This window comes from Panthera leo, chromosome A1 (assembly GCF_018350215.1).
Source record: "Panthera leo isolate Ple1 chromosome A1, P.leo_Ple1_pat1.1, whole genome shotgun sequence".
Classification (NCBI taxonomy): Eukaryota; Metazoa; Chordata; class Mammalia; order Carnivora; family Felidae; genus Panthera; species Panthera leo.
In genome coordinates, this window is record NC_056679.1 from 99270353 (window position 1) to 99342441 (window position 72089).

At 37.4% G+C, this 72089-nt stretch overlaps 1 protein-coding gene and 1 long non-coding RNA gene across 4 annotated transcripts; both read left to right on the top strand.

The window, feature by feature from the left end:
• The first annotated feature begins 601 nt into the window (after positions 1–601).
• On the top strand, positions 602–13344 carry LOC122216649. 2 transcript variants are annotated; one of them, XR_006201016.1, is made up of 7 exons: positions 602–845; positions 973–1066; positions 3883–4070; positions 4959–5040; positions 7097–7162; positions 7577–7803; positions 13128–13344. It is a non-coding gene; the product is annotated as an uncharacterized LOC122216649 (long non-coding RNA). The 2 variants fall into 2 exon arrangements; XR_006201015.1 differs by lacking the exon at positions 4959–5040.
• Positions 13345–16173: 2829 nt separating this feature from the next.
• On the top strand, positions 16174–32150 carry LOC122216653 (protein FAM170A-like). 2 transcript variants are annotated; one of them, XM_042933761.1, is made up of 8 exons: positions 16174–16188; positions 17320–17438; positions 19242–19376; positions 21572–21712; positions 26358–26495; positions 27497–27646; positions 28656–29692; positions 30718–32150. In XM_042933761.1, exons 2-7 carry the CDS (start codon positions 17369–17371, stop codon positions 29339–29341), a joined length of 1320 nt encoding a protein of 439 aa, XP_042789695.1. In that variant the 5' UTR covers positions 16174–16188; positions 17320–17368; the 3' UTR covers positions 29342–29692; positions 30718–32150. The 2 variants fall into 2 exon arrangements, with proteins under 2 accessions (XP_042789695.1, XP_042789684.1); XM_042933750.1 differs by lacking the exon at positions 16174–16188 and having other exon boundaries at positions 17230–17438.
• The last annotated feature ends 39939 nt before the right edge of the window (positions 32151–72089 follow it).

Genomic DNA, 72089 nt, shown 5'->3' on the forward strand with positions numbered 1-72089 from the left:
GTGCATATGCATTTCATGTTGGCTTTCTAATCTACAAAATAATTGACTTAGCAACAGAATAGAGTAATATATATACTGTATGTGTGTGTTATATATATATAACATATATATATGTTTTTAAATTGTGGATTGACAGGAGGGGGGATATTCAGAAAAGAAAATAATAGGGGTGCCTGAGTGGCTCAGTTGGTTAAGCATCTGACTTCGGCCCAGGTCATGATCTCATGGTTCATGAGTCCGAGCCCAGCATTGTGCTCTCTGCTGTCAGTGTAGAAGAGCCTGCTTAGGATCCTCTGTTCCCCCCGCCTCTTCCCCTCCCCGACTTGTGTGCACACACTCTCTCAAAAAATAAATAAACCTTCAAAGAAAAAAATAGTGCTGATGCCATCAGGGAAAACTTGAGTTAGGCATCTCGACTGGAGCCTAACTTTAAAGAATTGGAAGAACATGGTTAAAAAGAAAGAAGGCAGGATCAGCAGATCATAACACATCAGTTACCATAGACCAGCTAGAATTGAGTGAACCTGTTGGGCTCACTGTTATATCTCTCATATTATTGGGCCTTTCTTTTTCCTTTCTAGAGTCCCTGGCTGCTGAATTCCCAGTGGAGATTTCACATCTGCTTGTCATATAAACTTCAGCTCTGGGCTGGTGAGGATTAAAGTCTCCCTGAGATCCTGACTGAGCAGCCTTTCTCCCACTTTATTTGACACCGCACTATATCACGGCAGTGCTGGCTCCTTCCCCACTCACCGTGTGTAGTAAATCCTCTGCACGCCACAAGGTCAGCCGAGTATTAGATGCAGAGTCCTATCAGAGGTGCTGACAGCTCCATCTTTCTGAGGGTAAGGGAGTGCTGGGTCCTGAAATTCGGTTGCAGTCCTGGCCCAAGAGTCAAAAAAATGCTTTCATCTTGAAAGATGTGATGATTATTATGGGCTATGTTTCTCTGATCCTTAAATCTCTTTTCAGACATGCATCTTGTGTTGTCACTTCTTCAAGTTTTTGGAAGTGCTGGGAAGGAGAAGAAGCTGTAATTGAAATGGGCAAGTGTGGCAGGAGAAAAGTAAGTCCAGAAAGTCTCACCGAGTTACAATATATTTGTTAAGTAGCCTGTAGTTACATTATTCTTGGTCTTCCTTTAGCCCAAGATAGGAGCTTTGTTTTAGGAATACCCATTGCTTGGGGCACCTGGGTGGCTCAGTCGCTTGCTTAAGCATTCGACTCGGCTCAGGTCATGATCTCAAGGTTTGTGAGTTCGAGTCCCACATCTGGTTCTGTGCTAACAATGTGGAGCCTGCTTAGGATTCTTTGTCTCTCTCCCTGTCTCTCTGCCCTTCCCCTGCTCATGCTCGTGTGCAATCTCTCTGTCTCCCAAAATGAATAAATAAATAAATTGATTAATTAATTAAAAAGAATACCCATCATATATAATGATGCCTTTAAGGTCATTTTCTCACTCTCTGTCTTAATTTTCCTTTGCCAATTAATGATTTCACTACTTCCATATAACAAGTTATATTACAATCCAGAAAAACAAAATTATGATTGTGTTCTGGGTAAAATGTTATGGTTAAAGTTCTTTCTAAGTATCTTCTTTCCCTGAAATCTATCAAATAAATTTTAAAATATAGTCTTCAGAAATAGTCGCTAGAATGTCCCAGGAACAACCAAATAAGGAAAAGAGGACAATGCCACTTCAAAAAGGAATGGCCAAGGAAGGAGACAGAAGATTCTCAGGACTCAGGTTGCTATTAATAGACTACCTTTACCCACCAAAGCTGAGGTCAGGTGTGGGAAAGGGTAATGCCACATGAAGAATGGGTGGACTAAAGAGACTTAGTAGGGAGACAGAAAAATATGAAAGTAAAAAACCCACAAGAGGAAAAGCAATGAACTATTACCATTGGATCTCAGACAGGGCTAGCTTCATGGACAAGCTACCTGTGCATATTCTCAGACAGATCCCAGGCTGGATTTAATACTCTCCTATCACAGGCTTGAAATTCTTAACAATTTTTGAATAAGGGAGTCTGTATTTCCACTTTGTACTGTGTGCTACAATTTATGTAGCCAGCCTTGATTTGTGGCGGAAAAAAATCCACATCTGGTCTCACGAGTTGGCAGAAAAATTCTGAATGAGGCACTAGCCATTCTGACCACATATTAGAATCATCTGGGTGGGTGCGTGGGGGTGCTTTTTTAAAATTTCAATGCCCAGGTCATGTTTCAGAGCAATTAAATACGAGTTTTGGTAGAGGTGAGGGTAGAGATAGTAGGGTGAATTGGGACAAGGCATCGGTATTTACAAAAGCTCCCCAAGGATTACAGTGGGCAACCAAGAATAATAACCAGTAAAGGGAAGAGTAATGAGAACGTGCAAACCTGGAACCAGGACCAGTATGCTGAAGTCCAAGTGAGGGGTGAAAACTCACCTGGGGATTAATACTGATGCGTTACCATTTTCTGGTTTTCTGTTTCATCTAGAAATTATTGCTACTAGAAGAGGGTGAGAGAGACATGAATGATTAGATGATTTTCTTGGGTAGAAGCTTTATCGTAAGAGGTCTACTCTGGTTAGGGGAAAGATATACCATCTGACATCTACCGCTAGTGTATAGGAAGGACCCCAGTACAGGACATTTAAATTTCAGTCAAGGGAGCAGAACCTGAGCTTTTCCATCATTTGGCTATAGTGGAGATTTGTTGAAAATACCCAGATATCAAACTCCAGCTCGTAGGGAAACAGATTCCCAGTAAACTGTCTGCTGGTCTAATTATAAATCAGCTGTTTATAGTGGTGAAACTGGAAATGGGTATTTCTCCCCTTAAATAAATGGACCTGTACACTGTGATACAGATATATAAATTATGAATTAAATTAGTTTTAATGCTCCTTCAATGATAGGGTGGGGAAGGAAGCAGTCAGTTTCTAGTCAAGTTAGGTCTCTAGGGTTACAGATTCCCAACATTCCAGGGAAGGCAGAACAACTATGAAAGTATAGAAAATGGGGGATGGTATTCTAAAATCCTTTAAGTCATTGAGGAAATGGATGGGACCAACTGAGTTCACTTATGACTGTTACTGAGTGTGGCTAGGCATTCTGGGATCAGACAGTCTTGGCCTTGGTATCTGATCAGACCTGGTGAAATATCAAACTAAAATAAGTCAGTCTCACACTTGGAACATACTATTGGTGTTTTAAATAAATTGCTAGGAATATTATTAAGTTGCTTCAATCACTTTTAAGCCCTTAACTTCTTTGAATCAGTTTAATGACTAAAGAAACAAATTCTTAGTAGAAATGCATGGAGACTTCTATTTCCTCCAAATATAGTACAACCAGCATGGACCTACATTTTTTCTTGCACGGCCCCCATTTTGGAGATGGTACTGAAGGCTTAAGGAGGCTGATGGGTAGTTTAACAACTAGTTTTAACAACAAATAGTTTAACAACTATTAGAAAGATGAGAAACACCAAGGGTGAGAAATACAAGATGGTAACAGTTTGTCTATTAAAATAACATCCATGGTGGAATAGGGAAAAACACTGCAGATGTGAGTATGGGTTAAGGAGAGGTTTTTAAGTAGTCTCTGGTCTTCGTATCGACTTTTGTATATTAGCACCACAATATTTCCTTCTGCAAGTAGAAAACAAACAAAAAAAAAATCTAGCTCTGGGCTAGCCAGACTAGTAGGGTAGCATCAGAATTATTCTCAGATGCCCCAGTTGAGGGGAGGGACTAAATAACAACACAGCACAAGGGATGATGATTACCCTGTGGAAAAAGAAGTGTCAATGCTCTCTGCCCTGAGAAACAATGCATTTCTATCCTCCAAACATGGATACTAGGACTTGGCCATTGATCTCTCCACACAGATTCAAATCATAGGCTAATGAGCCAGTTTCTCCAGGAAAAAAATGAACTCAGAAAACATTAAGACATTTTTGCGGAGCAACCATTAGTGAAAAAAAGACAAGAAAACACACCCTTTTAATCAGCTAAATTTGATTTACAGGAAGAGGCAAAATAAATATGGGGAATGATAACAGAAACATGAATCAAGGTAAGACATTAAAAGTATTGATTGGAAATACTGAATCTGAAAAATAATAAAGTTGATGAAAAAAACAACTCCACAGAGAAGTTGAATTGCAGAATGGATACAACCCAGGAACACATATGTGAACTAAGAGAAAAGGTAAAATAACTCTGCCATAGCAAAGACAGTGCCTCAGGATCAGGGCGGGATTTATTCTAAAAATATAGGTGTTATTCAATATTAAGAAGCATAATAGTAAAATTCACCATATTATGTCCAAAGATAAATCCCACATGATAAATCTCCATAGATGCTGAAAAAGTGTGTCATAAAATTTAGCATCTTTTTGATTTTCAACTGATTAAATAAAAATTAAAATTGGTTAATATTTCCTTAACATGATAAAATATTTATCTTGACTTAAAATCCAACAATTTAGGGAGAAAAATGAGATACTCCTCCTATGATAAAAAATACAAAAATGTTCACTATTATCGTTACTACTTACATTTTATTTGAAGTATTAACTAATACAATTAGCCAAGTTAAATATGTTAGAAAAACAAGAATTGTGGGCTAAGCTATACATAAAATTAACATATAAATCAATCATCTTCACATGTAAAAGCATCTCTCTAGACAATATATTGAATAGTATACCCCATTTAAAATGACAAAGTAAAATAAAATACCTTTAAATAGTCTTAACTAGAGTTAGTTAGGTGAGAAAAATTATAATTGTTCTGAAGGAACCAAAAATCAAAAGGAGACTTGAAAAAATGACAATGCTTTCAGTATTTGGGGATATGTAGATTTAACATCAAAAAGATATCAATTATCCCTAACTTTATTTATAAATGTAACACCAACCTGATAAATACACCAAATGAGTTCTTTGATTTTTCTCTCTAGCACTATTGCAGCTCAGGGGACCCTGGGTAGGACAGAAAGCAGTGTCCACTTGAGAGGCCGTGGAAGAAGCAATGTCATCAAGGTGATGGACGCGGAGCACACGAAGAGGGAGTTGGGGACACATAGTGAGGTGGTGTCAATGGGGCACTCCAGAAGGCTCACTGAAGGGGATTTTAGGAAATAAAGAAGCTGCAAATAGCAGTATGAGGATGCTGAGTGGTATGTTGTAGAGAGAGATTTTTGACGATAGAAAAGTATTTGGGGTCTAATTTTCTCCTGGAGATATGCTAATATCCCTCCAAGGTTGAGGTTATTCTAGACATAACAGTGATTGTCAAGAAGGAGGTGGAGTAGGAGGAACTGTCCATCACTTATCCCAAGCATGTATGGTGGCTTACCTGCATCAATTTGGAGTGCTATGTGATCAAGGGCAATCACTTTAAAAGTCCTCTGAGTGGGCACTTGTCACAGAGCCACTGAGCTCTTAGTGATGCTACTGATGAGAACGGGGAAGCTACAAAGGTGAAACATCATCTTGAGGTAAAATAATACTTCATGAGAGTAAAAGAAAAGTTGGTATTTGTTGTGGCAGTGTTCACCTTTACCTAATCTCTGTACTCCTGGAAAATAGCAATGATAAGGAAACTCCCTCCTTTTTTGTATTCCAGGCAACAGCTCAATGCAAAGAACCACCCTTCTCTGTATGACATAGATAACTCTTGGGATATTCCCCTAGATTCCCCGTGACAAACCTAGACACAAAGATTCTAAATCCCCACTCTTTGTTTATTGAACGATTACCTGCCCTGCTTATTCTCACTGGTCAATCTGAACATGTGACCACTAAAATTTAGTTAGACTTTTCTCCTCCCCTCTAAACTCTGACTTGTTCCTGAGGTTCTTCCAAGCACTGGATCATGAAACATCTCTTCTTTATGGTCCCTCCTGAGAATTAGGACCAAAAATAAAACACACACACACACACACACACACACACACACACACACACGCATTCTCCTTGCTCAACTGTCTGATCATGTCACCTGTTCATCACCACCCCCCACTTCATTCCTCATAGCTTTGTTTGCTCCTCCCTGAAAATGTCCTTTCTGTCTGACCTTCAAGACTGTTAGAGAGCAGATGGTGAGAGCATTCTCTAAGTGCAAGAGTCATCCTTCATGACGTTTTCCTTACTAATGTCTGGACTTGGATGTTTTCTTTGACACTTTATAAATCTTGTTTTGTTTTGCTCTTTGACATCTGTGGTGGTGCTTATTCACCTCAAGTGGAATCTGAAGGGTGACCAAGACCATGAGAGAACTGCAGATCCACACTTGAGGCTTACCTGAAGGGTGATGGGAGGTAACAACTGACAGTGGAAGTAATGAGGTAGTTGAGAATTTCAGAAGAGTTTGCAAGGAGAGCAGAATAGACTTTGGACTAGAACCCTTTAAGCATATTAGATATTTGAGGAAAATCAAGAAATCCTAGTACCCTTAATTTTCAAACATTACAGGTGTAGGGGCATCAGCCCTCTTGTAGTGGAAAGCTCAGGTACAACTTTTGAGTCTCCTCCCCCCCCCCCCAAAAGAAACTTAACTACTAATAGCCTAGTATTGACTGGAAGCCTTACCGATGACATGAACAGTCAATTAACACATATTTTATATGTTACACATATTCTGTATTGTATTCTTACAATAAAGTGAGCTAGATACAAGTAAATGTTAATAAGAAAACCATAAGGAAGAGAAAAAATACATTTACAGTACTGTTATATTTACAAAAAGATCTCTGTATGAGTGAATCTGTACAATTCAAACTCATGTTCAAGTATATAGTGAAAGCAATAAACTAAATCTTTCCTTTTCTCTTCATCCTCTTCTTCCTCCCTGACCTCCCTGCCTTCTCCTCTTTCTCTTTCCGATTAACTCCATGAATAACTAGGCTTAATATAAAGAAATCCTTAAGAAGCAATATGATACAGTGTAAAGAGCACTAGAAATTAAAGAATTTGGAATCTTCTCCTATTTTAACAATAAATATTACTTTGACACTGAAAGTAATTTTATTTATTCATCTGTTAAATAAAAGGAGTGGAAAAAAAATAAAAGGAGTGAATTTGATATTGTTTGCAGAAACATCTGAAATGAAGTCGAGAATACCAAGAGGCCATAAAATGGAGCCAGAAGACCACTGGGAAGGTTAGTCTTAGGCTCTTCCATACTTGGATGGAATATGAACTTTTAGAATGTGCCAACCACAAAAGTACATCTTGTTGGAATTCTCAGAATGAGGCTTAATTTGCTGTATTTCAACCCAGCATTTAGCATAGTAACCTAGCCTATATGGATCAACCTTAATTATCTTTACCTATATCAGTCGTAATTTTTTCAGAATAACTTACACAAGCATATGGTTTTTGCCTTTATAAATTCTGTCTTACTCCTCCCCTTTGGAACACATTTCAGTTTCCTCCTCAATCTGTATCTCCCCAATTTGAATTCCCAAAGACCCCAAATGAACTTTTGGTTAGCTTTGTCACCTAAATTCTTTTTTCTTCAAGGTGTCATCTGTCTAAACATCTAAAATTCAGAATTCTGCTTTGTCTTCCACAGGATTCAATGACTTTTGTAAAGAATGAAAAGGATGCTAAGAAGCTGCTGTTAGAACTTTAAAAGATGCAATGCAAAATGTTACTGAAGTCATTCAAGAATATTTCAGAAGAAAATTATTCCAAGGCCAAGCAAATTATTATGATTATGATGCAAGTAAATGATGGTGTGAAGTAATTATTATCAGTGACAAAAAATGAAAAGAAACCAGACTTTTGACAAAGAAACCAGTAAATTATTTATTATTTATTTATTTATTTAATATGAAATTTATTGCCAAATTGGTTTCCATACAACACCAAGTGCTCATCCCAACAGGTGCCCTCCTTAATGCCCATCACCCACTCTCCCCTCCCTCCTACCCCTCATCAACCCTTAGTTTATTCTCAGTTTTTAAGAGTCTCTTATGGTTTGGCTCCCTCCCTTTTTTTTTCCCTTCCCCTCTCCCATGATCTTATGTTAAATTTCTCAGGATCCACATAAGAATGAAACCAGATGGAACTGGAAAGTGTTATGCTAAGTGAAATAAATCATACAGAGAAACCAGTAAATAATTTAAAAGAAAAAAAAAAATAGCCAAGATGGAACTTGAGCCCAAATCAGTGCACATTCCAAATTCTCCATGAAAGCCTTCTGAAAAAGATAGTGTAGTTCCTCCTGAACTCCAGAATATACCTGCTGACCCCAAAATGAAAACATTAAGTGAAATTAAAAAAAAAAACCAGCCTCATAGCCCTCATGGTAGTAGGGAATGATGCAGAGTAATTATATGAAGAAGAAAAGTTTTACAGTCCTCCATGTCTGAGGATGGTGATATGTTAGTAGTAATGGCTTCTTCATTGGGAAAGTCATTTTTCGTTATAAAAGAAGAGAGTGGTTACCCTTCTTCAATTAAGGAGCAAAAAGGCCCCAAGGAGTGTTACCTGAAAAAGATACCCTTGAAACCTATTGGGTTATAAGAAATGGCAACAACTCTTCATGTCAGGAGGTTTGAATCCATGCTTTCCCATTCTTTCTCTGGATCCAGAAGCTCTATGGAGTGACATAGACACTCCATATGACAGTGAACAACTGTTTCTGAAAAGCAAACTGCACTTTTTCCTCAAAATGAACCTTAGATCAAGAATCTGTTTCTTTAAGATCATAAAGCAGTTATAACTCCCCCTTCCTTGTTTATGGGAAGCAAGCAAGAGGTGGAAGGAATAGCCATTCAACATTGTTGTGTTAGGGGAAGAATGTGCATGTGATGATTGATTAGTAAACTCTTTGTGAACATTTCTGTCTAAAATTACTTTTCTTTCTCTTTTTTTTTTCACTAGTCTATTATTTAAATGTATATTTGACTGTCTTTGGTCTGGTTATAAAAATGTTTGTTTTAGTCTCTGTTTTTCCTTTTAAAGTATATTCAGGTTATGTTTACATAAGGCTTTCACAAACCAAGTATATATTTAAATTCATTTGTAATATGCTGCAGAATATTTCCTCTATGAAATAATTTGGAGTTTATAATTATCTTATGTTTCTCATCTGTGCTTACCATGAAATGCATTTCACTGGATCAGCTCTGTTTTTGCTTGGAAATAAATGTCAAGATATATTTAAAATGATAATAGAATATTATGAGGAAATTGTAGCAATTAAAAATAGATCACCTTTATTAAAAGTTGTTATTGTTAGCAAAACCTGGCTACACTTCTATTATGGATGTACAGATAATAAATTGTACAAACTAAAGTACTTTTTAATCATAGTTTAAAAAATAAATAAAATAGATCCCCCAAGAAATCTCAAATGTTGGCATCAGGCAGTTAGCCCTTATGCCTCTGTTAAAAGATTTATGTTTGCAAACCATCTGTTGGTTAGTAACTACTTTCTCCTGGGGTGATTCAGTTAGTTTATTAAAAACTTGTAGAACCTTACTTTTTCCTATTATGCAAACTCCCATAAAGGAACTTAACTACAGGTAATTTGACAAAATGAAATGTTAAATATCCTTTTATCACCATAGGAAGAAATGTTTTTATCATCACAGGTAGTAAAACACAGCCATTGCCAGACAACGTATAACTTTTTGCATCTAATCTGTCAGAGCACCCATTTTAAAGTGCATTTAAATGATAATGGAAACATATTCATCAAAGCACAATGCCAATTTTCAAGAGAATTTTAGAAAAGCAGTACTTTCATCAGATTGTCAAAAGCAAATGAGAATTGCCATTTTGGACTAATAAAGGAGAACAGAGAGGGGAAATTGACTTAAATGACTAGCATCATTAAAATTAAGTAGGATGTGAAAATATTTAAACAGAATAAGTGCTGAAAGTAAATTAGCTATTTCAAATGTTTTCAGTTTGCATTTGCTCGATTTTCAGTGCCAAACCTGACATTTTGACTTAGATTTGTAATTCTGTATACCCATCTTATATGAAAACACTCAGCATACAGTCAACTCTTGACGGATATTTATTGAGTGTTAGCAATCATCCAAGAAGTATATTAAAATTTTTATCACTGGGGCGCCTGGGTGATTCAGTCGGTTGAGCGCCCCCCAACTCTTGACTTTGGTCATGATCTCAGGGTTTGTGAGTTCAAGCCCCACAGTGGGCTCTATGCTGACAGCCTGCTTGGAATTCTGTTTCCCTCTCTCTCTGCCCCTTCTCTGCTTGCTGTCTGTCTCTCTCTCAAAATAAATAGAACCTTAAAAAAAAAAAAGACTTTGATCACTTAATCTTCATATCAATAAGATTGGCACCATATTTTCTTAATTTTTTTTCAATGTTTATTTATTTTTGAGAGACAGCATGAGCAGGGAAGGGGCAGAGAGAGAGAGGGAGACACAGAATTCAAAGCAGGCTCCAGGCTCTAAGCTGTCAGCACAGAGCCCGACGCGGGGCTTGAACTTATGCTCTTAAACTGCTCTGCCTTACAGTCATAAGTCTGACTCAAGCGAGGTCATTACAGGAATTAACCTCACTCATCCCATTTCCTTCAAGCTACACATTCACTATGGCGTAATGGCAGAACTGAAAAGAGAAAATTGGAGGCAGGGTAGGGATATCAGCCCTCTCTCACATTCGTCTTGCTTACTCTATCCTCTGATGTTCGTTCCACCTTGCACCAGTTGTCAGAGGCAAAGGCGTTCAAATAGATAAAAATTGAAGAGGCTAACTCACATCCTTCTTTTCGCTTTCTCTTTTTCTTCCTTGTACTCACCCTCACACTTCTTTTTGGATAGCTTTGCATCGGTAGGAAGACTTGTTAACAGTAGGGTGTGACATTTATTATTTAAGCTTCCTCTTGAGAGCTGGTGTGAAGCAAGTGCTATTCTAGTCAGTGTCTCTGACCTCTACAAAAATCTGCTTTTTGGGCGTGTTAAAAAGATAAGCATTGTTAAAACTCCTGTGGCTGGTTCATTAAGTCAGAATTTCCACTGATATATTAACCTACTAAGTAATGGCTGTAGTAAGCTTATAGTGTATTAAGAGCAGCATTCAAAACAAAATACAGCCTCTCCTAGTTTAAGGAAAAACTAATTTCGTTTCATGTTAATTTAGCAGAAAGACTTTTTCCATACTCACAAAGTTCTATGACCAAGCAGATTGCTTAACTGTCTGAAGCATTCTTAACCTTTCTCTTTATACATTATGAGTCCGATCCATTCTTTTGTGAGAAGAGATTATGGATGTAAATGGGTTTTAAAGTTAAAATATTCTCTGTTGGAATAGATATGTTTTATTAGAAGAAACATTGTTTCGCCAGCTAATTTAAGTCAGGTAATTAAAGCCAGAGAAAACCGCGATGCACTTCTGATTATCTGAATTTATTCATTATTATTCATTTATAGATTTATTATTTTTTGCAATAAATCTAAAAGGTCTAACTGTTCCTGATATTAGAGTTAGAGCAATTAAGAAGGTAGGTCACAGGGGCGCCTGGGTGGCTTAGTTAAGCATCTGACTTCAGCTCAGGTCGTGATCTCACAGCTTGTGAGTTTGAGCCCCATGTCAGGCTCTGTGCTGACAGCTCAGAGCTTGGAGCCTGCTTCAGATTCTGTGTCTCCCTCTCTGGCCCTCTTCTGCTGGTGCTCTGTCTCTGTTTCTCAAAAATAAATAAATGTTTAAAAAAATAATAAAAAAGAAAAGCTAGATCATAATTCCAGCTCTTATAGGGTTTACATTTTGCTGGATAATTTCTTGAGGATATATTTTCCCATTAAAAGTTCAGTAGGAGTTAATTTAGCCTTGACTCACCCAACTCTGTATAATTCTGGCTGTCCATTTAAAAGAATTTGTGCCATGGCCTGAATTACTATTAAATGTTAGAGGGCCTATGTAAACAAACAAACAAACAAACAAACATTGTTGACCTGTGAGACTGTCTTCAGGACAGGTACATCATGGGGTTGCCAGTTACATAATTATATGCATTTCACTCTCATTGGATCATGTACCAGATTAAGTAGATTAGCAATGTTACTGAATGTGTTTGCTGTTCCTTTGTTGATTATTTTTTGTTGAAATCTTCTATAATTGTTATCCATTATCACACAAATTCTGTCTTGTGTTTATAAGAGCACAGTCACATAAAAGTGTTTTTTAGGAGTATTATATTCCTTTAAAACTTGGAAACTTTGAATGATATTATTATTAAGCAAAAGTATTTTGAAAAGAGGAAGTACTCAGAGAAAAGAATGCTCAAGGAATTATCCAGTTTGCAAACTTTTTTCCCCAGATTTACATTTTCTTTAACTTTTAAGGTGAGCTTAGTATAAGTAATACATATTAAAATGGGACCTCAAAAGTTCTTAAAAATTATGTTTTAAAATTATTCAAAATTACTCAAATGTAACCATTTTCCACATTTGTTGGATATCAAACTAGTTGAATACCCTCCTTTATACCTGTATACAAGTAGATCAGTAGATGGATGGATGCATAAATGAATGGATGGATGGATGGAAAGAGGAACAGAAGTTATTTTGCAGGAAATGAGTTATACTATAGTTATTAAAATATTAAATTAGGTATACTTGAACTTATCAAAAATCAAATACGAATGAAGCTAACAATGTTGAACTGTAAATGTTTCATAAACACAAATGTAGTAATATTTGAAATACCCCTATGACTAAGAATAAAGACTTTAAAAATGTTGAGATAGGTATGAATTTAAGTTTCACTCTTAGATAGTATCCATTTAATCCTGCCATTAAAGATAAAAGTAGCCCATCTGTACTCCCCTTTTCTCTCTCTGTTTTTTAGATTTTGTAGCTATGTCTGTTCTGCATTCTCTTCTGTAACTGTAATCTTTGCGCTTGCTTTATTTTATTTTTATACTTCAATGGATTCATTGCTCTTCCCCAGCCATTATACCATATCCATAGTATTTGGGGGACTTTTAAAATGCCATCTCTGGGTTGGCTGGATTTCATCATCATATTAATTTTTTTGTATGCCTTTTCAATTAAGGCTCATGGATGATACATTTTTGAGAATTCTATTGGCTCTTAAAATGTTATAATTATGTGTGGCTTTTTTTTTTTTTTACTTGCAAGAAGACAGTGAACACTCACTACCATGTGAGAGATGTACACACAGAAATTCCTCAACTGGGAGACTTAAAGTTGACCAAGCAACCATATACTGTACTAACTACAGTAACAGTGAAGCCCCAGATGTTGTATGAGTTTTCAAGAGTGAGAAGAGTTTGGGCACAAGCACAGAGATTAGACACAATCGTGCAGAGGTACCATCGAAATTTGGCCAGTCTGGGAGCACATGGTAAGACACCACCGGGTGACAGGAAGTCAGGGGCAGACCCTTGACAGCCCTGAAACCCAAACTTTATTCAGAAGGAATAGTATAGTAAAACTATTATTTTTATATAGTTGTCACCCCACTCCTGTCCCCACCCTCAGTTGTTTACTGTCAAAATTCTCCTGTCTTTTGGCATGGAGTATTCCATTTGTCCTTTTCTCACGGCATTGGAGTTGGCTCTATCACAGAGCTGACTTTTCCAGGCATGGCTCTTAACAGCACACATCTTTCTGAAAAAAAAAAAAAAAAAAAAAAAATTGATACACTTTTGACCATGTCTGCCAGTTGCTCTTGCACTTCAAAACAACTTGGCTACAAATACTATCACAGTTTCACACCTTCTTTCTTTCAGTATCTGGGGATACTCTTCTATTTTCAAGCAATAGGTGTCACTCTATGGAATGGGGAAGCCAGCTTCCTGTTTACCCCTGTCAAGTGACTTGCTCCTTCTCTTAGAATACCTGAAGAATTTTGCTTGTTCCTTTTATCCTTTAAGATTATATGTCTTTTATACATTTGTGTGTGTGTGTGTGTATGTATGTATGTATGTGTATATACTTATATACATATATATACATATGTATATGTATATATATGTATATGTATGTGTATATGTATATGTATATGTATATGTATATGTATATGTATATGTATATATATATAACTGGGGGTTATAAATTCCTGTAAGGCTCTCAATTTTTTTTTTTTTTTTTTTTTGGAAAAAATGTATACTCTTCCTTTGTGGTTCCATTCTTTCTGTATTCTAGGGATATTTTACTGTATTATATCTTAAATAACTGCTTTATTTGTTAACCTCTTTATAATTATGTATCATCATTTAGCCTTTTTATATCCATTGTCTTCTAGTTAATTACCTATTTCTCTCTTCCCTTTACACTTAAGTCAAGATGCCAGTTTTTCAATTTAAAACCTTATTTCTTTCTGGTTCTCCTTTGTTTACTTACCCTGTTTTGACCTTGTTTAGAGTCTTTGTTTTTTCCTCAGCTCTGAATTCTCCATTTTTATATCTTTGCATTGACATGACATCTTGTCTTAGAGCTCTTGTTTTATTAAATCTAGTTGTTTAAATTCTACAGCATGGAGAAATCTCGTGTAATTCTTCTTCTGTTCCTTGGGTTATGTTTAATGTCCCACTTGGGGTTGTTCCTATATTTTGTCCTGCTTTGTTTTACTCAATAGATATCCACTGTTGGTGTGTCTTTTTTTCCCCCTATTGCTCTTGTTTCATTTAGGGTTTGTATTCTTACCTCACTATATTTTACTTTAGGTGAATTTAGTCTCACATGCTTTGTTTTTGTCTTTCTCTGATAGCTGAAATATTCATTCTCCCTGCCCCTGGAAGAAAATGTCAAACCCCTCCCACCACCCATCCCTAGAACCTCTGAATAGGTTATTCCAACTGTCAAAAGAGCCTTTGTAGAAGGGATTAAATTAAAGGTTTTGAAATGGGAAGGTATTCTGGATAACCTGTGTGGGACTCATGTAATCACAAGAATGATTAGTAGAGGGAAGTGGGAGAGTGATAGAACAGAAATGAGACAGTGGAAACATACTGAAGTGCTATATTTTCTTTTTAAGTAATTATTTATTTTTCAGAGGGAGAGAGAGAGACAGAGCACAAGCAGGGGAGGAGCAGAGAGAGAGGAAGACAGAATCCGAAGCAGGCTCCAAGCTCTGAGCTGTCAGCACAGATCCCTATGTGGGGCTTGAAATCACAGACCAGGAGATCATGACCTGAGCGGAAGTCAGATGCTTAACTGACTGAGCCACCCAGGTACCCCTGAAGTGGTGTGTTTTGAAGATGAAGGGAGGGAGCAAGATCCAAAGAATTCAGGCAACTTCTAAAGCCCGGAGGAGAAAAGAGAGCAGATTCTCCCCTGGAGCCTCCAGACAGAACCGAAAACCTTGATTTCAGGATGTAAGGCCCATATTGAACTTCTGTCCTCCAGAACTGTAAGATAATACATTTGTATTTTAAGCCACCAGGTTTGTGGTAATTTGCTGTAGCAGCAAAAGGAAACTAATACAGTAAAGAATCTTCAGAACAATTCTTTCCCTTCGATCTAGACATAATCTGAGACATTTACTTTTGGGTGAAATTACTCTTTTTTTTTCTTCCAAAAAGTATTGACTGTTGAGTTCATAATTCTGCTTAGTAACTAGTCTGGTTAAGGAACTACTTGTGATAATTTGATTGCATTATATTTTCTTTTTATCTCTGATCACATTCTTCCCTGTAGTCATATATTTTAAGGGGCATGACTTATACCCTTGGAAATTAATTCTGTCACATGTACCTATCATACTTTGCTTGCCCTTTCTTCTTGAGTTGGAAACTAAACAAAAATTAGCGCTCCCTGCTGGTATAAATAGTGCCATGAGTATCCCTCTTGTAATGACCTCTTTATGGAATGAAATTGTAGGCTTGTGGAGTAAATGCTTATTTAATTTTACAAAATATTGACTAATTGTTCTTCACCATGGCTACATAAGTCATTTTAGATCATGAGGATTCCTTTTTTTACCCATATCTTTATAATCATTTTTTTACCAATTTTTTTACTATTTTTTTACCAATATGATACATGTAAAATAGTATCTAATTTTTGTTTTGCTAACAAGGCTGAGCATTTCTTGATAAATGTGCCTGCCATTCAGTGGCTGTAAGAGGCTGAGCCCCTGGTGAGTGAGGGGAATGTGCAGAGGCAGTGCCTACTGGGACCAAAGAAGACAGAAGGAGGCCATAGATTATGGCCTGGTTTTAGTCCAGCTGCTGAGGTGGAAGTAAATACAGATTGCCCCTAAGGGAGGGGGTGTATGCAGTGGTAGATGGGAGATAGGATGGAGCTAACCACAGAGTTCAAACCCTATACAGAGCCCCGCTCCTTCCAGAGGACATAGACTGGGGCCTGGAACAGTAGCCTGTAGAATGAGACCTTCATGCTTGAGAACAAGCTTCATTATGTGGTCCAGGGAATGTAAATGTAATCCAAGGGCTTAACTTTCCCCAAATCTCTTGGGAAATAATTAGAAAAAAGAGTAGCAAAAGAGACAACAGCTTGTTGTCAAAATACATAAGACTATTCCCGGGAGTGGGGAATGTCAATATATTTTAGGGTTGTATAGGATTATGAGATGTCCTCAACTGCATATGTATATACCAACATATACCTTACATATAACCATTTCACATAAGTTAAATAGTACTGCTAATAAGATCTAATGTCAACTCTTTTCTACCATTCAGACCTAGTTCTCTCAGGTACGATTTAAAAAAATTTTTTTTTTCAATGTTTTTTATTTTATTTTTGGGACAGAGAGAGACAGAGCATGAACGGGGGAGGGGCAGAGAGAGAGGGAGACACAGAATCGGAAACAGGCTCCAGGCTCCGAGCCATCAGCCCAGAGCCCGACGCGGGGCTCGAACTCACGGACCGTGAGATCGTGACCTGGCTGAAGTCGGAGGCTTAACCGACTGCGCCACCCAGGCGCCCCTCTCAGGTACGATTTTAATATCTTCTACATGGGGAGATTTAGTAATGCGGTTACTGTAGATACATAAAAGAATGTTCTTTGTTTGATCCAAGTCATGTGTAGTTTTGATATCATGTGCAAAGTTCACAAATTCAAGTCACTGATGGGGTTTCCACTGGGGGGAAAGCAGTTGCTCTAGTCAGTGGGTCATGGCACTCCTTCTGTCCTGTGAGTACCAGCTGTGTCCCTGGGGTGCACTGATGTAACGCATAGGTCACAGAATTCTGATGCTGACTTGCATCATAATAGTCCTGATGGTGTTCTGAGCACTGGTCAAGACAGTGATTTAGTGAGAGGTAACTACTCAAGTGAGTTGTTGTTCTTGAATGTACTGATTTGATTCTCTGTTATTTTCCACTGACTCTCTGAAAGCAGAGTTTCAGGGAGAAAGGTATTGATTTGAGTCACTCTGAAGAGGTGAACCATGAAGCAGAAACAAAAAAGGAAACATCTGGAAAGTACATACTTTCCCGAAACTTCCAAGAAGTCAAGAGGTATGTGTTAAGCATCTTCTCTGAGCATAGGATACCATGGAATTGCCTCTTAAAAAAAAAAAAAAAAAAGGAGAAGGGTACCTGGGTGGCTCAGTCAGTTAAGTGTCCAACTCTTGATTTTGGCTCATGTCATGATCTCACAGTTCATGAGTTAAAGCCCCACATTGAGCTCAGTGCTGAGGCTTCTTGGGATTCTCTCCCTCTCCCTCTCTCTCAAAATAAATAAACTTAAAAAAATAGGGAGAGAGTATCCCTAGCTGTGGCAAGGGAGAGGAGGAGGGATGGGTAGGAGAGGGATGTGTATATGCTGGTTTTTCTGAGGCCACAGGTCATCTGAGAGTAAAGAGAAAGTTCAAATGGCCAAGTCCTTGTCTCTGCAGCTTAAGATCTGTACTGTTTATACCATGTCACTCACTGTGTCACAGGCGTAGTGGTTGAGTAGTACAGTTTTACTTAAAATATCATATTTTCCTTTGATTTTTGCCTAAGAGCATTGGGTAAGTATATGATGTTATTATGAGTCTTCTAATAGTCCTTTCTTCTGTTAATGAAAAAGAAAATGTGGCTCATAAAAGTGAGAAAAAAATTAAAACATTTAAAACTGGTTGTAGAGGGATGAGAATTTAAAGTCATAATTTATTTATTCAGAAGCAAAAAAGAATTGTTTTCCTTCAGACTATGAAAATGTAAATGTGGGGCTCCTATGTGAAATGCAAGAAAAAGGCAGAATACACATACATACCACTGTTTAGCCGTAATGGTTGAACTGAGGAGAAAGTTTGTGGTTTTCTCCTGAAAAAAAAAAAAAATGGGAAACTGAAATAATTCTGGTTACCATGGAGATTAACAGTAAACAAGTAACTTCTATAAGGAAAAACCATTGTTCAAGGGAGTGGGGGTGGGGGACAGTTGAGAGCCAACCCCAAAGTTCCAAGTGGCAGTTGTTACTCCTGAAGAGAACTTGGCACTTCCAACAAAGTTTGGGGTTTCTGGGGAGAGAGGGCTAGAAAGTGAGTCATGTCTACCTACAATAAAATGAGTGCATGTTGAGAGATGTTATTAAGTGTAAACTATGAAAGCTGTAAAATATGCACTCACTACCATGTGTTCACATATACGCACATGTAGAATGTAAATAAGCCAGGAAAATGTAGATACTAATATCACATATGCTTAGTATGTACTATGTGCTATGTACTAGGTCCATTTATTTGCCCCTCAAGAACACGTTACATCTCTACTTTGGCCTTTGTAACTCATACACAAACGCATCTATTTCTTACTTATTTAATAATTCAGGGTATATGAGGAGGAGTGGGTCAAGCCTCCTGGGCTGATGGAAACTTTGCTATCATTAACATGCAGTTTTCCAATAGACCCTGGGTTATCAACATGCTCATCAGCTAGAAAAGGAAAGAGCTCAGAGAGACACAGAGGAGGTCTTTATGATTCTGGTTGGAAGTGGCACATGCCATTTCCACTCATTTCTATTGTGAAAAACATAATCACGTGGTCAGAACTACCACAAGAGAAGTTGACAAATATAATTTAGTAGTATGTCCAGGTCGAAAGGAGACAGCTTACAGTCTCTGCTCCATTTACAAAGAGTGCCCTTATATAAACCCAACCAATCATGATATAAATACAATAAATGAGCTATATTTTGCTATCCATGAAAATGGAGTCCATGTTTGTTCACAAAACATGTCACATGGTCGACTCTTCTTGTTTGTTTAATGGATGGATAAATGTACAAACAGCAAACATGGACTACATCTCTATTATTTTCATGTAATTTCTCAGCATATATGAATTTAAAAGTTCTGCATCATGGACACAAGGGAATGACCCCAACTCAAGACCAGATAGCAACGGGAGATTCTTCCTCTTCAGATTACTTCTCCTGCATCTCTTCAGAAAACATGTTTGCTGGTGCTGGTAAGGAGAGTGTATTGAATAAATTGGGATCTAGGCTGAGGCCAGAGATAAACTGGGTGATTCTGCCCATTAGTTGATACAAGGCTCCCTAGTACAGAAACAGACTCACAATGTGTCTTCATCTTCTTCCATGATCAACTGTGGAAGCCATCAGTTGGAAGAGAAAAATACTTAAGAGGATTAGAATAAGCCCCAAAAGATCAGTGGAGAGTGGTGTTTTATTTGAGGAAATGGTGGGAGAGTGTTGGGTATGAGAATTTTACTAGAGAAACGTGGAAGAGAATGTCAGTATGAGCCAGCAAAGCATATATGTTATCAGGAAGGTGTGAAATTACTCAAAGCTTGAAATGGACCAAAAGAGGTAGGATCCTTGAGATCTGGACTTGAGGTAGACTTTAGAGACATCCAGTCTAAGACCCGTCCCTTTCATGTATTTTTATAGCCAGTGTTCTCACACTTATCACCATATACACTTTTCGCACTCCTTATTCCCATCATTGATTTCTTTATAATCTTCCATATGTGTCTAAATTCTCTGTGCCATATTTTTGTCCCTACCATACAAACAGTGGTAATTTCTCTGACTTCCAGAACCCTAGATTAGTTATCCCTGTTTTTTTTTTATTTCATTTATTTTTTTTTATTTCATTTAAATAGTAGTACACAATTTATAGTTTGTGTCTGATTCCTTTAACTCATCATATCTGTGAAATTTATGTTCTGTGTGTCAGATACATACACACACACACACACATATATATATATATGTACACATATATATATATATGTGTACATATATATATATACACATATATATATATACACACACACACAAACACATATTTTATGAATATAAATAATTTATTGATTATATTTTTCTGAGTATTTGGGTTGTTTTTAATATGGGGCTATTCTAAAAAGTGATGTTTGAATATTCTATTACATGCATTTTGCTATCTGACATATTTCTGTTTGGAGAATGCTTGAGTTAAATTGTTAGCTGGTAGTTTTCAGATTTTATCTTAATCTCTTAGACATGAGTCTTTTATGCCTTTATTTTCTTATGCAGTCACATATCACTGTACACTTAACCTTCCACATCGTCCTCTGTACCCCCATTTAATTTGGATCTTCACATAGTCTCAAAGCCTCATATATTCTTTCTCTTACAATTTTGATTTTTACACCTTCTAATGTTCTTTCATTATTTCTTTAGATTTCACAAATCAACTAATGCGGTGAGTCTTAAAGAGAATATTCCTAATCATTACCTTATACATCTGAATCATAACAGCATATACACACTCAAACATGTAATCATGGGACATGCAATCTACACACATAGATATTAGCTGAACTGAAACAGACACGAAGCATACCTACTGTTCTCACTCACGCAAAATTTACCCCGTATTCAGATTCACAAACACCAAATCAATCATATATTAAGCATCAGTCCTGTCTTAAGCAACATGTTAGGAGCTTATACACACAAATCACATTGCATCCATCACAACAGTTTGCTACAACATGTGCATTATACACATAGCAGACACATCCATAAGGGATGATCGTGTTTTTTTTTTTTTTTTTTTTAATGTTTATTTATTTTAGAGAGACAGAGCACAAGTCAGGGAGAGGCAGAGAGAGAGGGAAACACAGAATTAGAAGTAGGCTCTAGGCTCTGAGCTGTTAGCACAGAACCTGATGCAGGGCTCGAACTCACAAACTGTGAGATCATGACCTAAGCCGAAGTTGGATGCATAACTGACTGAGCCACCAAGGCGCCCCAGAGGAACGATCATAATCTTAAACTATTAGTGAGCAGTGAGCTTGGTTAACTTGGAAACAGAGACACTGGTATAATAATAAAAAATATGTTCTTCAAAAATAAAAATGCATCAATTGTTTCATTTGAGGTTATAAATCTCTAGGATATTGAATGTGGAGGGTCAAAGAGTATCAAATGTAAAGGAAAGCAAATGGTACCAAAAATCCTAACCAGGGTGAATGGATATGAGGAGCCATAGTAGCAAGATCCAGATAGAAGAATGGAATGCTGAAGTACTGTTCAGGACAAAATAAGTATTTCCCCAGGAGGGTGCTGGCAGTGGGGAGAGTAGGTTAGGGAGAAGACAGTAGGAGGGGAACAGAATGGAACCAACTATTTTTATGACTTTGATTTCATTTTCTAGGAATCCCAAAGTCACACAAGTATGATCCACCACCTGAGTACTCTTTGGAAGACAGTACTCTGGTCTCTGAGGCAAAAGATGGACACTCTGCATTGAAATACTTCTCCTATAACTCCTCCTTTCACCGTCACCCTTATGTTGGTAAGGAGAAAGAAAGGGCATTTAAAGTGTAGGCAGATCAGGGCAGTGGGAGTCTGAACAGACCTGTAGACGTCCAGCTCAGCATCTCTGCTCAGCCACTGGGGGAAAGGTACACATTGGGTCCAGTTATCATATTCTCCTCCTCTCTTATTTGGGAGTCTAGGTCTCTGTTTTTTAACCTCAATAGGAATTCATTATATATAAACACTTTTCACTCGTAGGGGGTAGGAAGGTACTCTGTGCATTCATTTTGAGACAAACATCATTTATTGAGGGAAGAAGTAGAATCAAAGACACAGTATCCACAATTGCTGTGGTATCCATTAAGCCTACAAGTTAAGAATTAATATAAAATTAAACCATAGCTTGTAGCACTCTAGTAATACATGACCAGAGAAAATATAAAAGAGCCCTGCATCATTAGTTATCTATGTTAAAGAGTCCTATAGGTAATGAATTGCTGAACTTGAGCTCACAATCGAAAACTACAAAATATATACCTTCAAGGTAGATTCTGCAAACACCGTGAACACCAAGTTTTAGCTTCAAAGTTCACTTAATTTAATAGTGCTTTAGGGGTGGTAAATAATGTTTAAAACTATTAAAGATGTAAAAACTGAAAACACTATCAAGAAAGAAGTTTTTTTAAAAAAGTGGTAGTTTTAGAAATGAGAAATAACATTTTAGAAATTATAAAAAATGTGGGATGAATTAAACATCACATTTGACACAAATGAAAAGAAAATTTGTGACCCAGAGGATATAGCCAAGGAATTACCTACAAATAGAAATCAGAGAGATAAATAGATGGGAAGTGTGAGAGAGAGAGAGATTACAATAAATGAGGACAAAATGTGATAGTATGACATATCAAACCGAGGTTCATGAAGAGTAATATGAAGAAAGTAAGACAACATAAAGAGATAATGGTCAAGATTTTTTTCAGAAATGATGGAAGATACAAATCCTTAGAATCAGGAAACATTATTAGGAAGCTTATCACAGGAAAGGCAAAAATAAATCCAAACCTGAGTATACTAAAACAAACATTCACAACCTCAATAACAAAGACCTTAAAGCAACTAGAGAGAAGCACACAATACTTCAAAAGAATGGTGATTTGTCAGGCAGTGTACATCTCAGCAGCGATTGTCAACACTGGAAGACAGTGTAAAACTATGTGCTGAAGGAAAAGAACAGTCATATCATAAAGAATAAGGATGAAATAAAGACATTCTTCAGGTAAAAAGTGTAAAAAATAAAATATAAAAAAGTTACAAGCACAGAATCTATTCAGAAAGATGGAATGGAACACAGGAACAAAAGGTGAGCTGAGGAGTTGGTAAGTCTGTGATTGAATGTAAATAGGCTTGATGATTAATACACCCAGACTGGTAATCATGAATTCAGAGATGGTCAACAAAACGGGTATACCTGAAGTATTAGATGATAGTCACATGTAACATGACTGGGAGTTCAAGTATTCGAAGCTGCGTATTTTGCACAGAGTGGGCAGCACCATTGACTCACATAAGTAACTCGCCCTCAGAAAAGAAAGGAAATTGGGTAAATAGAGCCTGCCCATTTTGAAAGCTCCCAGTGAATATGGCAGTGCTTAGTTTAAGGTAATATATTTGTTATCAGCTATCAAATGCTATAACATTATGACAAATCTAGTGGATTAAAGACAACAACACTTTATCCTCTTATTATAGAGGTCAGAAGTCTAAAATATGTCATATAGATCCACCCATCTAATCCAAAATAATCTTTCTACTTCAAGGTCCTTAATTTAATAACATTTGTCAAGTCCCTTGGGCCTTATAAGGTAACATTACAGGTTCTGGGGATAGGTTATGGGCATCTTTGGCTAAGGTATTATTCAGCCTGTAACCACTAAAATGAAAATGTGTTACACGCAAAGACATGTGAATAGGTTAACAACGAAAATGAAAATGTGTTACACGCAATGGCAGATGTAGAGTCAAGTAAACAAATATTTAAATATATTGACTACACTCTGTCATAGCACAGTTCCCGGACACACTGTAGGGGTCTCCATGAAGACAATATACATCTATCTACCTAACCAACAACAGTTGGGAACATTTTTAAAAAAAATTTTGAGTACTTATATTCTGGAGCTTTGGCCAGAAAAAAGACTCTATTCTCCATGCAGTATTCTCCATACGTGGCACACGTATGTCTGAGTTAGAAACCCAAATGAACTGAGTGTATGAATGATTGGATATATCTCTTTAATTTGGATGCACTTTAACAGAAATCTTAAACAAGCAAAAGGAAACTACACCGATTGGTCCTATTCCCAGGCACAAAGAAAACAATGTCATTTTCTCAAACTGTTCATTCTCTGTCTCTGACAATAAGAATACTCGTAAGTAGAGATGTCTGGACTGGAGGTAGGGAGTGGCAGAGAAAGTAAGCACGGCGTTTGCTGTCTACAAACTGGTATCAGCTGATCCAAGTCTATGTCTGGACTACAGTGAGAATGCAAGGTGTCTTCCCCCTTGGGGGATACTCATTTGCAGCCATATAAAATAAAACTGAGAGATTCGAGGGAAATCTCAAAAAGGACAAATAGCCCAAAGTGCAAGGATATCAAAACAGAACCGTGTTTGCAAAGATGGAGGCTAAGGAAATGTCAGACATCTCTGAGAAATGGCAAGATAAACTCAGTCTGAACCTGGGAAGATGAACTCGGTTGGTCATAATGTGGGCAGAGTTCTGACAACCAGTGTGAAATGGGCCAGCAAGGACCAGAGAGAGTATCTAAGGAGGAACCACTAGATTTTCCTTTTTTTCTTTGAGAGGAGTAAACTCCTTAGCATATGTCCTCTAACGGGTGAAGATGGGACAGAGATTTGAAAAGAATCCTTAAATTTTATCTCTAACAACCTCCTACCCCCGTAAACACACAGGAATCTTTATTCCATGACACCCACAGCTAGACTCATCACCGTGTGCCCTCACATTTACATGTATTAACACTCTTCCTTTCATTCCCCATTCTCTGCTCCCAATTGTTTACACTCCCAGACACTCTCATAAGCTCAGATCCTCACATAGTAAGGAGGATACAAATGCTCATTTTGCAGCATTTGTATTCTTCACGTTTGCTTTCTCTAACCTCATTCCTTAGATACTGTAATCTCTAACTCACACAGATAATCTCACTCTTGTAGAACTTCGTATTGCACAGTAATGCATGAAGCCAACACAATCATATACCATCTTCTAAAACTTTTCTGTTCCTAGTCCCTTGGGTTCCTCATGCAATTCCACAATCTGGGAGCTCATATGAGGTCTCCCATGTATCCTTCACATGGTTAGTCTTCCAACACTTTCTCAGTGTCACCAGATCTCACAGAATCACCCAGGTTCATATAGTCTGTCATAAACCAACAGATATTATGTAACTACTTGAACTTCAATAGTATATGACACACAGATCACTCATGATACAGGGAAGATGTACTGGCTGTACCTATACAGAATTATGCTGCATATCACCCAACACATCATACTCAACGCCACCTTCACATTCAATGTCCGTGTCACCCCTACACCGTCTACATAAAATTATTGAAGAAACCTGACAGACACATGCACATATCAGACTGTACTCATCAAACCTGGTACACATACGAACTCTCTGAAAGATATACCACCTCCACTGACTTGTCTCATCCTTACACCAACATGACCTACCAGTCATCCAAGAGACAAAATAGACGTATTTTGTGAAGTAAAAATTGGGGTCCAGGCTTAACTGAAGTTTTTAAACATAAGAGACTTAATCCTGAGTTACTTTATTAGGAACAAAAATTCACCTCTTACTGAAAGTCCATGGAAATGTAGGAGGAAGGAAAACAAACTGGCGATATCCATGATGTGTTTAAAGTCATGGTAGAGATAGAGGTGATCCAAGAAATATGCATATTTTAGTAGGAAAATAACCAACAACATAGAATTTACCTGTAGATTGGGAAGATTTAAAGGTAGGGTATGAGTTTGGTAAGTATAGGAGCAAAAATTGATCAGAACAATGTGTGGGGCATGTGAGAAAAGTGACACCAGTGACAGGGCCAAATGAGGGCTGAACCATTTAGCAGTCAGTAGCTGTTGACAGGGGAGCTGTGTCCATTGTTGAGAGGTGTGGTCTGAAGTCCACCTTGGGGTTCCTACTGGAGTCTCCAGGTCCTGCATTGCATACCTGTTCAGCAGGGCCCTCATGTGAGGTTCCACAAGAGTAGATAACCTGGAAGGGGAGGATAAGGACCAGCAGTGGAAGTCAGTCAATTCTTTCCTGTAAATTCTAAACCTACCATGAAGCAGCAGGACTTATATATCATAAACCACAACTGTCAAACTGAGACCTTTACCTTATCATGTACCTGGAAAGAATTTGAGCTTGGATACACTCCAGAAAACAACATAGGGCACTCATAGTTCATCAGATACTTCATTCCAACAAATATTTTTATATACCTTGATTTTAGGACTTTGAACAGAAACTAGACTATAATCTTCATGAAGATAAGTGCCATGTGTGTGATTCTTTGTGGTATTTCTTGAATGTTTAGTGGAAGCAAAAAAAATATCTGATTTTCCTTCTCTTCCCCAGAGGTCTTAAAATCAGGTGAAGAAGACTCTTCACATTCTGGACCCTCTAGGTTGGTCCAGTTCCACAACCAGATGGCAAAGGTTTCAGACTCAGAACAGATCTTCGGTGTCCCTTCTCCAGACAGGCCCATTCACAGTGGTATGTGATGGGGGAGAGGAGGGGCTGAGGGGGATTCAGGCATGGTGGTGAGGCAGCGTGTTAGTCAAAAATTAGAATTGAGCTCCTTTGCTCAGCAATGTCCATAGATGACCTCTTCTCTCAAGGACTGCCCAGGGTCTCTGTTTATAATTGTTAGGCAGAATATACCATTTCAGCATCCCTGTCTTCTTTGGAAGAAGCCCTTAATGGATCTGAATGGGAAGATTAAAAATCTAAGAGAAATGTAGAAATACATTTCCAGAAGAGGAGTCTGTGAAGTCTTAATTTGACCATCTCCAGCACCAGAGTTCCGAGGGAATCTTGAAAATCGATTTTATCTGTATATATACATATCTTTGTATCTATGTTTCTCTCTGTCTCCCTCCCTCCCTCTCTCTGTCTCTCTCTCTCTCCATCCATCCATCCATCATCTGTCTATCCTCACTATATGTGTGTGTAGATAGATATATATCCATATGTAAGTAGATGTAGATGCAGAGGTCTTCATACAACTTGTACCCCACATTCCCTAATTACACAATTTCCCATGAGGAAAATCAAGCTATTAATATCCAACTTAAGTGACTGCATACTGTTTTCCAGGAATAGTTCTTTCTAAGTGTTCAGTATTCTCTACACATCTCCAGAAATATCACATACGAGGTACTAAATATCATGGGCGTCCACCATAAACACAATTTTAATAATTATTATTTACTTATATCTTAGAGTAAGTGAAGTTTTCAAAGGCCAACGCACCTTAGAGTTTTTGGGTTTCAAATGAGAAAGTCACCTTCATTTTAATGAGAGCAAGTCTCACGTTTGGTAATGATGTGTGGCTTCTAATGTCCACTCAATGTGTGTCTTTTGAATTGACAAACTCTGGAAAATGCCACATCTCAATGTTTTGTTTGGTTTTGTTTGTTTTAATGACTCCACAAAATGCCACCTCAATGTTTTGGGTTTTTTGTGTGTTTCTTCGTGTTTATTCCATTCTCCAGAAGTCACGAAAGGTGAAGAGGATGTCCCTCCTGCTGAGTCATGTGTAGTGGTCCCTGCCTGCAATCAGGCAGCAGAAGAAAAGTCCTCTGTCTCAGAATACTTTTCCTGTGTTTCCTCTGTACGCAAGCTCGTTCCTGTTGATGAGTGTGGTAAGAAAAACAAACAGGTGGGGTCTGAGTATGGAGAGGAGGTAAAACTGAGCTGCTTGGCCCAAGCCCTACTTATTTAGTCTCCCCTCAAAAGCAGAAAAGGGTTTCAGGGTGGAGGCATTGGGCTGAAGCCTCTGCAGAGGAACAGAGAGAGTCAGTGTCCCTTCAAAGATAAGACACCGCTCCTCATATGAACACTGGGATGGGTCATGTAGAGCACAGTGTCGGTGTGGGCAGTTCATCGGAACCTTCCCCCTCAGAGGAGCATGAATTCATATGCTCACACACACTCACTCATCTGTATTCCTTCCTACCAGGTATGGTGCCATTTCTCCTTCCTTTTACTTTTTCTACCAAACTTACCTGCCTTCATTCCTCATTAACCTTCCTGTGTTCTAGTAACATGGTGTAGGTATGCCCCGGTACCTTCATTCCGACTCACCCACTTACACACTAATCCCGTAAGCAATTTATGTTGCCTCACACAGATAACTTGTTTCAACTCCCTCATGCTAAGCCAAACTGCAGAAAATTCATAGACCCTGGAGGGAATGCACTTTCATATACTGCCTTTCTAATCTATATGCCACTTGACCCACAAAGACTTCGGCCCCTCATGGAGCCACACATTCTGAGAGCTCAGGTCACTTCTGCTAACACTCGATGTCATATCGACTCGCAGCAAGAATAGGCAGCGCTCCTGCACTTGTTCACATTTAACGCACATGCGCACATTCATCCGCCGTCGCCTTTTACCAGTATCGAAAACACTCACCAGAGATGTCCCCAGACACACATACAACTCCGCTACACACACCACACCCTCATTTCTCCAGTTATACCAGGTGCACCTCAAGTAAAACATACCACTCCCAGAATTCTGCAGTGTAACATGTACATATGCTTCTGCTTCACATTTCTGCATAGGAATATTCTCCTGGCCATATTAAGTCCTCCAGACATCACATACTTATTCTACTTGTTTTATGTTTGGAATTTTCTTTCCTAGGAATCCATCAATTACATCAAGATGTTTCTTGTCTTGGATACCAGTTGGAGACTTCCTCCCCCTTTCCACACGTCTCCTTCCCATTCCATTTTGTCAGTGATACTAAGTCCTCTTTTACCTCAGAAGACATGAAAGAGGAAAGGCTCATGACAATTTACTATATGCGTGTCCAGATGAAAAGGGGAGTGGCTGTCTTATGTGACACAGAGGAAGGACTGGAGCCTCCCTCAAAGAAGACAAGAATACAAAAAATGACCTTTATTGAAAAGAGCCCTACAGAAGCCACCCTCTCTTATGTGGGTACGAAGGAACTCCTGACTGACAGTGAGTCCAGCTGGAACAACAAAGACCAAGAGGAACAGGAGGAGGTTGAGAGTCCAGCAGAACCTCCAGCTGTAGATGAGTGTTCCAGGGCCAAGACGCCCGAATGGCTGGTGTCCCAGGATAGTGGTGTCAGGTGCATGGGCTGCTGCCGGGTCTTCCCCACCTTAGAGGTCCTCCAGCAGCACGTGCAGCATGGGATCAGTGAGGGCTTTAGCTGCCGTACTTTCCATCTTACCTTGACTTGGCTGAAGAGCAAGAAGAGCAGGATAGAGAAGAAGAGGAGGAAGAGGAATAAAGTCAGGAAGATAATGTACCAATGCCAGAAAGGAAAGCGTTTTGGCATGAAATCTTCACGCAAATAAACAGACTACTTTTCAGCCCCTAAAAGAGAGGAAGTAGAGTAGGCCATACTCTACTGAGGGGGCTTCATCTTCTCTAAACAGCCCTAATACCCACTGTTGTTTATTTACACCCACCCCCACCCTCACCACTATCACCACACCACCCATAGGAGCAGAGAACCATTTTCACTTTTACCCACTCCTCTCCCAAGAAGGAGGAAGAAGAAGGAAGGTCACACCTTGTGGAACAGCAAGATGTTCTTGAGCCAACGAAAGAACAGTGAACACCAGTATATCATCGCCACCATTACAGTTGGGAAAAAAAAGACTCACTGGAAGGTGGCAACTTCTAGGGGCCAAATTATAGAAGAGGTGAGGACCCTTGGGGTAAGAGAGCACCTCAAGGGTATTTGGGATTCAGGGTTCTGAGAAAAGGTGGCAGCCAGCAGAGATGCCTCCTGAGGTTCTCCAGTAACTGTGATGATGAATTTCCTTCAGAAGAATATAGACTTGAAAGTGGAATTAATTAGTGAGAATGCTTCCTTTTTATGCCCTTTAAGGAGACAGGAGTAAAGACAGACCAGTCTGGTAGTTCAGTAGGGCAGAGAAGCCTGGGCCCATCATTCCTAGGTAAACCAAATGTCTTGGGAGTCACATCCACCCTAAATATATTCCTGGGCCTGCCTCCCTTTCAAGAGGCACAGGGCTTAGCAGGGACAAACATTGTCTCCTGGAGGAAGGGTTGGTACACAGGCCAGTCTTCCTAGGTGTGAGTGAGATCTCAGATGTCATATTGTGAGTTGCATACCCTGAGGAATCTGCTGGGGAGTTACAACCACTTGAGAGAAACAACCAATGGAATCCTTTTTTTGTTTTTTTGTTGTTGTTGTTGTTGTTGTTGTTTTATCCCCTTTGGTATATACTATTTGCCTGTAGTTCTGGTTGCTTTCTCTCAAGTGTCAGATGCAACTGGAGGAGGAGAGGGATCGAGGGTACCCTTCTGCCAAGGATCCTTTCTGGAAGCTTTTAATGTGTTGCTTCCTGGAGGATCCTCATATTCTTTTATGAAAGTGCAAAGTCCCCACATCTTATTCTTTATTTTTGTTACAGCATCAAGTGCCTTGTTCTAAGGGATCTGTAGAGGGGTTAAACATGGATGAAACTACAAAGACATTGCAAAGCCAGCTTCACACTACAACGAATGGGTGTATGTCTTTTTAGTTAATGGGACGAAGGAAGGGCTCATTTTCCATGCTCCAGAAATCAGTTAGACTGTAGCCCGGGAATGGCCCCAAATTTTCTGAATAATGTAGAGTGACTGAGGACTTATCACTAAAATAAGAAAAGCTGCCTTCCTCACTGAAGGGACCCTCTTCTCTGTTTTGGTTTTTTCACAGCAACACAGACCCATGGCCCAAAGATTTCAAGTGATGGTATCCAGTACCTTCCTACAGTCTGATGGGAGCACAAAAGTTCTCGTGAGCCCCATAGCAGGGAGGGCTGGCTGTAGATGGATGTCCCTGATCCTTTGCAGCTGCTCCCAAGTTACCCTGGTAAAATGTGGTGCCCGTGTCTGGAGAAAATATCCACATGGACCTGTGAGGAGCCCGAGGAACACCAGGAATACTGTGCACTCAGGAGATCTGCAAGACAACTTTCCTGCCCCTGCCAGCCCACCTCACCCCTCCAGGAGTTCGATGCCATTGCAGACATCTGCAAGGTTGCCTTGTGGAGAAGAGGGCGATATCCCTAGAGAGATCTTAGTACTGTGGAAAGCACATTTCTCATACCTAGACCTTTCACCGGTGCAACAGAAGGTTGATGAGGACTTGGCAGGACTCCAGGAAGGAGATTGCTAACTTGACAGAAGGTTTAAAAGGATATGTCAATTTCCTTCCCAGTCTCAGTTCTACTTGTAGCTTCTCAGGTCCCTTTCATTTAGTGGAGGCTTGACCACCTGGCTTGTAGTCTTATTCTCCAGCCCAGCTGTCACTCTTCAACCCACCAAATGTATTCCCCTCCTCCATACCTTCTACCCAGAATACGTGTAGCAGAGCATGAACACTGACGGATACAGATGGTACAGATTGTCATCCATACCTTTTCACCCACACATTCCCACCAACGTAGTCTTTGTTAACAACTTGACTTATTTTTCGATATCTTTTTCTTTAAACGCACATATACCTTTCCCCTACATTTCTCTAACATGCTCACCCACACAGTTATTTGCCTGGGGAGCCATTCTTATCATTGAGACAGGAAAAGCTAGTGTACAGACGAAACCAAAAGTAAAGAAAACCCACTCCTTGGCTTTCATGAGCTCGTGCACGTGTAGGTGTACACACACTTCTTACACGGTCAAAGTAGGAAGGATGGAACGTATGACAAACATCAGAGACGATCAAGTATATGTACCCAAGGGTGTCCCAAAAGTCATAGCACACTTTCAAGCTTAATCATTTTAGAAACCTAAAAGCTACCAATTTTTGAACAATATAATTTGCATGTTGAATTATTTGCATGTCACTTAACACTGTAATTATACATTTTCAAAGATAAATTGTAATTTTTCTTTGTCATCTGCCATCTTCAGTCAGAGGGACAGATACACACAAAAAAAATGTTTTTAAAGCATTACAGTTCACAAAGCTATATAAGGGAAATTAAAATAGTTCAACTTTCAGATGGTGGTGTTTATAATTTGTAGCTTTTGCATTTCTGGTATTACTAAAGCTTAAAACTGACCTATGGCATTTGGGACACCTATATGTATATATACAGTATATCCAGGTGTGTGTGTATATATATAGATACGTATGTGTTTGTATGCATATATATATCATATATATACACATCTCTTCTATATATGTGTATATATCATATATATATATATGATATATATATATATATATATATATATATATATCATATATATATGATTATCTTGAAACTATTTTTATGTCTATTGCCCCTATGGATATGTACATATAAGAAGTGTGTGTGTACCCGTGTGTCATAGAAGGGGTGGATTATAGTTGCTTTTGCTTTCATCTGTGTAATTCTTTTTCCTGCTTCCTTTGATAAGAAGCTCTACTTTCTGGCCACAAATATATGGGCAAGTAAGTCAGACTAATGAAGTGAAGTCCTTACTTCGCTACTTGGCTTCCATGATTCACCCTGGGAATAATCATCAGTCTGGGTTGTACTGATAGCTTGGAAAATTAAAATAGAGGAGCTGGAGACTGGGGCAATTGGTGGGGAGTTATCCTTTGTCTGCAACTCAAGGTCTATGAGCCTCTAAGACTGGACACGCTTCAATTCCTCCTTTTTAGAAGACCTGGCTGTTTTAACTATTAGTTTAATATGCTAAGCACCCCCACTAACCACTTCAATAAATTCTTGTTTTGTTTCCATTATCCTGAGTCAATTACTTTTGTTTGTTACCTAATGTCCCTTAATTGATGCAAATCAACTTTAACATAATTTCTTCCATTATAATAGTTGAAATGATGTGGCCTAGAAATCAGTAATACATTATTATATTCCTCTGATTTTATACTTAAACAGTAAGAGATATGCTTATACTTAGTACGTACACTTGATTAATTAGAAAAGTGCATTACAAATATTTGGGTGTATAAACAAAATGATCAGGCTTCAAAATAGTCAAACTGGACTAGATTTCTTACTGCCACTTAACATATTTGTACACTGAGTCAGTGCTGTATTTTAAAAAAATGGAGATCATAGTACCTAAAGTAATAGTAATTGTGAGGTGAGTAAGATACAGGTAAAAGCACCCAACTTAGTTACTCACAAATAAAATTTCATACATTTTTAGTAACTATTTTCTTTACCTTTATCAGTAGTTTTATATGTCTGGGTAGGAATTTTTTTATGTATATTATTTTAGATATGCTGAGCTTCTTAAGAAATTTTAGGGTTTTTTTTTTTTAAGTTTAATGATTTATTTTTGTGAGAGAGAGCAGGGGAGGGGCACAGAGAGAGGGAGAGAATCTCAAACAGGCTCCATGCTGTCAGCATAGAGCCCAGCTTGGGGCTCGAGCCCAACTTGGGGCTCAAACCCACAGACCATGAGATCATGACCTGAGCCGAAATCAAGAATCAGCCACCCAGGCTCACCTAAAAAATCTTTTAGTTTTGATATAAATATAAACTCACAAGAAGTTGCGCAAACACTCCAAAGAGGTACCATGTACCTATCACCCTGCTTCCTTCAACATAATTGTAGCGCGTTACCAAACACAGGAAATTTAATGGAACAATACAATAAACCATCCTGTAGACCTTCCTAAGATGTCACTCTTTTTACATGCACTCATTTTTTGTATGTTTTTATATATAATTCTATGACATTTTATCCCTTGTATAGAATTATATACACATCATTGCAGTCAAGGTACAAAAATGCTCTGATACCACAAAGCACTTCTCTCAAGCTGGTCATAAAGGGCACACCCATTCTCCCTTCCCCCAACTTCTGACAGCCACCTATCTGTTCTCCATCTCTATAACTTATTTACCTCACAAATTTCATATAAATGGAATGGTACCATATGTAAATGTCAGAGATTGGCATTTCCAACTAAACAATTTTCTTAAGATCCAGCCAAAATGTCTGAATACTTTGATACTTCATTACTTTTATTGCTGAGTAGTATTCCATCGAGCTATGTAGAGCCATTTAACGTGTCAAGTGTTCAAAGGTGCTTTCACGTTTGTGGTGATTATAAAGCTTCCGTGACAAAGGTTTTTAATGTAGACGTGAGTTTTCCCCATATAAATGCCTAAGAGTGTTATTATAATAGTATAATATATGACAAATATAGATGTAAATATTTTTAAACTATTTCAGTAGATATGCAGTAGTATTTTGTGTTTTTAATTTGTGTTTCCCTATGACTAGGGATGCTGCATGTCTTTTCAGGTACTTATCATTTGCAGTCTTTCTTTTGTGGATTGTGAGTATAAGCCTTTTACCTATTTTTATTTATTTATTTTTAATTATTTATGTTTATTTATTTTGAGGAAGAGAGAGTGCGCACAAGTGAGTGGGCAAGGGGCAGACAGGCAGAGAGAATCCCAAGCAGGCTCCGTGACACGGGCTCAACCCTATAAACTGTGAGATCATGACCTAAACCAAAATCAAGAGTTGGACACTTAACCGACTGAGCCACCTAGGTGCCCCCAGAATTCCAATTTTTATGAATCCAAATACTTCAGCTATTGTCTTTTATGGATAGTACCTTTGGTGTCATGTCTAAAAACTTGTTACCTAACTCCAAGTCCCAAAGATTTTCCCCTATGTTTTCTTCTAAAAATTTTATACCTTGCCATTTTACATGTATATCTATGATCCATTTGAGTTAATTTTTGCGCGGAATGTGAGGGTTAGATGGATGATTATGGTCACTGTTATACATTTTTTCCACCATCATTTTATATTAATATTGTAACTTTGGTCAAAAATCAGCTAGTCATATTTGTGTAGGGAACTATTTCCAAGTTCCCTATTTCAAATCCCATCGATTTATATGTGTGTATCTCTTTGATATTCCATGCTGTTTTGATTGCTGTAGATATTGACCAATTATTAAAAATGGGTAGTGTGGTTCTTCCAATTGGTTGCTGCTTTTCCAATACTGTTTTAGCCATTCTAATTCCTTTGTGTTTCCCCATAAATTTTAAGGTAAGCCTGTAAATATATACCCAAAAATCTTACTGGGATATTAATAAGGCTTACATTGAATCTCTACATCATTTTGTCAAGAACTGACATCTTAAAAATGCCTGGCATTCCAAAGCATGGATATTATATGTTTCTCCATTTATTTAGGTCTTCTTTGATTTTTTTTTTTTTTTTTAATCAGTGCTTGTACTTTTCATTCTACAGACCCTGTGCAGGATTTACAAGATTGATTCACAAGCTTCTTGAATCTGTAAATTCTCCTTCTGGGACACCAGTGGCATAAATGTCAGAACTGTTGGTATTATCCCTGTTTGTCTGAGGCTCTGTTCATTCTTTTAACATTTTTTCATTCTTTTTTTTTTCATAATTGAATTTCTCTTTATCTACCTTCAGATTCGCTGAATCTTTCCTTTGTCATTGTGCTCTTTGTCCCAATTCATAATTTTTATTTATTTTTAAAAGTTTATTTTGAGAGAAAGAGAGAGAGAGAGAATGCATGGGAGGGGCAGAGAGAGAGAAGAGAGAATTCCAAACAGGCTCTGCGCTGACTGCAGAAATCAGCATGGGGCTCAATCTCACAAACTGTGAGATCATGACCTGAGCTGAAATTAAGAGTCAGACACTTAATTGACTACGCCAGCCAGGTGCCCCCCCATTCATAATTTTTAAGATGTAAGATATTGTAATATTTAGTTCCAAAATTTCCAGTTGGCTCTTACTGCTTGTATATCTTTATAATATGCTCATTTTCCACTCATTTAGATTTGTTTGTCTTTACCTCATTGACCACAGTTAATAGTAGCTGTGTTAAAGCTTTTTTTTTTTCTGAAAATTCCACCTGCGACATCATGAGATTGACATTTGTCAGTTATATATTACCCTAAGGGTTGATCATATTTTATGTTTCTTTGTTTTGGGGTAATTTAGAATTGTATCTGATACATTTTCAATATTGAAGTGGAAGATTTTGAATGTTATTAAAGTTGTACGACAAATGTATTTTATATTTTTGAATACAATCAACGTGGCTAAGTTCAGGGTGCAAATTCTTTATCATTTTATGTAGGTCATGGTTTCAGTGTCAGTTCAGTTTGCAAAGCCTTTGCTGTGCTCCTTCAGGTCCATCCTGCCTATGTGCTACGCAGGGGTTGGCACAAAATGTATACTCAAAATATTTTTTCATTCATTTTCAATCTTTAGTACAGCTTATTTGAAGCTGAATCATATGGAAGTAGTGGATTTTTAAGGATCCTTAACTGTTGTCAAAAATATCATTCAGGGGCACCTGGGTGGCTCAGTCACTTGGGCATCTGACTTTGGTTTGAGTCATGATCCCGCGGTTCATGGGTTCGAGCCCCACATCAGGCTCTGTGCTGACAGCTCAGAGCCTGGAGCCTGCTTCAGATTCTGTCTCCCTCTCTCTCTGCCCTTACCCCGCTCATGCTCTGTATCTTTTTGTCTCTCAGAAATAAATGTTAAAAAATTTTTTTAAATACCATTCATATCAACCTTTGCAGCAACTGGTATATTTCTTCATTGATGGAGCATAGCATGCATTTTACAAAATGATAAATATTGAAGAGTTGCCCAGTGGGTTTTGTTAATTGGGCAAATAAAATAAAATTTCTAGCATGCTACCAAGCCCATTTTTGTCATTTACTATTATTTCCTATATGATTATTAATAATTTTAATATCTGTATGCATTTTATACACACACACACTATTTTATTTTGTAGGAGAAGAGAGAACAGAGTTGAGCAAGTGGCGGAGGGGCAGAGAGAGAGGGAGAGAAAAAGAATCCCAAACAAATCCCATGCCATCATTGCAGAGCCCTATGCAGGGCTCAGTCTCACAAATCATGAGATCATGACCTAAGCCAAGATCAAGAGCTAGTTGCTTAACTGACTGAGCCACCCATGTGCCCCTGTATGATTACATTAACTTGATTTTCCCATTTTCCTATAAAAGTATACATATAAAAGTGTACATATGGTTCTGAGATTTACAGTTCTCCTTGTTCTTGTCTTTATTTTTCCCTCAGTTCCAATATACCTGCCATTAAGTGCAGTATAAGATAATTTTTTAAAGTCTACTTTGTACGGTGGCAACCACAGAGTGATTTAACTATGGAAAATTATCTCTTTAGTTTAATAAAGAGCAGCTGTTTAGTTTTCCTGCATGTGTCCCATTATAAAAGATTTTCTCATAGTACAGAATTGTGCCTTCATTTTAAATCTACACTATTTTTTTTTACATTTTGTTACTTTTTCTTATGTAGCATAGAATTTTTAAAATATTTTTGCTATTACAGATAGAATGACTTGGCAAGAGTTTGCTACATTTTTATTTTTAAAATTAAAAATTCAAATGACTCTATGTCTAATCTGTTAATCTTATCGAGCATATTTTTTAGGTTTTATCTCTACAAGTGTGATTTTTTAGTCTTTTTAATGTCTTGTATTTCTCTACTTATCATATTCAGTATTTTATTTAGTTTCTTGACCATATGGAATATTATCATGATACGTATTTTAGTATCCTTATCCACTACTCCACCTTCAGTGTGGTGTCATTTCTGGATCAGTGTTGATTAATATGTGTTGTATTTTCTTGCATCTCTGTGTGCCTGGTAATTTTCATTTGGATGTCAGGCATTGTGTATTTATGTTTTGCATGGTGGAGCTTTTAAATTATTGTTACAGAACTTTTCTCATAGGATAAGATCAGATTACGTGGAAACATTTTGATATGCTTGGTCTGACCTTTAAACTTTGATAGTTAAAGGGGCGCCTTGGTTGCTCAGTTGGTTAAGTATCCCAACTTTGGCTCAGGATGTGATATCACCATTTTTGAGTTCAAGCCCTGCATGGGGCTCTGTGCTGACAGCTCAGAGCGTGGAGCCTGCTTTGGGTTCTGTGTCTCCCTCTCTCTCTGCCCCTCCCCCACTCTCACTCTGTCTCTCAAAAATAAATAAACATTAATTTTTTTTCAAGTGAAAAAAAATAAACTTTGTTAGGTAGAACCAAAGCTACATTTGCATAGAATTCTAGGGTTAAATTACCTCCTTCCTGCTATTTTGGGAAGACAGTTTATAATCTAATCATTGCCCATTGATTTATGACCTTTACACTCTGGCTATTAGGTACTGGAATCATTCTTAGCCCCGTGTCAACTACGGACACTCTTTTCTCTAGTCCTTTCAGGGCCTAAATTTTTTTTTTCTAGTCTTGACTGATTTCATTACATGTATTCCTGGATTAGTACTCAGCTGAATATTTGACTACTGCATAAATCCAGACTCCTCTCTCTGTGCAGCTCTCTTCTCTTTTTCCTGTGTCTTACAAGCTCTAGGTTCACTGGATTCCTTGTTTTCTCAACTCTGTGTCAACCTTAGGGTGTCCAGCAGGCTCTACATGGGTGTTCCCTCCCTTCATCTTGAAATTTCTACTGGGAAGTAGGATGGAGCATTTTAAGGGTTTGCTTTATTAATTTCCTGTCTCTCAAATATTACTGTTTTTCACTGTCTGATATTTTAAGCGCTGTTATATATTTTGCCCATTTTTTATTGTTTTAGGCCAGTGAGTAATCTGGCCCCTATTACCCCTTATTTTAATTATAAATTTTATTTTTATCAAAGTAAATGATAATAATTCAAATAATTATATAAATTATGAAAGTAATCTTGCAAGTTTTATGCTAAAACATGTTTTCCATCCTTTTAGTTTTTTTGGCATTTATTGCCATATGTTTAGATAATATGCCTTTGCAAGTCCTTAGTAATTTTTAGACTAATAAATTTATTCATATTTGATTGTCCATTATTTATAACATTTACTTAAACACTTTTGTGTATACATGTGCCTGCACAAACACACAGATTTCTCTTCGTTCCATTTTTGCTGACTTACATTCTCTAATCTTTGGATTTGAAGGCTTGATTTGACTGAATCAGGATTATTTACTTTATTACAGCTCCATAATTTTTCTTCCCTAAAAAGACATGTAATTATTATAATGACATTTCTTCTGTTTACAGCTACTTTTTTTATGGCATTTTTTTTTCCATTCCTAGTTCATTAAGCCTTGCCCAATTATTCAACAGTACTAAAAACCTCTTTGAATGCCACTTCTTACATATTCACAACCATCAGATGAACAGCCTCATGTTTTCCTTTGAGGCATTCCACCTACAGTCCTTCATCTCTGAGAAACAATCTGGAATAGTTACTTGCCAGATCTACACAAATATACTCATGGGATGTATTTTCAGTGCTCTTCTTGGGAGCTATGCTTGATGGATCCCAGGTCTATCTTTGTTTGGGTCTACTCCCTTGTTTTAGTGGAGTAAAACTTCCAGGAGTTTTCTAAGAAAGAGTGTGTTTGGAGAGCTTACATGTCTGAAAATGCTTTTATCATTTGCATTTCACTGATGGTTTGGCTTGTAAATGTTTTAGAGTGAGTCATAAAAGGTTTCTTGGAACTGCTATGATCCTATGCAAGATTTGTTAACTCATGGGCTTGCCTGTGGTGTGAATGAGAGAGTACTGGCCATTTTCAATGTCAGATATGTAGGGATTTCTTTAGGGGCCTTTCCCGTCTCCAGAAAAAAAAAAAAGTATTAAAATCTCCAGCTTGGGAATCTGTATGCTTACCAGAATATTCTTGAGGCCAAATTGTTAGAAGAGGAATAAGTAACAATTCTGTCTGAAGTAGTTCAATTTCCCTGTTTTCACAATGTATGTTTCCCTCCCTATTCTTACTGTTTTTGGTTTTCCTGAATTGGAAGCCAGGGAGGGTTTTCCCCAGAAGTGGTTCTTCAACATTACCATGCATCACAAACACCCTGAGGGCTTGATAAAACAGTTTGCAGGGACACATTTCCAGAATTTGTGTTTGGTAGTTATGGGGCCTGAAATTTGCACCTGTCACAAGTTGTGTGGTCAAGTTGATGTTGCTAGTGCTAGGACTGTACTTTGATAACCACTGTCCTACACCAACCTTGCAAATGTTATGTAATATTTTACTGAAATACATAAAATTTCTCTTGCACATATTTCTCAGTACAATTTATTAAAATATATTAGCAAAATGTGCCAATCCCATGTATCCCAATGAGGGATCATTACCTGTTTGGGTAGTTTTAAGACTTTAAAGGAGAAAGTTGACCACTTGTCTCTCAGAGTTCCAGATGGGAAGTCACTTCTTCATGACAAAAGATTACAACTTTCGTAATTTGTGATTACAACTATGAGCTCTGGCACCAGGCATCTAGGATCTTTTTATTCTGTAAGCTTAAGCTAAATATGCTCTCTTCTTAATGTCCACCATCCCTTCTGGGGATAGTTCAATCAATTACAACTTGATGTTATTGCAAAAATTTCATAAGATTATCAATATGAATATTTAGTACAGAACCAAAACCTGGCCCACAGTGGGGTTTCCTTTTAAAAAAAATGTTTATTTTAGGGGCACCTGGGTGGCTCAGTCGGTTGGGCGTCTGACTTCGGCTCAGGTCATGATCTCGTGGTCCGTGAGTTCGAGCCCCGCGTCCGGCTCTGTGCTGACAGCTCAGAGCCTGGAGCCTGTTTCGGATTCTGTGTCTCCCTCTCTCTCTGACCTTCCCCCATTCATACTCTGTCTCTCTCTGTCTCAAAAATGAATAAACGTTAAAAAATACTTTTTTTAAATGTTTATTTTAGAGAGAGAGACAGAGCATGAGCAGGGGAGGGGCAAAGAGAGAGGGAGACACACAATCGGAAGCAGGCTCCAGGTTCTGAGCTGTCAGAACAGAGCCTGGTGCAGGGCTTGAACTCACAGACTGTGAGATCATGACTTGAGCTGAAGGCTGATGCTTAACCCACTGAGCTACCTAGGGCTTACCCCACAGTGACCTATGTGCTCCTTGTTGTCTACAGATCATCACCTTTTTCATTATCATCCTTGATAAAATGGTGTGACTAGTAATAGCATACTCACTTAGCCTAATGCAAAGTTTCAGTAAGTATAGCATCCAGCTGAACAACTGTGCTTCAGTTGTATGGAACAGGCAGAGCAAGAGAGACAAATGTGAGTATCATGACCCTGTTGTCTTCTGTGCCATAAGTAATAAAATCCTCTGTTGCTAACCCAGGGATCTTGTATCTTCCACCATCATTCATGAAATTGGCAGCTAACCTTTTGGCTTTCAAGTAGAGTAAAGCCCCAAACTTTCATTGGTCTTGATAATTTTTTTTTTTTAATGCTGGTAAAAGAAGACCTATTATCCATTAGTTGTAGTATTAATGGTCTTTTTAAAATTACTACTCTACAATATGGAATTGGAAAACACAAGTCATGTTTTATATAAATTATATGTCATTATGTTCTTTGAAGCTTAAGTAAGATTCTGCAGATACTTACCAATATTTATTTTTTAAATAAATTTTTGTGGTCAGATGTAATTCATATAGGGGCTATTTATATATATGACTTTGAGGTTAACATAGCCAAAAATATAGGTTGCCAGTGCAATTCATTCTGATTCCATTTAAACTTCAATATTTATAAAACTAGTATCCTAATATTTCATACATGTTATTTTTTTCACTGAGGATTGGGTTTATAGGTTTTCAGTTTGATTCTTTGTCTTTATTGGTAGTTTATTTTTCTCAATGCTGTTTGAGAATTGATTATTCTGATAATTTGTACAACATGAAATATCTGTGTCTCAAATAAACCTGGTGCCAATAAAGTAGATTTTTACTTTCTGTTAAGAAGGTAAAATTAGTTAATTATAGGGTTTAACAAAGTATTTTAAGTAGCTCTTATTTCACTCTTCTCAGAACAAATTAATATATCTATTTTACTAGATTACCTCTGGTATTTCTAAAAGCTTACACTTACCTTCAGTATTTGTTATATTATCTACCAGCATCATTTGGGAGGTCATTATTTGACTCAGACCTAGATGGAAGACTTGTACATCATGTAATTACTTCACCTTGTGTCTGCCAAATAAAGCTTTTAGCATGTCTGACATAATCACATGTTTCATAAATTCCAACATTTCACAGTATGTGTTGAGCTTCAACTTCTTGCCAAAAGAATAGGTTTTATTCTTACAATCTGTACATTGGACACCCAGTTTCAAAATTATCTTAAATCTGTTCATTACCTATGGTAGAGAAACATTTGGTTTTTAATCTGTTAAAAATTGTTAGAGTTGTGGACAATTACATTGATTAGCCACCAGTGGGTACATAACAACTTACTGGCCAGCAAAATGATTCTTCCCTATGTGAATTCTTGATCTTAAATTGACTCTCAGCCTGATGACAGACCAGGAATACTAGTGGAATCTATTTCAGGGTGCAAACCTTTCTTATTTTTTATGCCTTAAAACTTATGGTTGAAAGTAGCAAAGGGAATCTTCCTGCTAGTCTGCTAGTCAAGAACAGTGGAAAATAATGCAGTGGCGTTAGTGATCCGGAAATATTGAGACCATTGCTGTAAGTGTCTGTGAGCATCGAATTGACTTTATGCATTAATACCAAACCTTGCTGATGTGATTTCAGGCACAGCAAACCATTGCTTGCCTAAAATTACAGTCTTCTGCTCATTCCTTAGTTGTAATCACCAGAGAAACAATGGATCAAAATATAAGATATATTGGCTTGTTAAAATTTAAGTATAATATACAGGTCCTGTGATCTCTGTACATGTTTATTTCGCTCCATTATTCATTTTCCTGTGCTGTTATTAGCATAGTCCTGAGCAACTGCTTTTGCTTTTCCTCTCACGACATCTTGATTTTCTTTTGTCTGCTCAGAAATTCATAGAGACCCTCTAGACAGATTTTTCTGCAGATAACAAAGATATATAGCTTTATAAAAAGAGCAGACATGATGATGTCTGTCTCTTGACTTTTACAAGAAAAATCATTTTGCTTTTGACAAAACTGCTTCTCATTCCCCTATTAATAATCTGTCATGTTCTTTTTCTCTGTTGAAATGTAATACTGTGTCTTTTCTTTGATGAGATACACTGGATAACAGGGCTCATGATTCACAGATGTAAAGTTGGGGGGAAATGATATGGTTTTATTACTCTCTCAGAAAAAATAAAATGATAGTTTTGGAGAAGGTAGGAGGTGAGAGAAAATGCTCAGTGACACTGTACCCTTTTTTCCTTCCTCGGGCCCCAGATAAATTTAAGGTTTGGTCATATTTAACACCATTAGTTTTGTAGTTATCTGTGGAGCTTTGTTTTTTTGATGGGGATTTTATTTTGAAACTATGTGAGCCTTTCTCAAGAAACCTGAGCTATTTGGGGTGCCTGGGTGGCTCAGTTGGTTAAGTGTTTGACTTTGGCTCAGGTCATGGTCTTTCAGTTTGTGAGTTCAAGCCCCACATCGGGCTCTGTGCTGCCAGCTCAGAGCCTAGAGCCTGCTTCCGATTCTGTGTCTCCCTCTCTATCTGCCCCCTGCCCTGCTTACACTCTGTCTCTGTCTCTCAAAAAGGGAATAAACATTATTATTTTTTTTAAAAAAACCTGAGCTGTTCTTTGTGAAAAGTGGGCTAAAAAAAAACTTGTAACATATGTAATGGTCCTCCTATCTGTTACCTCTGTCTGTGCCATCATGAGGTCATACCTTGGTTTTTTACCTCACCTGCAAAGTACCTTTTCCTCAGTATATCCTCACTTGTAGCATCATCCTGCCTTTGAACTTGATACACCACCATATTCATCTGTTCTTCTCTGATGATGTTTCATTCCTCCATGGAAGATTTTTTCAACTTAGGCACTATTAACATTTTGGACTAGATAATTCTTTGCTGGGGTGGGAGATGAAAAGTTGTTTTGTCCATTGTAGGATATTTACTAGCATCCCTGGCCTCTAACCGCTACATGAAAGTACTCTCCCCCCCTCCCGCGCTACACCAGTTACAACAATAACAAATATTGCTGGGGCACCTGTGTGGCTCCATTGTTTAATCATCAGACTCTTGATTTCAGCTCAGGTCATGATGTCACGGTTCTTGAGTTCCAGCCTCGCATCCGGTTCCGTGCTGACAGTGTGGAGCCTGCTTGGAATACTGTCTCTCCTTCTCTCTCTGCCCTCCTCTGCTCATGCTCTTTTTTAAATGAATAGAAACTTAAAAAAATATTGCTATACATTGCCAAATGTGTCCCCTGGGGTGAAAAAAATTGCCCCTGATTGAAAACCTAGTCCCCGTGATGTTATTGCAGTTTCTTGTTTTGTTTTGTTTTGTTTTGATTTGTTTTGTTTTGTTTTATCCTATGCAAGAAGAATTTATCTTTGGGGCACCTGGGTGGCTCAGTCGGTTAAGCGTCCGACTTCAGCTCAGGTCACGATCTCGCGGTCCGTGGGTTCGAGCCCCACATCAGGCTCTGGGCTGATGGCTCAGAGCCTGGAGCCTGCTTCTGATTCTGTGTCTCCCTCTGTGTCTGCCCCTCCCCCGTTCATGCTCTGTCTCTCTCTGTCTCAAAAATAAAAAAAAAGTTAAAAAAAAAATTAAAAAAAAAAAAAAAAAAAAAAAAAGAAGAATTTATCTTTTATTTGAGTTTCTTCCCTTCATTCTTCTCATTCACCTGCACCAATTCTTGAAAACACTAGATATTAGGTAGGATGTTTTCTTCTCAGCTGACCAGTGTTAAAGAGTATAGTAATCCACCCATCAACACTGGGTTGTCTATTTCTTCTTCAAGTGCCTACATCTTTTGTTCTAGAGGCTGGGAAGCAATCCAAATATGTGACTGTCTTATTTTCATTAAACAGTAGAAGCAGTTCCTCTAACAAATCACCTCAAGGTCTTAAGTCAAATGATCTCAACTTATATCTTTAGTTTCAGACAAAACTCTTAGCAGTGTCTTTTTTTTTAAAGAATTTATTTTATATTTTTAAAATTTTTTACATGTTTATTTATTTTTGAGAGAGACAGAGACAGAGTGTGAGTGCGGGAGAGGCAGAGAGACAGGGAGACATAGAATCCAGAGCAACTCCAGGCTCTGAGTTGTCAGCACAGAGCCTGTTGCAGGGCTCAGTCTCACAGACTGTGAGACTATGACCTGAGCTGAAGTTGGACACTTAACTGACTGAGCCACCCACCTGCCCTACACACTTTGTTTTTGAGATTTACCACAAAATTTAGAGGAAAGCACAGGGATTTTCCATATAATCCCTGTCCCTCCCACACACACATGCATAGCCTTCGACATCATCAGCATCCCCCACCCAAATGGTGTACCTTTTACCAAGGATGAACCTGACCCGATACATGATAATCACTCAAAGTCCATAGTTTACCTTAGAATTCACTCTTGGATACATTATGTGGATTTGGACAAATATATAATGACATAACATCCATTATTAGAACATACAGACTATTTCACTGCCCTAAAAATTTCTGTAGTCTGCCTATTTCTCACTTCGCAATCCTCCACTGTCTCACTGACTCCCCAGCAACCGCTGATCTTTTTTATTTTCTCCATGGTTTCTCCTTTTCCAGAAGGTCATATAGTTGGAATCATACAGCATGAAACCTTTTCATATTGGCTTCTTTCACTCTGGATTATGCACTTAAGTTTCTTCCATGTCCTTTCATGGCTTAATAGCTCTTGTCTTTTCAGTGCTGAACAATATTCCATTGTCTGGATGAACCACAGTTTCTTGATCCATTCATCTACTGAAGGACATCTTAATTGCTTCCCAGGTTTGGCAATTATAAAAGCAGCAACTTTTTACAATATACAGGTTCTCTTATTACCCTGTCTTACCCTATGAACAGCAGTTTGTTTGGGCTTGGATTTTACCTATCAATGGCGTTATGTGCCTTGTAGTTTCAGAATAATTCTCAAAACACAGTTTATTTTCTTTTTTAAAGTTTATTTATTTTGATAGATATAGAGCAAGTGGGGGAAGGGAAGAGGGCAAAGGAGACAGAATCCCAAGCGGGCTGCACCCTGTCAGTGCAGAGCCTGATGCAGAACTCAAACTCATGAACTATGAGATCAGGACCTGAGCCAAAGTCAAGAGTTGGACGTTTAACCCACTGAGCCACCCAGATGCCCCAAACCCAGTTTAAATCATAATCCAGTTCTAGAGTTGGGAGATTTTAACTGCCACAGGCTATAATGCATCTCACTGCTGGGATTTGAGCACTGTCTATGTAAGGGTGTAGGAGCCAGATGTTGACAGGGCATGAAATCACTAGAGATAGTTCCCACAGGGACTTCTGAAGAGGAGAAAAGCTGTGTGTGTGCATGTGTGTGTATGTGCGTGTGTGTGTGTGTGTGTGTGTGTGCGTGTGTGTGTGTAGGGAAGGACAGAGGGAGGGGAGGTTTCACTTCCTAACCATTGTTCTAAGCCTTTCTCTACTTCTCTTTCTTGTTACTATCTACTGTTTCTTACTAGGTTTTTCTGATAATTGTGATTATGGCATATCTTTCTGTACACAAATAGCAGAGGAGGATGCCTCTGTATTTTAGAGGGAAGTGACCAGTTTTTCATTGCAGTGAAGGCTGGTCCAAGCTCTGAAGTGAAAAGCCAGAAGAGCCTCTGGATATGTAAGCGGGAAGGGAAGAAATGAGACTGTGGATGCAGAAAGAAGAAAGTGTCCCTAATAGCTATTGAATATGTTACAGGAAAATGGATTCAATTAGTTCTGACATTTAGAAAGAATGCTTGCTTCTTTTATTTATTTATTTATTATTTATTTATTTTTTTGTAAAGACCTACAGAGTGTTTGAAATGAAGTTGTCTCACTGTGCAGGCTTTTAAATTTTATATATATCTCGGAGTATTATCCCTTAGGGGAATATCTTAAATCCTCTAAATAAATGAGGTGAAGCATCAAAACACATTACACACTGAAAACTTACTTCCTAGTTAAAAACCTGTGATTTTTAAATAAACTCTGGCTTCTTCTGGATATAAATTTTTAGAGAGAAGTTAAGAAGTTGCAAAGGTAAGAATTACCACTCTCTAAACATCAAGATTAACAATAATATACTCCCCAAGAGTGTAACTATAACCTCAACTTTATTGGATCAATATTTATCCTAGCACTCTATAAAAAAATTCAGAAGATAAAATAATTATTGTTAAAAAGTTGGGTATGTTAGTGACCTAGATAAATAATTTCCCATCAACAAAAGATCCCATTTTCATGAAAGGTTTGTTTTTGTTACCTCATGATTAATGTAATGAACTTAAACTTGAGAATGAATATAAGTGCATGTATATATTAAATATTTAAATCTGTTTTTCAGCCAAAATAATTGAATACAGTGTCCTCCCACAGCAGCTTCTAATCTCCAGGAGATTAACAGTAACAAGTACTCTCTAATGTAACATTGAGACAACAAGCAGTAAATCAAAAAGAATTGTTACCAAATAAACCAAAGAGAAACCAAATTATGAAGTAGAAGCATCAAATGATAAAAGTAATTCTATAAGAAGACAAAATGCAGTAGAGATAAGAGAACATTTGAAACAAAGGTCATTACTAGTCTCATAAAGATAAAAGATACATAATCTTCATAAATCAAAGAGAAAAGGGTACTATTAAAAATTGGGGTGGGGGAATGCCTGAGTGGTTCAGTCAGTTAAGCATGTGACTCTTGGTTTCGGCTCACTTCATGATCTCATGGTTTGTGAGCTCGAGCCCTATATCAGCCTGACAGTCTGGAGCCTGCTTGGGATTTTCTCTCTCCTCTCTCTTTCTGCTCCTACCCCACTTATGCTGTCTCTCTTGCAAAATAAATATACTTCATAAAAAAAATTGGGATCTTGAAATTTTTAAATTGTGGTTGCAGAAGAAAAACATACACTGAAGTAAACTTCAGTGGAAGAATTAAGTAGTGGGGCACCTGGTGGCTCGGTCATTTGAGCATCTGACTTCAGCTCAGGTCATGATCTCGCAGTTTGTGGGTTTGAGCCCCACATCAGGATCACTGCTGTCTGTGTGGAGCCCCCTTCAGATCTTCTGTACCCCTCTCTCTCTGCCCCTCCCTCTCTCTCTCTCAAAAATAAAAAAAAAATTAAAAAAGGATTAAATAGTAAAATGAAATAAATTAGAGAAATTATTGACCTGGAAGATTAATCTAGGGAAATACAACGAAACTGCCACGAGGATTTCTTCTGTACAAACAGTAGAAGGGAATAGAATAAAAGGAACAAAATAACCAAGAAATAATGGGAGAAAATATCCCAATGCTTAAGAAAGACGTACTGAATGTGCTCTTACTAGCCAAAAAAGGAGTAACAAAAAACATCCTGTACAATAATGAAAGTGGCATTTTGGTCCATTCAGAAAATATATTCAGAAATCTGAGAATAAATAGAACTTTTCAGCAAACATCAGGAAAGTGTCAGAACAGTTTCAAAGTGCTCATTGGTATTGTTACCTGAATCTAAGAGGGAAACAAAAAATACCAAAAAAAAACCAGAGCCATGGCTTTTAAGAGGGTTCCCCAACATATAATATTAAATAATTATGCAAATATAATGTAAAAGAAAAAACTAAGAGATAAAGAAGTACAAGTACCTTCTTGGTGGTAGACTATGTACAGCTTTGTGTACATACAAACCAAAAGACCTGGAAAGAACGTAGGATAGAGTGTCAAAAACAAACGTAAAATACAACTGCACATTAGTGATCACAGTAAGTGGGTATGAGTGAAATCCTTAAACATCAGAGATTCTCATTTCAGCAAGGAATAAACCATTGCAACATAGGTCGCTCTGTGGTTTTTAAATGACATATCAAAATAAATGAGTCAGAAGATTTGAAGATAATAGCAAAGGAAAATGTGGATATGAACAATGTTTACAAAGTGATTAATCGCGGGAATATTAATATTAAGAAAATCACCTACATATCGGGACATCCAAGAGGAACTCAGATTCCATTCACAATGGATTGAAAGCACTGAGATAGAACAAGACTCTTAACAGGAAATGTGCAGTCCCTATTTGAAGAATTAACTAAGGCTTCACTGAGGTGTACAAGAAAAGATTTGAGTAGATGGAGATAATTATGTGCTATTTATTGGAAGAATTAAATATAATGCCTTTGTGATTTACTGTATAACGTCAAAATACATACGTATTCTAGTAAAAGTCTTTAATGGACATCATCGTGCTAATTCCTAATTTTATGTTGAAGAGAATAACTAACGCAATAAAGTAGATGCAAATTCTCTCCCACATCGAAACGTACTATAATGTTACAATAAAATATATTTGTGTTTGCTCAGGATCAGAATTTTTTTTTCCCATTGTTTTCTTGGACTCCCATTGTTTGAATTGCTGAAAACAAAGATTTTGAGGGAGAGTTTAGCTCACCTTCAAGATTGACAGCTGAGGAAGATGGCAGAATGAAGCAGCATTGGACAGAAGGAGGTGGTGAATGTGATACAGGCCCAACAATTGCCTCAGCCCACACCATTGAGAGCCCCAGGGGCTTGTGTAGTAGTGGCCTTTGTACTCTTCTTGGATTGGTTATTGGTGTAAACTCCCCCAACAGGTCAGGCCCTTGGATGATGTTGCCCTGTGTACCTGAGGAAGCCTCCAAGGAGTGACATATGATGTTTCTGCTGACTCCCTATAGCTGTGACAAGTACTTCCTTCAAGCAGTGTGTGAAAGTCACATTATACTGTCCTCTTGGAATATTAGTGATACATTTGTCAAAATTTTAGTGTGTCGCTTCTTGTCCACCAGACTGCATAAAAGCCTTGTCCCTTGTGAAGGTTTTGTTCAAACTGTCTCTCCTTAATTCTTTTGACTTACAATGCTCAAGTTCATGTGTTTTCAAATATTTCAACATATGGAGAGGGCAGAGAATAAACATGGTGAACTCTACGTGATAACCACTGTAGTCTCCATTTTTAAATTGCTTGATTTTATTTATAAAATTAATGTCAGTTCAGTGAAGAAAATTAGCACATGAAGCACAGGACAGAAAAGTCACTACCAAAAAGGTAAATATTATTCATATAGCCATTAATGAGTACATTTTTCTAGAGTGGTCTCATCTGCTTATCATATTCTCCTACAATACAATTAGTTAACAATACAGGAAAATATTATTTGAAGTAAATAAATATGCGTATATAACATGTTTTAAGCTTCTCTCCTGCATACATTATAAAGAAGTATGATCTATTTAACTAACTCTCTAGTGTTAGGAATTTATTTTGCCGTTACAAATTTACAGATAAACAATCCTGGACAATCCATGTTTGCACAAAGTCAGACGACTGTTTTATTTAAATTGGGAATGGCTGTTCTGTCCTTATTCTGTGGCCTGCTCAAGAATTGGATCATTTCATATTTTAGGAATAAAGCAGGCAAAATAGATTTGTGTCCAAATGAATAACAGAGAAGCTCTTCACAGTCAAGGTGAGAGCCAGACAGAAGTATCGTAAACCACAACCCTTTGGCTGACTATCTAAGACTCCAAGGACAATACTTCATGAACATTAAAGGCAAATAGCATGAAAATAAGAGATAAATGCATTTCAATAGAGATGATTTTCCTAATTTTATGACTCTCTGGAAGATCATTTCTTCACATTTCCTTCCTGCCCCCCCGCCTTGCCAACATTTTAAGTGAATCAATACAAGAAAAGAAAATAGGACACTTTCTCCAGAGATTTTAAGATTAGTTGCAGTTTGATGAGGACGTTGGAACTGAACACAAATACCTAACATAAAAGTTTATCTGGAAAAAAAATCGTATACTAACATTTCATGGATGTTTTCCTTCCAATGGAAAAGAAATGAGAAAATGACATCTTAGTCTAGAACACTGGGAATTGTAAATATCTAAAAATCTTAAAAAAATAAAATAAAAACTTGTCAGAAATGTAAATACTTGTGACTAGTGCAAAGCGATCTGCAATAATTTGAAACATTTATTTTCCTAGTGATCTACTCTTTTGTTCTAACCCTATGAAAATTGTCTATTTTTGGATTACCCATATATCATCAAAACATGACGATTGTTAGTGCGCTAAAACTGAAGTTTCCTTGTATGGTTTTATGTATTGCTTTTTCTTTTAAAACAGCAAGAAAGAAAAGAAAAATTTCCATTTCCTTTTCATTATAATAATGTAGGATTTAAAACTCCTTTTTATTGATTCCTCCTATTATTCCTCACATCTGGTATGGATTACAACTTTAGGTCCCTGCTGAACAGAAATCTGATAGCCCATTCTTTTCTGATTTCTGCATTTATAGAAAGGAAAGGGAAAAAGAAGCCAATTTCCCCTAACATTTTAGCCCCTTTACTCTTCTTTCCACTATAACTTCACCTTATTCCTGATGTTTACTTCCATTAACTATTGCATAGTTAACCAATTGTCATGGTCAAGAGTCCTGATGTCACAGCCCTTCCTGTAGCAGGCATAAAAAAAGCAGCAGGATATAAATGGGCACGCAAAGAAACATGAAGCTCCAACAAGGATGAAAGGAATTGGGTTTTATTCCCTTCATAGCTTAAGGAAAACAAAATATATAATGGAATTTTTTGATGTGTTTCAGCAAGTAATCTATCAGTTTACATAAATTGTTGGTAATTATAGTCCCTGTGCAAAATCTGTGTGTCCTAATGGAAACAATTTGAATTGATGAAAATGGAAAGGTTTTACCCTGATAATGATGAGACATAGTTTACAAATGATACCGTAATCCAGAAATTCAGTTGATTCTGAGCCTTTTTCCTAACCAATTGTTGCTAAATGGTTATCTGAAACCTAGTGAACAGGAATGCTGCAAAACGGGGGTCAAGTCACTGCACACAGGTTAACGTTGTGGCTTTTGGCAACAGCGTAGGAAAATGAAGGCAGCCAATGTGTTCTTGTTATTTCTCCATGAGTGTAGGAAACCCGTTCCTGGCCATTGTGGTTTCACTTGAGCTGTTTGTATGACACAATTTCCCAGGCTCTCACTCTTTACCAGGAATCCGAGGATCGATGTCCGTGCTTACTTTGGCTTCCTTGAGATAGGAGCCAACAAGAAGGAGTGCAACCGAAAATTTGATGATGATCAAGGGCTCTGGGCTCCTTTTTAAGTCACCAGTCCACTCATCTTATTCTTTGTGTCTGTTTCCAAAGTTTCCCTTCTCTTTATCCCATGCATCTATTTAATGTGGGGACATAATGTAGTTTCTCAGAAATAGTGTGTCATCATTGTTTACCAGTGGTCGGATCCCATTGGAGAGCACAAATGTGGGAAGGGCTTAGTTCTGGCTTAGGCTCTACCACTAACCTGTGTCATTGTGATCAGGGCCTGTAAACCTTTGGCACCTAGGGAGGCACACAACAAAAAGCAACATATGAGCCTTCTAGACTCTTGTCTGACGGACAAACTAATGTGTACACATTTTGTGTTTCCTTTGTGCTCAGCGTTTTAATGAAATGGGATGAATAGAAACACTCTTATATACTAGGAGCTGTGAATTTTATTTTTAAGCTGGTACTTTGTGGGCAGCATTTATAATGGCTATCATAAAGCTCCTTGCTTTTGTAAGACCACAGGCAAATGATAATATGACCAAGATAAATTAGCCCTTGTAGTTTTATCTCTTTAGGACTTAGAGATTTCATCTTTCATATTAGTTCATTTCCCAGGGAAAATAGGGCATTAAAAAGGGGCAATTGGCAGGAGTTTAATAAGGGGTTTTAACAAATGTTAATGGAAACCAAGAGGAAAGGGTGAATGAGTCCAGTACTAACAGTAGTGGGAAGTTGCTCCTTTCTGTGGGCTTGTAGAGACTGGAAGGGAGAGCTATCCAATGACTGTGCAGGAGTAGTGACATTTGGAAGAATAACACCTGCTCTGGCAACCTGCTGACTTGGCAGGAAGGGAGCTGGGGAATCAGCACCCCAATGGTTCTCTCCTCCCACCCTTTGGTCTGTGGCCAGGAGCTTAATGTTCAAACACAACCAGGCTACAATATGAAACAGTCTTCGGTAGTTGTCCGAACAGAACATGGTGAAGATGATTAGAAAAGGGACATGAGGGAACAAATGGGGAATGATCTATACATCTATAAATTGAAGCTTTTATTTTATTTTTATTTTATTTTAATGTTTATTTATTTTTGAGAGACAGAGAGTGAGCATGGGAGGGGCAGAGAGAGAAGGAGACACAGAATCAGAAGCAGGCTCCAGGCTCTGAGCTGTCAGCACAGAGCCCCACATGGGGCTTGAACTCACAAACAGAGAGATCATGACATGAGCCAAAGTCAGAGGCTTAACCTACTGAGCCACCCTGGTACCCCAGTACATTGAAGCTTTTAAATGTAAAGATCTCAAAGTTCCTTCCTGATCCATAATTCTGTCTCTTATGTGTATCTATTTGCTACACCTTACATATGTTTATGCGATTTCTTATATGGTCTTATTTTAGCGTATTAACTATGATTTGCCATTACCATAATGCATTATTGAAAACATGTTTTGAAACTTTTGTCCTATTTGTGGTTTTTTTATATTGCTATCTCCCATGTAATTGAGAGTACTACACTAATATCTTGAACAATACACAAAAACTACTATAGTAAATTTGACTTTAGAATTGTCCAGCTTTTTGTTTATGGTCAGAGAATAAACTGAAGATCTGATTCATTCTCCCAAAGAATTGTTAAGATTGAGGTGTTGTTCTTTTATTTGTTTCTATAAATCTGTACTGTACTGTGAGATCATGATCTGAGCCAAAACCAAGAGTTGGATGCTTAACTGACTGAGCCACCCAGGGGCTGAGTTTAAATTCCGGGAATCGTAAGAAACATTTATTTGTTTCTAAATCATATAAAAATATATGCATATGTATATATACACATACAGATTTTATATTACCATATATTGTTTTAAATATACTTAAATATCTATTTACACTTAGATAAATATAAATGTATATTATGTTATCATATATATTACCATATAATTTATGTAGTGCCACAGAGACAAACAACATGGAATGTCTGGGGAATGCATAGAGGTATTTTTGTTCCCTCACCATGGATGGGTCTCTATGAGGAGTATCAGTGTGAAAAGTGGCAAGAACTACTTGCTATTATTTAAAACCTTTTCAAGGAACATGTATCTCCGTGTTACTAGAAAAGATACTGCTGGAAAATTGGAACTCAGTGCAATGAAATAATGTTTTGAAAATAAAGAATTATGTTTGAAATAGGAAGGATGGAGCGCCTGGGTGGCTCAGTCAGTTAAGCATCCAACTCTTGGTTTTGGCTCAGATCATGATCTCATGGTTTGTGGAATTGAGCCCTGCATTGGGTTCTGCTCTGACAACATGGACCCTGCTTGGGATTCTCTCTCTCCTCTCACTTTGCTCCTCCACCGCTTGTGCTCTCTCTCTCTCTCTCTCTCTCAAAATAAATAAATAAACTAAAAAAAAAAAAAAAGAAGTAGTAAGGAGGTATGAGAATTATAAACATCGATGATGTATTACTGTATTAGCTTGGGTGGCCATAACAAAATCCCACAGACTGAGCCACTTTAACAACAGAAATTTATTTTTTCACAGTTTTGGAGACAAGAAGTCCATGATCAGTTTGTACATGTAGGCTGTCTTTCTGGCTTGTGGATGGCTGGCTACCTTCTCTACTTGTCCTCAAATGGTCTTTCCACTGTACATGGGCACACACACACACACGGTGGGAGAGGGAGAGAGGGAGGGAGGGAGAGGAAGAAATTGCTCTCTGGAATCTCTTATAAAGACCTTAACTCTATTGTTACGTCTGCTGCTTTTGTTTCTTATGTCTTTTTCCCTCCCCATCTTATACGCTCTCCCAGTCATTGCCATATCTTTGATCCCTGCGTTTTGTGTGTAAGAGATTGACCAAACTGCATTCCAATTTGCAGTCTTCGGGCAGATGTTAATAACTTTGTTATATACATGAGCTTTATCCATATCAGAAAGATAAAAAGTAATGTGCTACAATATTGAAATATTTTACTAATCTTACAGTTTTTTAAAAAGTTTTAATCCATTTAAGTACAATTCCCAAACTAATTTCATACTCATCACTCCCTTATTCACACACACACACACACACACACACACGTGGCGTGCACACACACACAAGCATATGAACCCTCACGATCTCTTTCCACAGTGAAGTGTTTGATGTTAGGCAATCGACTGGGCATATTTTTTTAAGTCTGTGCTTTATTTCACTTACTTTTATATTTCCAGTATTTTTTAAAATATAATTTATTGTCAAATTGGCTAACATACAGTGTGTAAAGTATGGTCTTGGTTTTTGGGGTACATTCCCGTGGTTCATCGCTTACCTACAACACCCAGTGCTCATCCCAACAAGTGCCCTCCTCAATGCCCATCACCCATTTTCCCCTCTTCCCCACCCCCCCATCCACCCTCAGTTTGTTCTCTGCATTTAAGAGTCTCTTATGGTTTACCTCCCTCCCTCTCTGTTTGTAACTATTTTTTCCCCTTCCCTTCCCCAATGGTCTTCTGTTAAGTATCTCAAGGTCCACATATTAGTGAAAACACATGATATCTGTCTTTCTCTGACTTATTTCACTTAGCATAATACCTTCCAGTTCCATCTGTGCCTGCAAATGGCATGATTTCATTCTGTCTCATTACCAAGTAGTATTCCATTGTATATATAAACCACAACTTCTTTATCCATTCGTCAGTTGATGGACATTTAGGCTCTTTCCATAATTTGGCTAGTGTTGAAAGTGCAACATTGGGATGCAAGTGCCCCTATGCATCAGCACTCCTGTATCCTTTGGATAAATTCCTAGCAGTGCTGTTGCTGGCTCTTGGGGTAGTTCTATTTTTAATTATGAGGAACTCCACACTCTTTCCAGAGCAGCTACACCAATTTGCATTCCCACTGACAGTGCAAGAGGATTCCCATTTCTCCACATCCTCTCCAGCATCTATAGTCTCCTGATTTGTTCATTTTTTCCAGTGTTGATATTAGTTTGTCCATTATAATGTTTAATGACTACTGTGGTGCTGTTCTCTCTTGTTTATAATTTTCTTTATTATCTATCTCTTTTATATTCAGTTTTCCCATTATCCAGCATTTTAGATTTCACACTTTCTTTAAATTAAATGTGGGGATGGCAGGGGTGGAATAATACAGATTTTCTAAAATTATCTTCTACTTGCTAGATGAATTCTGCCTCATATTTAAATGCTATCCTTTGCAAAAAAATTTTTTTTTGCTTTTTCTCCTCTTTCTCCGCTTTTTCCTTCTCTCTTCTTCCTTTCTTGAATATGATTCCATGCTTCCCATTTACTTTGCTACTCATTTTTTATCAGAAGCAACAGATATCTAGACAACTATGTCTGAAAATCATGTGAGCGGACTGTTTTTGACTAGCTGTTTACCTGGGTTCTGTTTGTGCCTAAGAGCTTGACTGAAGAATGTCTCTTCTATATTCATTCATTCAGCTGCCTGAGAGCAGAGAAAACAAACACAAATATGGGTAATGGCCGTCAGTCTGTGAAATTTTTCTTTGAGTTTCTCTAAATTATATCAAAATTGGTGAAACATGTCTACTTTTTCCCACTGACACAGAGACACTGGTGGGTGTGCCTTGTCTCCCTTGGGGTGACATGACAATGAGAACTGAATTAAAATGTGTGTTATTTACTCTTCACCCAAAGATTTCTTATGGCTGGCCACCATCATTTTCATAATGTAGGCTGTTTATACCGTTTCCTACTCTCTACCTTTATTATTCAACCTCAATTTTCTTCTTTAGGGATCTAGGCCAGTGGTCAAAAATGGTTGGTATATAGCCTGGCAGTCTTTCCTTTGGTCTTCTACTGACATGTCTTGATGAAATAGGATGAAAAGAATTTTTTATCCGATGCCTTCTGTACAACAGGCCCATATCCACAATTCTGGTTCTTCCGTGACAGAAAACATTGGTAGGGTCTTTTGCAATTTCTTCTCACAGACTTTCCCATGCCTTTGAGTATGGGAGTTATTGCTCATGTTTGCTGTCCTTTTCACTTGGTTCCAAACTCTCACTTGTTCATTTCTGCTATGAGGCTGGAGGCATTCTGCTCAGATTACAGTTTTTACTTTTTCTTCAATTTTATTCAGTTAAAATGAGGAAAGTTTCATAAACATGCCTATACACTAACTTTTACTCTATTTTCATCTAGGTTTTAACTTCAGTGACATTATTTAGAATCATTCTGTGAAAAATTCACTCTACTTTTTTTCTGTTGAAAAAATAAACCAATAAATCTTAACACCCTTGGTGTTAGCCAGCCCAAGAAAGGCATGCCAGTATATCCAATTTCTGTTTATAGAAAATACATTGGTCAGAGATATAGCTATAGATTTGACATATTAAAGGGAAAAAATAACAACACACACACACGCATGAATGCACATACACAAAAGTAATATCTCCAAAGTTACTCTAATTCTGGAAGACTGGAAAGATCATGGGGGTTAGTTACACATCTGAGAAGTGGTAATGAATTCAATTTTTGAAATACATTTCTCATTTTCCTGTTCTATAGACTCGTCTCTGGATTCACACACACACATGCACACACACACACACACACACACACACACACACACATGCTTACATTAATTTATGTAAATATCTAAATGTATAAATATATGTATGTTTACATACATTTTACATACAAATTGTTGTATTTATATAAACATAAATATATACATATATAAAATATATACAAATATATACAAATATATATACAAATATATAAAATATATATATAATATACATATTATATTTAAATATTTAAATATATAAAAATATAAAATATACAAATTTATACAAATTTTACATACAAATTGTTGTATTTATATAAACATAAATATATACTATATATACTTATATACTTATATATATATATACTACATATTTATATTTATTTATATATTTATTTATTATTTATATATTTATATATTAAATATTTATTATATAATATATTATTATATGTATTATTTATTTATATATTATATATAAATATATATATTTATTTATATATTTTTATATATTTTTATTTATATATTTATTAGTTATATATTTATTTATATATATATACTATATATTTATGTTTATATAAATACAACAATTGAGTCACAGGCCCCTTGTTTTCTGATTAGTAGAAGTAGCAAATAGAGATATTCATGCCATGGTATTTACAGGTGCATTTTGCTACATTACTATCTAATGGAAGTTAAAAACTGAACAATTATATTTCTGATTATTGTAGGATGTCCCATTGGACATGTTGCATATGGAGAGAATATAAGCCGAAAGAGAGGGTAATAACAAAAATGCTTAAGGATATAGGGATTTCCAGGTCATTTCAAACCAATTATTCGCTCAGTTTTTTTTTTTTTTTTCAACGTTTTTTTTTTTTTTTTTTTTTTTTTTTTTTTTATTTATTTTTGGGACAGAGAGAGACAGAGCACGAACGGGGGAGGGGCAGAGAGAGAGGGAGACACAGAATCGGAAACAGGCTCCAGGCTCCGAGCCATCAGCTCAGAGCCCGACGCGGGGCTCGAACTCACAGACCGCGAGATCGTGACCTGGCTGAAGTCGGACGCTCAACCGACTGCGCCACCCAGGCGCCCCGCTCAGTTTTAATTTATGTCGTATAGCTGTTACTTTCAACTCAGGGATTCCAGCAGGACTGCAGTCCAGTGAAGGCATGGTGGGAATTTTCAATAAAATGTTTGTGATTTGTTTCTGTTGGACCTAGCTGTTAAAGCCCATTAAATATTTTGCCCTCTTCTAGATCAGGTTTCCCTACACTTGGACTCAGGAAACTTCTGTCTTCAGAATGCCTCAATTTGTATTGTTTGGTCAGATCCTGCTGGGAGATTTTTGTACATTGAAAATGTCAGTTGTTAGGATTAATTTTCAACATTAACCTAAACAAGTTTAGGAACTGTACCATATGTCAGAAATCTTCACGTTGCTGTGAAGAATATGGTATTGGAAGCAAATCTAATTTGCTGAGACACCCTTTGAAAACTGGAGTTTCCACATTTAGCTGTAGACAGTTCCTAATTATGACACGGTGAACCAGTTATAAAAAAATGCAAACTTGCACACAAAGTCTCAACCATGGCTCCTCAAACACCACAGTAAAATTGCATTAATTCCTTGTGTATATTTTTTCTGTCATGTGAACTAGTGTTTTTTGATCACCAAGGACTGAATTAGTTTAGAATTATTAAAATATTTGTATCATATTAAAATTATTTCACTTTATTACTTTGATAGATACGCCACTAATTTTTATTTATTTATTTATTTAGGAGAGAGAGAGCACAAGCAGGGGAGAGGGGCAGATAGAGAGAGAGAGAGAGAGAGAGGGAGGATCTTAGGCAGGCTTCATGCTTAACTCAGAGCCTAACACAGGGCTCGATCCTAAGACCCTGGAATCATGACCTGAGCCAAAATCAAGAGTCAGGCATTCAAATGACTGAGGCACTCAGGTGCCCTGATATGTCGCTAAGTTAAAAACATTTTTTTTGTTTTGTTTTTAACGTTTATTTATTTTTGAAAGAGAGAGAGAGAGAGAGCACAAGCAGGGGAGGGGCAGAGAGAGACAGAAAATCTGAAGCAGCTTCCAGGTTCTGAGCTGCCAGCACAGAGCCTGACACAGGGCTCGAACCCACCAACTATGAAATCATGACCTGAGCCAGTTGGATGCTTAATTAACTTAGCCACCCAGGCATCTGTCACTAATTTTGAATGACAGCATTTTTGACTTCATCAATATACATTCAACCCTTAATGTGACAACTGTCACATAGTAAAAAAGACATACTTGTTGAACAAATGACAACAAATGACTGGAAAACTAAAATGAATGAATTTGGCTAAAAAATATTCTTTATGTTGGTTTTCTCCAAACATCAAGAAAATTAAAAGGAAAAATATTATACAAAGACACTATAATAAGCATTCAAATTAAGCAATCTGGTAAGATTTAGAAAATGCTCTACACATTCAGATAATAACTGTATTTTTCATAAATATACCTTATAATTCAAGGTAAACATCAGCTTTATGTTTGTTCTCTACTGTTGCAGTATTTTTTTACCTCAATACCCAGAATTCACTGTCTCACCATTTCAAAGAATGAAGAGGTAGACACAAAATGAGGAGCAGGCAAAAATTTATTAAGAGTATAAGATTAGAAAGGAAGAATAGTAGGAAAGCTCTCTTCTCAGAGAGGGGCCACTTTTACAAGGTTCTTGTCCCCCTCCCCCCCATCCTTCCTCCTGGTCCTTCTCAGGTTCTACCCTTATTGGCTAACTCTAGGTCTTGGGTTGTCCATTCCTGATTGGCTCGTTCCCATTCTATGAGGGGTAGTGTATGGCCATACTGTTCCTTGTGGGTCATAGGTTTTATGGTCTACTTTTTTTAGTCAGGTCTTTTGTCAAAGTCCTGAGGGAACCCTGGCGGGGGTGGGGGGTGGGTGGTGGCAGTAGGTGTTGTCTGTTACATTCTTAAAAGGAACTTTATGTCCCAAGGGGTTTGCTAGTGTCAAAATCTCCCAGCATTGCTCCCAAATAGGTGTCTTTCCCCACCCAGGACCTCAGGTCCTAATCCTTTCCATCGCTGCCTATTTTATCCTATCTTTTCATATCATACTAGTGGTGCTAAAAGAATATGATGGATATAATTAGTTGACTCAACTTGATCATTTTATTAATGAAAGTTTAAATGATTGACTCATGAAAGAATGAATAAGTATGCATATTTTTTACTGATTATTTTTCCTTGGACAGACGCAGGAGTGTAGAATTTAGTCTGAACTCAGGCTTTCCCCTTTACTACTCGGGTTAATAATCGGTTGGTTTTATTTCTATTTCTTCAGGCCCTCTCCTCCTTAGTAGGGATAGCATTTGCTCTGATGATACATGAAAAGTTAAAATATCTAAAATTAACCATGGCAAAAAGATGATTCAAGTGGATTTCCAGTGTAATTATAATTACCAAAATTGTGTTTTTCTCATGCATCCATTCTTCTGTCATGTTTTCTTTTAACTTTTGATTAGCTAAGTACCATTTGTAACATTACCTTTTGGCAAGATGAACGTGTTCCAGAGACGGGAAAAACTGCAAATGAGAAAGTCTGTACTATATTCGCACTCTTATAAGAGAGATAATTACCTGAAAATCATAAAATAAGATCCAGTGAATACTACTTTTTCATGATTATGACAAGATTTTACCAGGTAATGACCAAAAATCTGTGGTACAATACAGAGTAAAAATATTAGTAAAATAAACCACAAAAATATAACAGCCATGTGAGGATTTTCGTATCACCTAGTGATACCCTTACCTCTTTCATTTGAACATGAAAATGCCTATTTTAGGTATTTTTAGTGAAGTAAATAATGAACCAAAAATGTAAGTTTTCCAAACCAACAATTTTACTGACTTACTTGATTTGTGCTTTACGTAGTGATATAATAGTGTATTTTCTAAAACTGGTAGCCAGTTAAACGCTATTAAAAAAAAAAAAAAAAGCTAGAGTATCAAAAAAAGTTTCCATCTTTTAGGAAAAACAAGACTTGGGTCATTAGACTTTAATAGCTTTTAATGTCTTGGGACATTGAAACAATTACCACTTGGAGAAGATGATTTAGCTTTACAGTGAAAGCTATTCAGGAGTGGCTAAATAGTTACAAATGTTTTCCAGATTTGGTCTGTGAGTTTAATGGCCATCTCTGGACAGATGATCAGCCTTGATATTGGAATTTCCCTGCATCGTATGAGGCTTGTCCTAGAAGAGCAAGCTCAATCTTTTGGTGCGATTACCAAATGTAGAAATATTTAACGTTGTGTCTCTGGGTTTGGTCTGAGAGTTTAATGACTTTCTCTGGACAGATGACCAGCTTTGATGCTAGAATTTCTTTGCATGGTATGAAGCTTGTAGTAGAAAATCAAGCCAGATAGTTTGGTGCTGTTACCAAATGTAGAAATGTTTAACAATGTTTAACATTGCGCATACTCAAAATACAGAAAAGTTCAGAAGCTCACTTTGAATTTAGTTAATAAATGTGATTCTAAATCCTTGAAAGGCTAGTTTCAACTTTTTGCCCTTGATTTATGAGTCTCTCTAAAGTGGAATCATTATGGTTCAGTAAAAATCTGACATCTGGTGTGTTTTTTGGAGAAAGCACTTTATAAAAATTCTGAGCTTTCTTTCTGTTGTGGTATCCACCCACTAATTTGCCCAAAACATTGACAATACAGTAGCTTTATATAAATTTCACTGAAAATCATGTATCTCTGACATGTTATGTATATCCCAATTCCCAATGCAATATTTTCTTAAGATAAATAATCAGATGCTAGAGATTAAAGGAGCATTGGGGATCATCAGAGGATCCTCCCCCATAGGGCCTGAAAAAGCTAATTTAGTACATCAGTAAGCCCAGAACAGAGGCTACTGCAGTGACCAGGTCCACATCCCAAAACTAAACCTAAGTCCACCTGTGCTGATAGGAAACACCTGTGAAGGAAACCTAACCCATACCAATCACAATCTAACTCAGCTTTAGCTAATTTACCTTTCCAGAGAAAATAGGACCTTGCTAGCCTTATAAGGAAATCCCGACATCCCATGCTAGCCAATCCTGACTCATTTCCGTGTTATCTCAGCTAAACATTCTCCAGAATTTGCTCTTGCCCAAAATCTCTCGAGAAGAGCGTGCCATTGCTTGTGATACACTGTGTTCTTCCGATCCATGGATTTTTGTCCCTTGAATAAAGGACATCAGACTCGTTACTAAATTGTTTTAGTTCAGTCATTTGATGGTTTTGGAAACCAGAGAAGACCTTAAGACAGCTGGCGAAGATTTTGGAGGCTGCTCATCCATGCAGGCAAATCTACCCACAGAGTCCTGTTGGTTGGCTGCCTCTTTGGCCCCTCTTCTGGATCAACGGTAAGCTTCTCTCTGAGGGAGCTCCACTTATTTTGTGTTGCTGAGCTCTGAAAGTTTATTTGTCCTAATCCTCCCAATAGAAGATTGGGATGTGAGAGACCCTAAGGTTTTCACACTGTGATCTGATATGCCACAGAGGAACTAAAACTTTTTGGGGCGGGGGGGGTCTATTAGTACACATGTGGAAGTTTTCCACATTGGAAAACCTGTTATGAGGAATAATATACTTCTAGAAATTACCAAATGTGTTTTTAATTTTGCCCACGCATAGAACACTAGTATAAAAGTTCACAATTTGCTTGCTTCTGAGTTTTCAACCAGGAATTAGTGATTCTGAAGGTTAATTATTCTTCTAATCAATATATGTAATTAAAACCACTTAGAAATAATAAGGGTGAGAGGAAACAATGGCACATGAAAAGTAGGTAAGGAAAGGAAAACCATTGTTTTGGAATGAGAAGAGGAAAAATATAGGACAAAATCTTAATAGCTATCAAAAATATTGTAGAAAGTGTGTGGAAAAAGAGTCTTGGGAAAGGAATTTTATGAGAGGTTAAACTAAGACTGAATGGATTTCATTAATGGAATGGATTTAATTAAGTTTTTCTTAAATGAATTAATATCACAAGTACACTGATATAGAATTAGAATGTGGTTTTCTTTTTTTTTTGAAGGGACAAATTTCTCTTAGGTTATTGGTCTGCTGTTAATATGAAATTGTAAACAAAGGTTGTTCTTTAACTTTTAAGTACTTTGCTTCAACGCCAGTACCAAAATAATTTACTGTGCTACACATTGGCTTTCTGAGGTCTTTTCCATTATTTAAGAAAACCCAGCCTTTTCATCATTAAAAAAGCTAAGTTGGCTTCACAACTGAGTAACGTTCTGTATTTGTCTTTAACATCTATTGTCATTTTGGTGACTTGAATCCCATGAAAGTCAAAAAGTGCTTCATTAACTTGTCTCCTAAGGCCCATCTTCCAGCAAATATACCAGTAATATTCAAAGACCAAACTTGGTTCAGAGAGGGGGGAAAAAACAAAATACAAAAAACAAAACCAACTTTTATATTTGTAAAAGTTGTCTGAACATAAGGAAAAAAATGACCAAGGCCTATAGTGGTCTCAAGTTGTTTGTTGTGAGCCCTGTGGCAACTGGCAATGGTAACATGCTCTCTGACAGGAGAGAGAGTATGTCTGGTGTGCATTCAGAAATTGTAGGGATGGGCCTTCCCCCTTGAGTCTGAGCTCTGAGGACTGGTGTATGGAACCTGATAGAGGCAACAGGATCAACAGACCCGAAGGAAAACCAGGAAGAGAAATACTCTTATAGGGATAATGGCAGATTTATGGAGTACTCCATCTTCCCTTGGCCACGTGTAACTTCTGGTCCCCACAGTGAGCAGTGGGAGGAACCAAAAAGGAGTCCTTGGAGCTGATGAGAGCAGCGCTTTCTCTCCCCATTAGCTGCAAGGGCTGCTGTGTCCCCCAGATAGAAGCTTGAGAATATGACAGTAAGTTTTCCTTCTTCAAGGCCATGTGGTAGACCAAGTAAAATGTTCAGGTATTTCTGTGAACATTTGGTCAGGACTAAATCTTTTGGGGTTGAGTAAGCAGACCAGAGATACTTACTTTTAAACTGCTCAAAGTTTGGGGGCACCTGGGTGGCTCAGATGGTTAAGCGCCCACCTTCAGCTCAGGTCATGATCTCATGGTGTGTGAGTTCGAGCCCCATGTCCGGCTCTGTGCTGACAGCTCAGAGCCTGAAGCCTGCTTTGCATTCTGTGTATCCTCCTTTCTCTCTGCCCCTCCCCTGCTCACACTTTGTCTCCCTCTCTCAAAAATAAACAAACATTAAAAAAATTTTTTTTAAACTGTTGAAAGTTGTAATAGGTTTGAAGGATTGTTTTTGGACAAAGAAATAGGGTTTCTGACTTTTAAACATTTGACCACTGATTGTTTTTTTTATTGTACTAGGAGACCTTGAATGATAGACACTAGCTCTACATTTTTATGAAGTATAGATTAATTATTTACTATATTGAAATGTCCTCTTCCAGAAGAAGTTATTAGTAATCTTGGTACAATGTGTGTATGTGTGTGTTTTCTTATGCTGAAAAAGCTCTTTATTCAAAGTTCAATCCAAATTTCTACCTAATTCTCATGTAGCCTGCTAGTGAAAACAGTGAAGAAGAGAATTGAGCAAAAGTACTGCGTGCATTGAGTTTGATAAGGGAATATACTATATTTAGCGGTTCCATTCCTAAATGTTTAAATTTTAATCTTAAAAATATTAACTGGGAAATAAACAAGTAAAAATTCTCCCCCACCCCCTGGGGCATCTGGGTGGCTCAGTCAGTTGAGCATCCCACCTCAGCTCAGGTCATGGTCTCAAGGTTCATAGGTTGGAGCCCCATGTCAGGCTCTGTGCTGACAGCTCAGAGCCTGGAGCCTGCTTCTGATTCTGTGTCTCCCTCTCTCTCTCTGCCCCTCCCCTGCTCATGCTCTGTCAATCTCTCTCTCGAAAAATAAATAAACATTAAAAAAGTTAAATAAATCTTTTAATAAATTTTCATTATTTGTTTCACAGGGACCATTAGGCTCTTCCAATCTCTATCTCCTCCCTGCTCATGCTCTGTCTCTCTCTTTCTCTTTCTCCAAAAAATAAACATTTAAAAAAATAAAAATACATTCCCCCTCACCCCAAATATTCTATATTTAGTGGTTCAGTTCTTAAATGTTTACATTTTAATATTAAAAATACAAATTTTGAAAGAAACATGTTAACCACCCCAAATATACTATATTTATTGGTTCAGTTCTTAAATGTTTATATTTTAATATTAAAAATAACTGATTAATAAACAAGTTAAAATCTCCCCCCATTATTCTGAAGTAAAATTTGGCAAAATCTGATGGATATATATTAATATAACTAAATATTAAATACCACACTTAGACTGAAGCATTCTGCCTGGTCTGTAGAAGGATTGACTCCTATCCTGTGTGTGTGTGTGTGTGTGTGATTTCAAAGAAATCTGTCTTCCTAGAAACAAAAGCCATTTAAAACCTAAATTAATACCAAAAAAGGTTTAAATGTAAGAGTCCTAAATGTCCATGTAACATTCTATAATGATGTATTCATGAAAGTCATACTTTATTAGAAATACATTGGGCAATAAATAAGCAAATTTCTTTGTTAGAGATTCCTTTTGTCATAAATGAATTTAATGTCGATTATTCAAACCAGAGAAAACAAAATACTTAATTCATTAGAAAAATTAGAATGTTAGTTGGAACCTGATGTTGAACTACAGTAATTAAGGGTAGCCTTAAAGGGGTGCCTTGATTGTCCAGAAGACTCCCCATGTAATCCATACTTTCCAAATGTGTAAACACTTTTACAGCTTTGCATATTTATAAAATGTATTTGTAGAAAATTATCATATTGTAATGTGTTAATGAGATACCTTTTAAAGTCCTGTTTAAATATTTTGTGTGAATATTTCTTTGGCTGAAGGCATAGAGGTTTATATTTTGGTTTCTATTCCAAAAACTAAATGTTATTTTAGAACAAATTTATTTGATACTCTAAAATTCTCATATCCCTTACTTCATTTCATGTGGTAGAGTATATTGAAGTCAGATGACTTCCTTGGTAGCCTTATTTGATCATTCTAATTCCTAGAAAATCTCACCCAGTCTCATGTTTTCAGTCAAAAACAGTCCAAGGGAATGTTTGACAAAAAGGTCTAATTCTCAGATTAGAAGATCCTTCTGTCTTTGAGATTGATTTTACTTAGTATCCTGCTAAGTATTGCCATCGTACTGTCCCATAAGAAAATTAAAATCGGCGCCTCCAAAGGAGACTTCATTATCTTACTCCACTGTAATGCTATTTCCATCTTTTTCTTTATTCCTTATCACAGTGAATAATACCTTGAGGTCACCCTGGACTCTTTTTCTCTGTCACAGATAGCATCTAAACAACCTTTTCGCTGTAGATTCCAACTTGTTCCCATCTCTCCTTTGTTTTTCCCCTATAACCTTGCTGTAGGTGACTCATTAGTTTTCGACTAGAATCTCACTTACTGCCTGTAACTAAACAATGAGGGCCATTTTTGGAGAAATCACTGAGTAAGATCAGATTGGATCCATGATTAATTCATGGTCATCAACTTAGAATGGGTCTCCACAATGGCTAGTAGTCTATGACCACTGATCTTCTGTGGTCCTGTGCATGTGTATCTACTGTATCCATCTCAATATGTTCAGGCTTTCTTTGAATGTTCAATTCACCATTACTCCAACTCTTAGTTTCTAACTTCACCACCTACTTCAGACAGAAAAGAGAAGACATGTATTAATAATTCTCTCACTTTCATGGTACCGAATATAAAACCAATGTCCCTATGTATCAATCCTATTCTTCCTATAAATTAAACAAAAGTCTCAGTTGAAACTCTTGTCCGTGATTGGCTTATCTCTTTTTGTTCCTTCAAGCGTGATTATTCAATAGATATTCTGTATATGATGTTTTCATCTCCTCACTTGACATTCTCTTAACTACCCTGAAGTTTAGTGTTATTTTTATATTCAGCAGTTAATGAATTGGCTCCTGTGGAAGTGTTTATGACCTCTAAGATCCTCCTCATTCTCTAACTTTGAACAGTATTGACCCAATAAAACTACTCCTTCATTTTTGCTTCATTTCCTAGAAATCTCTTGACTCCTGCCAGACTGAGCATCTCTCTATTCCTTAAGCTCCTCAGGACACCTTTACCTTGGTACACAGTTTTCCTTAGCCTGGACAATTTTCCCTTCCCTTACTTAGGTATCACTTCATTCTGACCCATGCTTTTATTTTTAAAAAGCCTTTTACCTGCCATTTTAACAACAGGAGACCAAAGAAGTGAAAGGTAAAGTAAACACAAACGTGTTCAAAATGACATGGTCTGGGAAAGAAAACCTACTTGTGGGGAAAACTTTAACAACCCCAAGAGGGGTGACACTATGATAAATATGTATGCTTGATTTGGTGATAATAAATTTAGACTGTTGGGTAAGTCACACCCCAACTCTGAAATCTTAACTACTGGTAAAGGAGTATACCCTGTATCAGATTACAATGCTGAGTAATATGTACTCTAAGCTTATTAAAAGCATTCCCTGAAATTCACTCAACGCATGTTTGTTAAACTTGAGGCATTTGGCACACTGCACATTGGGGTAGAGAATCTCTAGAGACAGACCCTGTGATAAAGATGAAATCCTTCAAGGAAGGAAAGCTATGCATCTGTGAACCAATTTTATGTAGGACAGGATAATGTGTTTGAGACTGATCTCAAGGGCAGTAAGAATTCAGAAAAACACTGGTCATAGTGAGTGTTGGAGTTTTCTATCAAACTGGTGTCTTTTGAATTTATGGGCATCTGAATTGATAGTCTTGCTTACTTAGATCCCAGGATCTTGAAAGTTCTGCCTCATCTGTAGACACCTCCAGGATGATGAAAGCACTCAGGCCTGGGCTTTGAAGTCAGATACATCTGGGTTGGAATCTTGGCTCCCATGTGTATGTCACAACTTTGTGACCTCATTCAACTTAATCCCTGAATTTTGGTTCTTTCTCTCTAAAACTGATACACGTGGTGAGCTTACCATAAGGCTTTATTTTTCCTTAGCCTGGGGGCGGTCTCCTTTTCTGAGCAGATCTCTCTGTTGCCATCCTTGGGCTTGCTTCTCTTGGGAACTTCACGAGTATCCCAGCACCTGGAACAACAGCAGCTGACCTCCATTTTAATTTAGTTGTAGATACATTTACACTCACACACATATTAGGGAATTGGAGATTAGGGATTCTGGGTCTAAACCTACCTCTTTGATTAATTAAAGGCATCATAGAATTTAGTTAGCAATTGTGAGTTTTCTTCCATGCAAATTTAAAAGACTGGATAACTACTCATGGACCCCACTAAGCCTAATATAGTAGAAGTTATCAAATGTAAGCAGCTATTTATGTAGGTACAAGTGAGAATTTTATATATATAATTAGTTTGAAAAGAAAAAAGAAATCAAATTTTCTAATGTTTTGTGACAATTTCTATTTCTGTCCAAATTGCACAAAGTATCAAAGTAATTACAGATACTCCAAAACATTAAAAATAGTGAAGAATGCACAGTAAATTGTTGACTCCTTTATGAAATGATAAGAATGTTATTAGATTAAAATTTTACTGAAATTTTTCTTTAATGGCTATTTTAGTAAATGGTAAATTGAAAATACAACCGTGTATGCTAATTCAGTTCTTAAAATTGGTTGACTTTTTGTAAAAGGAAAATAATAAAATACACTACTTGTAGAAAGTGAAAGCAGTGTATCTGACCACCAAGTTTATGATTTTTTTTTCATTCAAGGAACATCAAATTAAGTTTAAATGATCTTTGAAAACAGAAAATACATGGACTAAGAACAAATGTTGTCATCTTTTATTATAATTAAGTATTCCTTGCTATCCTTTTATATTTCTTGCTATGCTATATTTCCCTAACGGTAATTTCTGAAAATGGTATAAATTACTAGAAGCATTTTCCATTATGTAATCATAGATTTAAAAAAATTGTGGTGCCATAGCTCACTATGTGACCACTAATGACAGCTCTGAAGGGTTGAGAACTTTAAACCATACAAGGGCACCTTTTGATTTCGCCTCAGGTCATGATCTCATTGTTCATGAGTTCAAGCCGTCAAGCCCCAAGTTGAGCTCTATACCCACACCACAGAGCCTACTTGGGATTCTCTTTCTTTCTTTCTCTGCCCCTCCTCAGCTCTCTTTCTCTCCCTCTTTCTCTAAATAATAAACATGTTTTAAAAAGAGAGAAAAATCTCTAGGCATATAAGGATGCAGAGGGTAGCAGAATTAGTTGTGTATACTTACTACAAAAACAAAAGTCACTCCAGGAGTTGTTAGCTTGTAAAGATCTATATTAGATTCCTACTACTGTTATAACTACTACAAACTAGTAACTTAAAGCAACACACATTTATTATTAAAGTTCTAGGGGTCAGGGGTGTGAAAGAGGCTTTACTGAGCTAAAACCAAGATGTCCTCTGAGTTCCTTAGCAATTAGGGAGAACGGGTTCCTTGGTCTTTTCCAGCTTCCAGAGGCCACCTGCGTTTCTTAGCTATTGGCTACTGCTCCCATTCCACATGTAGCATCTTCAGATCTTTCTCTGCCTTTGGAGCCCTTGTTTCCCTTTTACAAAAACACCTTTGGTAGGATTGGGACACTGGGTAATCTAGGATAATTGTCCCATCTCCAGACCCTTGACTTAATCACAGATAAAAATTCCCTTTTCCCCCTTTATATGAACAAGGTCCGGTGATTAGGACCTGGACATCTTTGGTTGGCTGCTACGTCGTATGTTTATGTATTTGAAGAAGACATGTGAGTTCTAGAGCAACAGTGAGGTATGGTAGAAAGGATGAAGGCTTTGGTGCCACTTAGAGTGGATTCAGACTCCAGAGCTGTTATTTGCCAGCTCTAGACCCTATGGCAAACGGTTCAATGTCTCGCTAAGTCAGTTGCATCATTTCTTGAACAGAGATATAAATAAAATGTAAATTGAAGGGTTCTCAGGAGAATCACAGACCATACCGAGTGCATTGTACAGGACTGTTACTCATATCATTATTATACAGATTAATTACAGGCAGTCATACACATACCAGAAATTACTAAAATTGTTCAGCTACTGTCCTCCTCATTTCTATATTAGTTACTGTTGTTGCTAGTTATTTAAGCACATCTGTAAAAGTTTAAATGAGAAAAAAATGTTTAGCATTTAAATAGGAAGATGAGGGAAAGATTTGACATTTATCAGTAGGGTTTTAATTCAACATCTAATTCAGCTGGTGGGAAAGGCCATTCCAGGAGGTGAAGCACTAGGAAAAATAGGCACACGTGCATGAATATACACATATGTCATCCATTCATTGTAGATTATACAGTCCTAGATGAGAATGCTTTTTTCTACTTTCTAGAACATGAACTCATGTAATTAGGAACTTACACTCTTAGAGTGACTACAATATCCAGTGCTGTATTAGTTAAACTTTTATGTGAGCTCTAGTTAAAATGTATACATGTTTTCAGGGGCACCTGGCTGGCTCAGTTGGTTAAGTGTCCAACTTGGACTCAGGTCATAATCTCCTGGTTGGTGAGTTCAAGCACCCATTGGGCTCTGCAATGACAGTGTGGAGCGTTCTTGGGATTCTCTCTCTCCTGTCTCTGCCCCTTCCCCATTCATACTCTGTCTCTCTCTCAAAAACTAAACGTTAAAAAATTTAAAAATTAAAAAAATGAAAAAATGTAAACATGTTTTCAAAGAACAGCAAAATTGTTTTGAAAATCCACACACACACGCACGCGCACACACACACGCATACGCACATGAAAAGGAAGAGGAGGTGGAAGATAGAAAAGAAAAAAAATAATATACATATTAACTTTCATACTTGATTCATCCAGCTATCTGTTCATTGTGAACCCCCGGTGTTGTAGGCATAGGAAGACTTACTAATTAAACAGACTCGAGAGAGGGGACACCAACAGAACTGGAAAAGGGGATTGCTGTCTGAAATGAAGAGAAAGCCATGTGGACACAACAGAGATGGACAGAATGGCCTGCCATGCAAGACACTGTGTCATTTAGCAATACTAAGGCTGAGGTGCCAGTAGAGTCACTGCTGTGGAGGGGGAGGTGGGGTACACTATAGAATATGTATATGCCTTTGCCAACATGTTCATATGCTTGGTCCTCATTAATAGCTCATGTTTCTAGATGACTCATCCCAATTTATCATTTCATTCTTTTTTAAAAATGTTTTTGTATTGTTTAGTTGTTTTTGAGAGAGAGAGACAGAGAGAAAGCAAGCACAAGCAAGGGAGGGGCAGGGAGAGAGGGAGACACAGAAACTGAAGCAGGCTCCAGGCTCCCAGCTGCCGGCACAAAGCCCAGCGTGGGGCTTAAACTCGGGAACAATGAGATGATGACTTAGGCTGAAGTT

Bases quoted from the DNA above. Each gene is read 5' to 3' on its own strand.
- LOC122216653 (XM_042933761.1), top strand. From the start codon at position 17,369: ATGAAGCAGAAACAAAAAAGGAAACATCTGGAAAGTACATACTTTCCC. The intron at 17,439-19,241 runs GTATGTGTTAAG...GTAATTTCTCAG, and splicing joins AACTTCCAAGAAGTCAAGAG to CATATATGAATTTAAAAGTT. The intron at 21,713-26,357 runs GTAAGGAGAAAG...TCTCTTCCCCAG, and splicing joins TCACCGTCACCCTTATGTTG to AGGTCTTAAAATCAGGTGAA.